General features: G+C 43.9%; 1 protein-coding gene across 1 annotated transcript; it reads left to right on the top strand.

Moving 5' to 3' along the window:
• Nucleotides 1-22,768: 22,768 nt before the first annotated feature.
• Nucleotides 22,769-55,260, top strand: LOC311125885 (fidgetin-like; the record flags this gene model as incomplete). The annotated part of the gene is made up of 3 exons (XM_084199910.1): nt 22,769-22,882; nt 23,698-23,728; nt 53,051-55,260. The coding sequence occupies 3 exons, from the start codon at nt 22,769-22,771 to the stop codon at nt 55,258-55,260; spliced, it is 2,355 nt and encodes a 784-aa protein (XP_084056036.1).
• Nucleotides 55,261-72,089: the final 16,829 nt, after the last annotated feature.

The following is a 72,089-nucleotide window of genomic DNA, read 5'->3' as shown; positions in this document are numbered from 1 at the left end:
TACCATGATGAGCTAAAAAATACTGCAGAATTACAAAATGGTTGTAGGACTAGGCTAACGTTGTTAGGGATTTTCCCTGGACATATTGAAAACATGTTGGACAAACAAACCAACCAGTAACCAGACTGCATGAGTGAGTAAACTGTGTAAGTACATAATGAATGGCATCAGTCTGCACTAATGTCCTGCCGCCAGTCTGTTCAGAGTGACACCAGACAATGGCACCTTTCTCTGGGAAACCAGGGCGCATCACAAACATCACCCTATTCCCTATATAGTGCACTACTTTTGACTAGGGCCCATTGGGCTCTGGTCAAAAGTAGTGCACTATATAGGGAATATGGTGCCATTTGGGACTCATTCCAGGTTCTTCAGGAAGAAGAGTGGTCAGAGAGACGCTGAATGTATTTCTGTATATCTTTCCTCATGACAATCAAGAGGCAAGGGATCCAATTCAATTCAATTCAACCCTGGAGAACGTAACTTTTCCTCTAGGGTGAGTTGCGTTCAACAACTTTGTCTCTGTTTGTTTGTCAGTGGATTAATTAATCAACAGTTGTTGCACTAGAGAGGGGTTTGTGAGAAGAATATTATTGATGAATTAATTTATTGTATGTATGTACTGTATATATGTACAGCGTGTGTTTGTGTGTGCGTGTGTGTGTGTCCATGCATGGGTCTGTGCCTTTTGAGAAGTGTATCTTAGTAAAAAAGAATATGTTTAGACTAATTTTAACATTCTGTCATAAAAAGCACATGTTCAACCTAATAAACATCTCAATATGTTAAATAAAAAAATGACTGTAGTAGATGCCTATTAAGTGCCAAATAAAGTAACAGTGTTGACTATAACAGGGTTGACGACTTCATCTGAAATCAGCTATGAATCCCCTTGTGACAGGGGGAATGGAAGCTTGATGTGTGCAACAGGGAATGGGCAATTGAATGCAAGCTTCACACATAAAAACATGGGTCTATCTATGGGTAACAGGGTTGACATGTTATGCTTGACCTGCTCAGTTTCCCACCACAAAACACCAGAAAATGGCAAAAAAGAGTGGAACCAGCTCACCTGCATTTACACTATGATTTGACTATTAGATGTTCAATGTTTCTTTTGAAAATAATATTTAAAAAGGAAAAAGCTACATGAAACCTAGGACTTTGTGATGATTGTGAAAACTTGGAGACATTTTTGAGCTAAGTGGATTAAGATCTTCCTAAAAGTCACAGAGGGTGCAAGCCTTTATTGATATAAAAAATCAGAATGATTGAATTCTCCATGTGGTCTATTTTAAGGGGCACTTAATTTATTAAAACAGGCTTTTACAATTCAATATTTGTGCAACGTTTCTACTTAAAATATCATAGGGCGCAAAAAGCACTAATTTCGTGGAACGACACGCATATTTCTATCCTGCATGTATCCATGTACAGTATGCAATACCAGGTCTAGTAATAGCCATTAACTCAGGTCCTGAGCAGTTCATTTTTGGTAAGAATATAACAGACTTGTTGGCAGCATTGTTTAAATGGCACATCACATATGGTAGAGGAGCTAGGAGCTGTGAGACCCACTGTTGAATGTGATGGATAGTGAAAAGGCCTTTAGGCTAGCATCACTTTTCAGGCAGTGTCTCTACTTACCCATGATTCATCTCCCGTCTCTCTCTCTCTCTCTCTCTCTCTCTCTCTCTCTCTCTCTCTCTCTCTCTCTGTCTCTCTCTCTCTCTCTCTCTCTCTCTCTCTCTCTCTCTCTCTCTCTCTCTCTCTCTCTCTCTGCTTCTCTATCTCTCTCTCTGCTTCTCTCTCTATGCCTATCTCTCTCTCTCTCTGCCTATCTCTCTCTCTCTGCTTCTCTCTCTCTCTGCCTATCTCTCTGCTTCTCTCTCTCTCTCTCTCTGCCTATCTCTCTGCTTCTCTATCTCTCTCTCTCTGCTTCTCTCTCTATGCCTATCTCTCTCTCTCTTTCCTCCTATCTCTCTCTCTCTCTGCTTCTCTCTCTCCCTCTCTTTGTCTTTATATTAATGCAACGACTACATTGGTGGGGAATGAGATGTGATGTAACAGGTAAAATATAGATTAAAACATTCAGATGCATTACAATACACTCTAATATTTATATACAACCTGTGGATCAGCTGTTCATCTGCCCTGAAAGCTGGCACATATACAGAATGAAACTCACCGAACTTTGCCTGTTGGAAATTAATGGAGTCTCACAGTGCTCCAGAATACCTGAGAAGGAGGCAGGTTTCATGTTCCTGTCACGCAGGTTTCCTTCAGGACATTGTCACGTCCTCTCAACTTCCCCCCCACACTGATGACAGACCAGCACGCTGTTTCATATATTCTGCATGGGAGGAGAGGAGAAAGAGGAGGAGGAGGAGGAGGAGGGAAGACGAGGATGGGAGAAGGAAGTAGAGGGTGATGGGAGGAGGAGGAGGGGAATGAGGTGGAGGATGAGAGGACAAGGAAAGGAAGAGGAGGATGAGGAGGAGGAGGAGTGAATGAACAGCAGCAAGAGGAGGGAGAAGAGTAGGAAGAAAAAGGGTAGAGAGTGGGGTCTGGGGTTTTGATGGCGGTGCCTTCAGGCTCCTCCAGGCGATAAGAATCACTGTCTTCTGAGAAGTCCCCAACGTCCTCGCTTAGCCCGGGCCCCTGGAGCGGAGAGGAAAAGAGGGGGGCCGCAGGCCGCTCTGTGATCATTAGGATTCACACTGGCTTTGACAGTAGGTCTCCAGAGCCACGGACACTGCATATTTAGACCCAGGGATTGCTTCCTCTCCCCCCTGCTTGTTGTGAGGGAGCGCTGGGGAGATGGGAGCCATGCAACAGGACTGAGGAGCAAAGGGCTCAGGCGGAGAGTTGGATTTCAACTACATATACATTGACATTCACTATACAATGCATTTCTCTGTGTATGAGAGCTGCTTGGAATGTGCTGTTGTTATTGCGTCAGACATTTGTGCTGTTGTTACTGTATGATTCATGTTGTTTTCTCAGAAGATGATGTTGGTGATTCATTCTGTATTCAGATGAGTCTGAAGGCCTTTTACTGCCGTTTTGAATAGTAAATATGCAGTGACCAGTAACTGGTTATCATTGTGTGTTTAAACAAATGGCATAAATACAGGATTGGGTTCTTCTCTTCCACGTATTGTAAATGGCTCAGGTGGTTAGAAAAGGACACCCCAAAACATCCCTCACATCCCCCACCTTCCCCCCTCCACCTCCAGCTACACAGCTGTTGTGCTGGAATCGATTTCTCCGGCCCTACCCTTTCCACAGCATCGTTATATAGGCCAGGGGAACGACCATCGGGCCCAGCCAACAGCCTAGCCAATGGACGAACCCTTACCCCGCTCCTTCAGAACAGCAGTAGATGGATGGAACACTCCTTCTAGGCCCGGAGAGAGAAAGAGAGAGAGAGAGAGAGAGAGAGAGAGAGAGAGAGAGAGAGAGAGAGAGAGAGAGACTCAGAGAGACAGTGTAGTGGATTTAATTGTGTCTGGTGTTAGTTGGCCTGGCGCTGTAGGCTCCACGCTGCATGCTGGCTCTCAGGGGACCGGCACCCGGATACAGGTCGTGACCCCGGTGCTAGCGGTGGAGCCTGACACACGGGAGGATCGACTCAGGTACATATCAATTAACTCCCCAATTATCAGACACAAACAGAGATGCTGGGCCCAGATACTGAAGGGACAGGGCAGGAAGCTGGGTAGCAGGAGAACAACACTGAGTTGTTTGTCTATACGGAACCAGTATGTTATTAAGGGCTGTTCAGCTCTGGCCGAGGTGGTATTGATTGTGAATGGAGCATTGGTGTTGAGAGGGCAGGTACATGAAGGTTAAGAGATAGACTAAATCTGGCCATTAGGAAATATAGGCTACAGCTAGTGTTGCAGAAGCTTTTTTGTCAAAGAATGGCCAATAAATTTAGCCGACATACTGATCAGGGCTTGTAGATTACAGCCTATAAAGGACAATGTTGCTATGCTAAAAGCTGAAACATTGTTTACCATGTGAAGATGCTCTTTAAAATGCAATCTATGTACTTTATATTCACTCTATGTGACAGGAGGTAGAGTACTCAGTTAAGAAGCACTGCAATTTCTGTGGGACATTCAATACCCACGTCTGTTGTTTGGATAGGCATGTCTGTCAGGGAAGCACATCTCCTGGTACAGAGGAGAGGGTCATGTGGCTGACAGTGCTCAACTAGTAGTTATGGCAGCCCTGCCATGGCTCACTGACTCCACACAGTCACAAGGAAGGAGATGAGAATCATCAACTGTGTCCTCTTCTGCTCCACACACAGGCACCGGCTTGCATGGCACACACACAGAGAGACAGACATGCATGGACGGATGCACGCCCCCACCCAAACACACACATACTAACAGACACGCACACACATATGCACACAAGTATCCCACAGGCGAAACTCACATGCACACACCTTTACTTTGCCTATCAAAATAAAAATAAAAATGGCTTGAAATATCTCATCAATATGCCATAATGAATCAGAAGTATTTAACTTTTACTTTTGCCATTTTCACTGTAAATCACTGCGGTTTTAAGGCCTTTATATTAATTTAATTGTTTAAGCCAGGCTGTGGCGTAGTCGGCAGACTGCTATCAGACTGAAAATATGTCTCACCCCATGAGTGAATGCCCCAGTTATTAAGAAAAGCCAACAGTCCTTTAATCTCCTTTACTACTTAATGCTCCCATCTAAACGCTCCAGTGTGGAAGGCAGCGAAGCCTTCAAGTATGAAACATGAATATCTGCACTCAGGGGTTGGCCAGTACACTTTATTATAATACATCAGGATCTATCTGGGGACCACTTTGCACATGGTTCTAAATGTATCATATCATCGCTGTTCGAGACATTACTTCACAATCTTGTGATGTAAGTATTATTACAATTCATGAAATTCAAACACTTATGTTGGGCCGTTAATTTGAACTATAAGCCGCAGGGAGAGAGATTTACAACTGGATGCTGTGTGGAGTTGAGGGCCGTTTTAAGTTTCTCCCATTAAAGGAATCAGTAGAAAGAAGGAGGGAGAGGACTGAGCCGGTGCGAGGCGAGACTGGCTGTCTGACTGAACTTCCCTATCCTTGTCACTGAGGCATTTATTTACATCTGTTTCAATTGCAAAGGTCAAATTCTGACACATTTACATTAGAGAATGGTAAGTGTGTGGGGGTGGGATAATGTAGTAGTGATAATGCAGTTATCCTAGTTAAGACAGGCTTCTCCTGGCCTCCTGGTGTAGCTTGCTCTGTAGCAAAGCACTGAATTTTGCATGAGCATATAGCCCCTGGAATCCTATAGCATTGTTTACTGATACTTGCTGAAGGCATCGCACTACACACTCTCATGCCTGATAAGGTGTGTGTGTGTGTGTGTTTCCTTGTAAGACAGGAGAACAGGAACACACAGTGTGCTGGAGGTCAGGACAAATAGACAAAGTTCTCTGTTTCAAACTGGCATCAGCCACTAGATTAAAGAACCGACTGTGGAAGCTCATGGGAGTTGTGGCCAGCCTATCACAAACCATGTCTCCTCAAATCAACCAATCACAAATGATTTCACCCTTGTTAGTGGTACAAATGATTGTTTAGCAGCTGTTATTGTTGTATTCACAAAGTGCAGAAGGAAAAGACATGAAGGGCAACATCGCCTTTCAAATTAATTTGTGCTGCAGAAGTTGTACGGTATCTTTTCACAGATCTGTGCTCTTTTGTGTGATGAAAACATCACCCTCAGTGATTGCTTTGCAGACAAATCAGCTCATTCTATATCTGTACTGCACCTCCACTTCAAGCCATGCCCATCCTCCAAAACATTGTCTGGACGGGGATTTGCCAACGGCCTCACCTTAACCCACAATAATCTCCCATAAGTGGCCTGTGGTCTCGCATTAGCAGTCATTTGTCAGAAAACGCGGGCCAATGTTATGGGTTCAAACTGAAATTGGAAATGCCTCAGTGCACCCCAACAGCCCAGCTTTGCCTCTTTTACTCTCTGTAACCCAGGCCAAGATACCATTATCTTCAAGGTATTCTAGAAGAAATGGCTTCTGAATCTTTTGGTCGTTTCAACTGTTTTGGTGAGCTCTTTGTTATCTCTCCAAGGTTCTTTTATACATGTTCAGGCACTGAGAGGAATGTTTTTAGTGAGCACAGATGCAATTCAGAAGTCATTTTGCAGAGAGATTGGAGAATTAAATCCAGTGTGGTTTTTGAATGTAGTCTCTGGTATCCAATAGCACCATGGAGTGAAAAGGCGTAGCCTAGAATGCATACAGTATGTGCCTTGGGTCATTTTCTACAGACTGCTTTATGACAGCATTATAATCATCATGTAAATGTAAGTACTTTACAAATCACTTGAGACAACTGGAAATAGAATAAACTGGAACACTCTGCACTCATACAAGGGAAAAATATGTTTCTGGTGGCCCATGTATCTCAGTTGGTAGAGCATGGCGCTTGCAACGCCAAGGTTGTGGGTTCGAATCCCACGGGGGGCCAGTATAATTTTTTTTTTTAAATAAGTCGCTCTGGATAAGAGCGTCTGCTAAATGACTAAAATATAAAAATGTCAAATGTACTGTATTATCACTGATTATCACTATAGCAACATTATTTCTCTTTATTTAATCACATAATATCTATTCCTATTGTTGCAACACCATTGTTGTTGTGAATGTGTCTGTATACACATGGTACAGTGTGGACACAGTAGTAAGCTACCATCTGAAAACCAGGTACCTTCCCTCTGTGGACCTGCAGCAGTGTTGTACCTCAAGCCCTGTTGAACAGCAGCCTTCATTGGGCCTCAGCTATCTGATTGAGTCCATCCAAGTGGAGCGCTATTGAATCAGGAAAGTAAACCTCAGGGACATGGTCTAGCACACCCAGCTACACACACACACATGTACACGCACACACGCACGCACACGCTGAACATACACAGCCCCCTGCTAATTGTGTAGACACATTGGTGACCATGAGATGTTCTGGACCGCTGCTGTCTGTGCTGCACCAAGCAGAGTAAATATAATGCTGTGCTCTCTGTGACCTGTAACCCCCTCACTGTAACAACAGGAGGTACACATTCCCATACTGTATGAGGTAGACCTGCAGTCCACCTGTAATAACCCATCACTGAAATACCACATCTTTAAGGAGCAAGATGCATAATCCTATAGTGTATTCAAACATTACCTCAAAAAAAGGTTGAAATTATACGTTCGGGGCATGTCACGATTTGTCCCTGATTGAAAGATTTGAGTGTGATACTACCAAGACAATCATTCAGTCACACATTGTTTTATCCCTTGAGACTTTGACCCAGTACCAGACAGAGAATATACAAGATGCCTACTGATTCAAAGGACTGCACCACATCTGCTAAATGGCATATATTACTATTGTTATTATATGAAAAGGCCAGGCCAGAGCAGAACTGGCCTAGGTAAGAGACAGAGAGCCATAGTGGTCAATGATGCCAGCACTCTCCCACTCTCAATTAAGGGAGAACTCAAGAATAGACCTTTCAAGTAGTTAATTAGATGAAGCCAAGCATTCATTCAGCGGAAGACTATGCCACAAACAATGAAGTGGTTACCAGTCATGAGCGGTGTTAAAAAAATACGGATTATCACCATGGAGATGTGAGTTGGCTTCGATATCCCAACGTAAAGGAGTCGTCAGGTTGAAATGCAGATAGGATGTCATTATTATTTTTTGGGGCCTAATGATGGTCATTATGTGCCAGCACTGATTGAATTCCATTTGTTAGTTCCACATTTGAGCCGAGTTGGAATAATTACCATTTAAGTGTCTCCATTAAAATTAATGTAAGATTGTTCATGGCCCAGACGTCTCTGGCTTTTTTGAGACTAACATGTTATTATTTTATTGAAAACTGTTAAGATTATGTTCTTTAGCTTTGGTTCTGATATGCAGTGCATTCGGAAAGTATTCAGTCCCCTTGACTTTTTCCATATTTTGTTACGTTACAGCCGTATTCTAAAATTGATTAAGTTGTTTGTTTTTCTCATCAATCAAAACACAATACCCCATAATGACAAAGCAAAAACAGGTTTTTAGAAATGTTCGCAAATTTATTAAAAATACATTTACATACACTACCGGTCAAAAGTTTTAGAACACCTACTCATTCAAGGGTTTTTCTTTATTTGTACTATTTTCTACATTGTAGAATAATAGTGAAGACAACAAAACTATGAAATAACACATATGGAATCATGTAGGAACCAAAAAAGTGTTAAACAAATATTTTATATTTGAGATTCTGTCACGGTTTACTAAGCCAGAACCCAGAAGCAGACCAGGACAAGGTAAGTTGAAACAAAGGTGAGTGTTTATTTAATAGATCCACGAGTGAGGCTGAATAATCCAGGGAACAGAGCGGGTGGCGTGGATGGGTTGTTGAGGGTGCAGTGGTAGGTCCAGTAATGGCTCGGCAGCCGCCGACCATCAGGCAGAGGTTGGGTGAAGGTTCCGGATGAGTGACTGCAGATGGAACAAAACGGAGGTAAGTACAAAACAAGCAAACAAGGTGCAAAACAACAAAACTAACGCTATATGCTCTAAGGCTGATCCACCGATAAACATACTGTTCATGGCTAACGATCCGGCAGGGAATGGATGTTAGGACAGAGCCTAAGAAGGGTGATGATCAGGACCAGGTGTGCAGATTGCTGATGGGATGCAGGTGCGGAAATCAAGAGAGCTCCCGCCTAGCAACGTTGCCCGGCAACCAGGCAGGGAGCGTTCCAGAACCCTCGGGAAACTGGAGATCCCGAGCAGAAAAACTAGTACACAGACAGGAACCGACTCAGACTGCAGGGATCGTTACAGTACCCCCCCTCCGACGAACGCCACCGGGCGGACTCCCCGGAGCGCCAGGATGGAGGCGGTAGAAGTCACGAATGAGGTCAGCATCTAGGATCTGTCGCCGCGGAATCCAACTCCTCTCTTCAGGACCATACCCCTCCCAGTCCACGAGATACTGGAAACCCCGGCCCCGCCGTCTGGAATCCATGATGCGTCGCACCGTGTAGGCAGGACCACCTCCGATCATCCGAGGAGGAGGAGGAGGAGGCGGAGGAGGCAACAGAGGACTGAGGAGAACAGGCTTGAGGCAGGAGACATGAAAGGTGGGATGGACTCTGAGCGTTCTCGGTAGTTTGAGTCGAACTGCAACCGGATTGATCACCTTCTCCACCACAAACGGACCAATGAACTTCGGTGACAACTTCCTAGACTCAGTCCGTAAAGGAAGATCCCGTGTGGCCAACCAGACCCTATCTCCGATGGTATAGGTGGGAGCGGGGATCCGGCGACGATTCGCCTGGAGCTGATACCGGTCCGAAACTCTAAGGAGTGCCTTTCTGGCCCGATGCCAGGTCCGGTGGCAACGACGAATATGGGCCTGAACAGAGGGCACTGAGAGCTCCTTCTCCTGAGAAGGGAACAAGGGAGGTTGGTAGCCATACAGGCACTGGAAGGGAGACATCCCAGTGGCAGATGTAGGGAGAGTATTGTGGGCATACTCAACCCAAGGCAACTGAGAGACCCAGGAGGTGGGGTTGGAGGAGACAAGGCAGCGTAGCGTGGATTCCATCTTCTGGTTGGCTCTCTCCGCCTGACCATTAGATTGGGGGTGAAAACCAGATGTGAGACTGACTGTAGCTCCAATAGCCAAACAGAAGGACTTCCAGACAGCAGAGGTAAACTGAGGGCCACGGTCGGAAACGATATCACTGGGCAAACCGTGGACCCTGAAAACCTCCCTAACCAGGATCTCGGACGTCTCCGAGGCAGAGGGAAGCTTGGCAATTGGCACAAAGTGGGCGAACTTGCTGAATCTGTCCACGATAGTCAGAACGACCGTGTTCCCCTCAGAAGAGGGCAACCCAGTGACAAAGTCCAGGGCCAGATGCGACCATGGTCGCCGGGGAATAGGAAGGGGCTGAAGTAGTCCAGAGCTGGGCCGATTGGTACTCTTATTCTGCGCACACACTGGACAGGCAGCAACAAAACCCAGAGTATCCTCGGCCATGGCAGGCCACCAAAAACGTCTGCGAAGAAACGCCATCGTCCGAGCCACGCCAGGGTGACAAGCCATCTTGCTGGCGTGGGACCATTTGAGGACAGCAGGACGAACCGACTCAGGCACAAACAACCGACCGGGTGGACCGTTACCGGGACCGGGCTGCGTCCGAAGGGCCGCCATCACCTCCTCCTCAATCTTCCACATAACTGCTCCCACGACGCAGTTCCGGGGGAGAATCGTCTCGGTCTTGGACCCACTCTCTTCCGTCTTGGAGAACATCCGGGACAAGGCGTCCGCCTTGCCGTTCTTAGATCCAGGTCGGAACGTCAGGGAAAAATTGAATCGTCCGAAAAACAACGCCCACCTGGCCTGACGGGAGTTGAGACGTCTAGCCGATTGCACGTAAGCAAGATTCTTGTGGTCAGTCCAGACAATAAACGGTTGCTCCGCCCCCTCCAACCAGTGGCGCCACTCCTCCAAGGCAAGTTTCACCGCGAGAAGCTCCCGGTTACCCACATCGTAGTTCCTCTCCGCAGGCGAAAGGCGACGAGAGTAGTAGGCGCAGGGATGGAGTTTACTGTCCGTGGAGCATCGCTGCGACAGGATGGCGCCAACTCCCACATCAGACGCGTCCACTTCAACGACGAACTGACGGGCCGTGTCCGGTTGAGAGAGAATCGGTGCGTTGGTGAATCGCCTCTTCAAATCCAGAAACGCTCGATCCGCCTCCGGATTCCACTTGAAGGTCCTGATACTGGAAGTCAAGGCAGTTAACGGAGCGGCCACACGGCTGTAATCCCGGATGAATCTGCGGTAGAAATTCGCAAACCCCAAAAATCTCTGGAGCTGCAATCTCGTACCGGGCTGGGCCCATTCCAGAACCGCTCTAACCTTCTCCTGGTCCATCCTAATCTCTCCCCTGGAGATGATGTACCCGAGGAAGGATGTCGTGTGGGCGTGAAACTCGCACTTCTCGGCCTTCACGAACAGGCGATTCTCCAACAATCGCTGCAGAACCTGCCGGACATGCTGGACGTGGTCGGAAGGTTCCTTCGAAAAGATCAGAATGTCATCCAGGTAAACAAACACAAAGAGACCGATCATATCTCTCAGGACGTCGTTCACCATACTCTGGAATACCGCTGGGGCATTGGTCAGTCCAAACGGCATCACCTGATACTCGAAGTGACCCATCGGTGTATTGAAACCCGTCAACCACTCGTCCCCCTCTCTGATCCGGACCATGTGATACGCATTGCGTAGGTCTAGCTTGGTGAACACCGTAGCACCCTGTAAGGAGTCGAAGGCAGAGCTCATCAAGGGCAGGGGATACTTGTTCTTGACCGTGATGTCATTCAACCCCCGATAATCAATACACGGTCGAAGAGAGCCATCCTTCTTACCCACAAAGAAGAATCCTGCCCCCAGGGGTGATGACGAGGGACGAACGAGACCAGCAGCTAGGGACTCCTTGATGTAGGTCTCCAAAGCCTCACGTTCAGGTCGGGAGATACTGTATAACCTTCCCTTGGGGTAGACGGCTCCAGGGAACAGGTTGATGGCACAATCATATGGTCGGTGGGGAGGGAGTGACAGAGCCTTCTGCTTACTGAACACTTCCCCCAAATCGTGATATGTCTCTCCCGAGTGGCGCAGTGGTCTAAGGCACTGCATCGCAGTGCTAGCTGTGCCACTAGAGATCCTGGTTCGAATCCAGGCTCTGTCGTAGCCGGCCGCGACCGGGAGACCCATGGGGCGGCGCACAATTGGCCTAGCGTCGTCCAGGGTAGGGGAGGGAATGGCCGGCAGGGGGTGTAGCTCAGTTGGTAGAGCATGGCGTTTGCAACGCCAGGGTTGTGGGTTCGATAAAATAATGTATGCGCTTAACTGTAAGTCGCTCTGGATAAGAGCGTCTGCTAAATGACTAAAATGTAAATGTAATGTAATGAACCAGGGACAAATCTGGGGGTTTAGCCTCAATCACCTGACTGGGAACCGAATGGGGACAGGCAGTCTTGAGACAGTTAGCATGACAATCAAGGCTCCAACTCGTTACCTTGCCCGTCACCCAATCGAACGTGGGATTGTGTTCCTTCAGCCAGGGGTATCCAAGGACCAGAGGAACATGGGAAGACGGCAGAATGAAGAATGAAATCATCTCCGAATGATTCCCCGACAACAGCATCTTAACTGGTTCAGTCCTCATTGTGATACGTGCCAGACTACTGCCGTTCAGAGTGGTCGCTTCAATGGCTTCCGGCAATTGCTCCTTGGAAAGCCCCAGCTGTTCCACCAACTCGGCATCAAGAAAGCTTCCATCGGCACCTGAATCGATAAAAGCGTTAATCGCTAAGCTCTGATTCCTGTTCATAAGGGTAGCCGGGAAACGGGGTCTGACAGAGGTATTGAGAGGTCGAAACTGGCTCGCTAAAAGTCCTCCCAACTTTAGCGAGCCGCGCAGTTTGACGACCGCCGGGAACAGGTGGCGAGGTAATGTCCCGAACCACCACAGTAGAGGCAACAGTTAGTCCTACGTCTGAGTTGGCGTTCCTCCTTGGTTAACCCGTGCCGCCCTACTTGCATGGGTTCAGAATCGGGAGACAGGACCTCCCCACTAATCCTGTGTGGTGGACGATGATCGACGTATTCTGGTCCAATCCCCGACCCGACTGGAACCTGAGAAGCTGATCGATTGGACGGAATCCATTGCTTCTCCCTCCTTCGCTCTCGGACTCGATTATCCACCCGAATAGACAAGGCTACCAAGCTGTCCAGGTCACTAGGCTCCGGATAGGAGATCAACTCATCCTTGAGCTGCTCCGACAGACCCTGGTAAAAGGCTGCTTGCAGAGACTCCTCATTCCACCCACTCTCCACAGCCAACGTCTTGAACTCGATCACGAAGTCGGCCACGCTGCGAGTTCCTTGGCGAAGCGAAAACAGGCGCCTAGCTGCGTCCCTCCCTCGGACGGAATGGTCGAAGAGCTTCCTCATCTCGGCCGTGAACCCCTGGTATGAAGCCATGCAGGGGTCCTGTCGTTCCCAAACGGCTGAAGCCCACTCCAGCGCTCGACCACGCAGCAACTCAATCACAAAGGCTATCCTAGCCTTGTCTGTGGCATAAGAGTAGGGCTGTAGATCGAACACTAACCCACACTGCATAAGGAAAGAACGGCATCTTCCCAGCTCCCCCTCATATTTATCCGGCGTCGGAACCTTGGGCTCACGGAAGGACACAGCTCCAGAAGCGGCAGGCGAGATGGGTGAAACCGGTAGTGGATCCTCCACCGGAAACTTGCGCTGGTTCTGGACCTCCGTCAGACCGGTAGAAAGGTTCCGAACTGCCAACACGATCTCCTGTAGCTCCGTGCTATGATGGCCCAACATCTTCTCCTGATGGGTAATGGCATGGCGAACAGAGTCCAGGTCCGCTGGGTTCATTACTGGCCGGATCGTTCTGTCACGGTTTACTAAGCCAGAACCCAGAAGCAGACCAGGACAAGGTAAGTTGAAACAAAGGTGAGTGTTTATTTAATAGATCCACGAGTGAGGCTGAATAATCCAGGGAACAGAGCGGGTGGCGTGGATGGGTTGTTGAGGGTGCAGTGGTAGGTCCAGTAATGGCTCGGCAGCCGCCGACCATCAGGCAGAGGTTGGGTGAAGGTTCCGGATGAGTGACTGCAGATGGAACAAAACGGAGGTAAGTACAAAACAAGCAAACAAGGTGCAAAACAACAAAACTAACGCTATATGCTCTAAGGCTGATCCACCGATAAACATACTGTTCATGGCTAACGATCCGGCAGGGAATGGATGTTAGGACAGAGCCTAAGAAGGGTGATGATCAGGACCAGGTGTGCAGATTGCTGATGGGATGCAGGTGCGGAAATCAAGAGAGCTCCCGCCTAGCAACGTTGCCCGGCAACCAGGCAGGGAGCGTTCCAGAACCCTCGGGAAACTGGAGATCCCGAGCAGAAAAACTAGTACACAGACAGGAACCGACTCAGACTGCAGGGATCGTTACAGATTCTTCAAATAGCCACTCTTTGCCTTGATGACAGCTTTGCACACTTGGCATTCTCTCAACCAGCTTCATGAGGTAGTCACCTGGAATGCATTTTAATTAACAGGTGTGCCTTCTTAAAAGTTAATTTGTGGAATTTCTTTCCATCTTAATGCGTTTGAGCCAATCAGTTGTGTTGTGACAAGGTAGGGGGTTATACAGAAGATAGCCCTATTTGGTAAAATACCATATTATGGCAAGAACAGCTCAAATAAGCAGAGAAACTTCAGTCCATCATTACTATAAGACATGAAGGTCAGTCAATACGGAACATTTCAAGAACTTTGAAAGTTTCTTCAAGTGCAGTCGCAAAAACCATCAAGCGCTTTGATGACACTGGCTCTCATGAGGACCGCCACAGGAATGCAGAGGATAAGTTTATTAGAGTTACCAGCCTCAGAAATTGCAGCCCAGATAAATGCTTCACAGAGTTCCAAGTAACAGACACATCTCAACATCAACTGTCCAGAGGGGACTGTGTGAATCAGGCCATCATGGTTGAATTGCAGCAAAGAAACCACTACTAAAGGACACCAATAAGAAAAAGAGACTTGCTTGGGCCAATAAACACGAGCAATGGACATTAGACAGGTGGACATTCGTCCTTTGGTCTGGAGTCCAAATAGGAGATTTTTGGTTCCAACCGCTGTGTTTTTGTGAGACGCGGTGTGGGTGAACGGATGATCTCCACATGTGTATATCTCACCGTAAAGCATGGAGGAGGAGGTGTTATGGTGTGGGGGTGCTTTGCTGGTGACATTGTCTGTGATTTATTTAGAATTCAAGGCACACTTAACCAGCATGGCTACCACAGAATTCTGCAGCGATACGCCATCCCATCTGGTTTGGGCTTAGTTGGACTATCATTTGTTTTTCAACAGGACAATGACCCAACACACCTCCAGGCTGGGTAAGGGCTATTTTACCAAGAAGGAGAGTGATGGAGTGCTGCATCAGATGATCTGGCCTCCACAATCCCCCGTCCTCAACCAAATTGAGATGGTTTGGGATGAGTCGGACCGCAGAGTAAAGGAAAAGCAGCCAACAAGGGCTCAGCATATGTGGGAACTCCTTCAAGACTGTTGGAAAAGCATTCCAGGTGAAGTTGGTTGAGAGAATGCCAAGAGTGTGCAAAGCCGTCATCAAGGCAAAGGGTGGCTATTTGAAGAATCTCAAATATAAAATATATTTTGATTTGTTTAACACTTTTTGGGTTACTACATGATTCCATATGTGTTATTTCATAGTTTTGATGTATTCACTATTATTCTACAATGTAGAAAATAGTACAAATAAAGAAAAACCTTGAATGAGTAGGTGTTCTAAAACTTTTGACCGGTAGTGTAAGTATTCAGACCCTTTACTCGGTACTTTGTTGAAGCACCTTTGGCAGCGATTACAGCCTCGAGTGTTCTTGGGTATGACACTACAAGCTTGGCACACCTGTATTTGTGGAGTTTCTCCCATTCTTCTCTGTAGATCCTTTCTAGCTCTGTCAGGTTGGATGGGGAGATCGCTGCACAGCTATTTTCAGGTCTCTCCAGAGATGTTCGGTCAGGTTCGAGTCCGGGCTCTGGCTGGGCCACTCAAGGACATTCATAGACTTGTACTGAAGCCACTCCTGCGTTGTCTTGGCTGTGTGCTTAGGGTCGTTGTCCTGTTGGAAGGTGAACCTTCGCCCCAGACTGAGGTTCTGAGCAGGTTTTCATCAAGGATCTCTCTGTACTTTGCTCCGTTCATCTTTCCCTCGATCCTGACTAGTCTCCCAGTCCCTGCAGCTGAAAAACCTCCCCACAGTATGATGCTGCCACCACCATGTTTCACCGTAGGGATGTGCCAGGTTTCCTCCAGACGTGACGCTTGGCATTCAGGCCAAATAGTTCAATCTTGGTTTCATCAGACCAGAGAATCGTGTTTCTCATGGTTTGAGAGTCCTTTAGGTGCCTTTTGGAAAACTCCAAGCGGCTGTCATGTGCATTTTACTGAGGAGTGGCTTCCGTCTGGCCACTCTACCATAAAGGCCTGATTGGTGGAGTGCTGCAGAGATGGTTGTCATTCTGGAAGGTTCTCCCATCTCCACAGAAGAACTCTGGAACTCTGTCAGAGTGACCATCGGGTTCTAGGTCACCTGCCTGACCAAGGTCCTTCTTCCCCGATTGCTAAGTTTGGCCGGGCGGCCAGCTCTAGGTAGAGTCTTGGTGGTTCCAAACTTATTCCATTTAAGAATGATGGAGGCCACTGTGTTCTTGGGGACCTTCAATGCTGCAGACATTTTTTGGTACCCTTCCCCAGATCTGTGCCTCGACACAATCCTGTCTCGGAGCTCTAGGGACAATTCCTTCGACCTCATGGCTTGGTTTTTGCTTTGACATGCACTGTCAACTGTGGGACCTTATATAGACAGGTATGTGCCTTTCCAAATCATGTCCATTCAATTGAATGTACGACAGGTGGACTCCAATCAAGTTGTAGAAACATCTCAAGGATGATCAATGGAAACAGGATGCACATGAGCTCAATTTCGAGTCTCATAGCAAATGGTCTGAATACTTATGTAAAGAAGGTATTTCTGTTTATTTATTTTTTATTAATTTGCAAAGATTGCTTTGTCATTATGGGGTATTGTGTGTAGATTGATAAGGATTTTTTCTCATTTAATCCATTTTTGAACAAGGCTGTAACGTAACAAAATGTGGAAAAAGGGAAGGGGTCTGAATACTTTCTGAATGCACTGTAGAATGAAGGAAGAATGTGAAATGGACAGGTGTTTTTATCTTGATTTAATTTGAATACATTGAAATGATTGCATAGTATTAAACCAAATATCATATGAATGAATTGAATTGAATTATTAAAGCATACCATATGGAAAACATTAGACTATTTAAAGGTCTACAGTGTATTGACTACACTATGCATGCTTAACAATTGTGACCTTATCATGTACGGATTAGACAGCAATCAAATTGGCAAAAACTTCTCAATGTGATCATCTTTCCAGTATGCTCCGAGTGATCCACTGTGCTATATTGATCCTATGCACTGTACTATAAATAATCCAATCAACAGCATTTGATAAAATGACACTTATAGCTACCACCATAAATCTGACTGACACAACATGTCTGCATGTCTATGAAAAGCACATGTTTTGTCTGTCTGGTTTCGCAGGCCTAAAGCATGTTTCTATTCAGCGGCAACAACAAACAGGAGCATGTCTGGTGTCCTTGCCCACTGCAGTGGGAGTCCTCTCATGAGCCACTGCAGTGGGAGTCCTCTCATGAGCCACTGTAGTGGGAGTCCTCTCATGAGCCACTGTAGTGGGAGTCCTCTCATGAGCCACTGCAGTGGGAGTCCTCTCATGAGCCACTGTAGTGGGAGTCCTCTCATGAGCCACTGCAGTGGGAGTCCTCTCATGAGCCACTGTAGTGGGAGTCCTCTCATGAGCCACTGCAGTGGGAGTCCTCTCATGAGCCACTGCAGTGGGAGTCCTCTCATGAGCCACTGCAGTGGGAGTCCTCTCATGAGCCACTGCAGTGGGTGTTCTCTCATGAGCCACTGTAGTGGGAGTCATCTCATGAGCCACTGTAGTGGGAGTCCTCTCATGAGCCACTGCAGTGGGAGTCCTCTCATGAGCCACTGCAGTGGGAGTCATCTCATGAGCCTGCCCACCTGAGTGGATGTAAGTGTGTGTTTGTGTAGCAGGCAGTGTTAACACACACACGCACACACACACGCACGCACGCACGCACGCACACACACACACACACACACACACACACACACACACACACACACACACACACACACACACACACACACACACACACACACACACACACACACACACACACACACACACACACACTCCCCTAATACAGCCATTCCCTTACACATTCACACAGCAGCAGCAGTGGGCGGCCAGCCTACCAATGCACTCGGTGAGGGGATTTGGCCAGCACCTAATCAATCAATGACAGATTACCCCGAAAGCCACTTCCACAGCCATTAAGGCAGGACAAATGCAGAAATGCAATTGAACAACTTGGAGTTTTATGCCAACAGTGGGACTTCCTGGTTATTTGTCAAAGTCACTGCTGCTGAGGCGCATGACTGGGTGCACAGATCGAGTGTGTGGGGCAGCTCACGCAGGAGACAGAGGCGAACCAGCCAGGCGGGAGAGAGAGAATGTGTGTGCCTGAATGTGTGTGTGCATAAATGTGTGTGTGTGCTTGCCTGCCAGCCTGTGTGTGTGTGTTTGTGCTTGTGTGCGTGCGTGCGAGCACGCACGTGTGTGTGTCCCTATGTGTTTGCGCTTCTAGCCGTGACTCAGTGGGCACAGTGGCGTTTACAGTAAATCACATTGCCTTTATTGCCAGATTTAGTAGCTTATTCTCAATAGGCTCTGTTCAATCTAAGCTCCGGCCCATCAGGGTCTTAGTTTCAGTCCATAAAGGAGAGCAGACCACACAACAGCAGAGACACACAGACCTTTCAGTCTGCCTACTATTTCCTATCTGATTTTCTGAACACTAGGCACTATGGAAAAGTGACTGGGTTTCATTGTAAACACTCTCATTTTTCTCCCTTAGGCTTTCATTGCTTTTGAGGGTGTTATTTTTATATCAGTGTTCTCTATTCACTGGGGCTTTGTCCGCAATGAAACAGTACTTGATAGGAGACACCAACACGATCTTATTATCATTTCACATAGGTACTATTACCAAGGGAATGTACTGCGTTTCACATGTATTGTAGGGAATTTAGAAAGCAGAGATTTTTATGTTAGATTTCAGCTTCATTCAAGTGTATTTGACATCTTTATCTGTTAATAAATATTGCAGGTTAAATGTTTGCATAATGATTTATAAATGAGGGATACAATTATATCTGTGATTTAAGGATTATAGACATCAAGGAAAGGAAATAGATTTGTATTCTTAATGTATGTAAAACACATTCTCTCAATTTAAATGTTTGATCTGTGTGACAGTTGATAAAACTACTTTGTCTTTATACAAAGCTGCTTGTTTTGTTATTAAGGAAGAGAAGCATCTCAAATTAAGCTCTTTAAGATGTTTTTGGATCCGGCACTTCAGTGGCCTACTAAATAATGCATAATCCAATCATAATGTGACACCAGACAATGTTTTTCTTTTCATTTTCAGGATGAAAAACACAGATATTTTTCCTGTAATTGCTGTAAAACAAAAGTACAGCTTGTGGTCTTGAAGTGATCAAGGGTGACATCAAAGTCCTCGGGCGGAGGGGCTGTAATCCAGACAGTCACGTGACTAGGGACCCCTTCTCTAACCTCTGTGAGTGTAGGGAAGGAAAAACGTTGTCAACATCGAGGGTGTGTATGTGTGCGTTCGTCACCTCATATGACATGCATGTGTGTGTACAGTGTGTGTGTAGTAGGATGAAAATGAGGAGGGTGGAGTGAACGTCTACTGTGGGTTTAGCATCACTGTACACCCCCTCCTATTCAATTAAGAGCTAAAGCTCATTAGTGGTAGTCCCACATCATTAACTCTGAAATGGTTAATGACTTCAAATCTATTTAGATTAATGTAGCAGCTAAATCACAGCTAGGCCTGCTCAAATTCCACAAGGCCATGCTTACACATACAGTACACACACACACACACACACACACACACACACACACACACTGTCTATCTAGCCTATCCATTACTCTAAGGGAACCATGTTGGTGGTGGCAGACTGAGCTCTCTTGCAAATTCACTTTTAAATTGGACTTGTGGTTCATTTGAAAACTAAATCCAAATGATAGATGACTTTGGGGGACTCGTACACTAGGTGGTATTTTACAGATTAGTGTCAAATATTTCATGCTACCGTTGAATATTCAGTATCACCTGAATTGCTGTCTTTACTGCAATTTGAAATTAGATGCAAATATTCTGCCTACCACAGAAGGGTAATTTATGTGTGGAGCTTACACAGTACTTACTACATCATGTCTGAAATACTCTAGGTACTCCACCATTACCTACTACTAATAATAACGTGGTAGATCTAACAGAAAGGGACACAAATATTACACAAACAGAGAGAAACCAACAAAATTCGGAAGAAATTCTGAGTGTATGTGAAATGCGGATATTAAACAGGAAGAAAAGAAGTCAAATAATTCCATGAGTCCTGCCTGCTGACACAAGGACAAAAGGCCGGACACAAGGTGTGTGTGTGTGTGTGTGTGTGTCCGTGCCTGTGTGTGTGTGTATTTGTGTGTATTTGTGTGTTTGTGCATCTGTGTGTGTGAGTGTGTGTTTACACACCCACACCTCCATCAAGAATCACAGCGTGGCTGTATCTCAGAATGACCTCCAAGCCAGTCAGCAGCTGTGTGGAGCGCACAGCCACGTAGGTACACCATCACGGTGGCTGGCACACACAAGGCAAGCCAAACCCCCTCCGTCCTCAGCCCCCAACCCCTCCTACTGTTTCAGCCCTCTGTCTCTGTTGCGTCACCTTCTATCACCACAGCAGTACCACTCCCAGTAGTGTGACTCACATTCAGCTGGAGCCTCCTATCAGCTTCAGTCCAGTTTAGAGTCCAGGTTTCAACATATTGGGGAGGGGAAAATCTATCAATATGCCAAGTCTTTTTTTGCAACAAAATAAGGGTCAGATTTACTCAGCATATGAATAAAATATGCAAATACGGTGAGTGTACAAAACATTAGAAACACCTTCCTAATATTGAGTTGCACCCCCCCTTTTGCCCTCAGAACAGACTCAATTTGCCGGGGCATGGACTCTACAGGGTGTCGAAAGCGTTCCACAGGGATGCTGGCCCATGTTGACTCCAATGCTTCCCACAGTTGTGTCAAGTTGGCTGGATGTCTTTGGGTGGTGGACCATTCTTGATACACACAGGAAACTGTTGAGCATGAAAAACCCAGCAGTGTTGCAGTTCTTGACACAAACCTGTGCGACTGTCACCTACTACCATACCCCATTCAAAGGCACCTGCCCATTCACTCTCTGAATGGTCTCAATTGTCTCAAGGCTTGAAAATCCTTCTTTAACCTGTCTCCTCCCCTGCAGCTACACTGATTGAAGTGGATTTAACAGGTGACATCAATAAGGGATCATAGCTTTCACCTGGGTTCACCTGGTCAGTCTATGGCAGGTGTTCCTAATGTTTTGTACACTCTTATTTTTTAGCAAGGAAAATATCTGTATATCTGTTTGTCTGTCTGTCTGTCTGTCTATCTGTCTCTCCATCTCTCTCGCTGTCTGTCTGTCTATCTGTCTGTCTGTCTGTCTGTTTCACTGTCTGGAGGTATACCTGGGGACCACAGGGTGGTAGACCTACATTGGAACCTGTATTGGGAGGTGTGATGGGAACTGGAGTACTGGGATTTGGAATAGCTCCAAGCTGAACTGATGATGGCCAAACCTGAGGTCCTTGTAAAAGGCCAGTGAAACCGTACAGTATAGAGCCAGCCCTAGTCAGTCAGCCAGCCAGCCAGCCAGGCCATGTGTGATCAGGGGTTAAATTGAAGGGGAACAGAGTGGAACAGATGGGAACATACAGTGGGAATTGAAGCGATTCTCTCTTCAAAATGGTCATCGAAATAGCAACCCCTTTTTGGGACAGTTTTATAGCACTTTAAAACATAATTCCCAATTGAACCTCTTTGTGTGTGTAGGTGTGTGCGCGCGCTCACACTCACACATGCGCACCTGTGCACGTTTGTGTGCGTTGTGCATGTGCGTGTGTGAGTGCGGGCGCGCAAGTGTGCACTCAGCGTCGTCAACTGTTATTGTGTGAGCACTGTAGACCATCTCAAACATCTCACTATTTTTTAAATTAATTTATTCCCTTCATTTCAACTGTATACAAATCAAATTACCAGGACTTTGATTGTGTCAATAAATAAAAGATATCAGCCATGATGATTGGGATATTTCAATTGTGCCTCTATTTGACACACTGAACTTCATCTGACAGTTGTTCCATCTTTGATGTCTTGTATAAATGTGATCTCCCTACTGAAGCTCTATTAGTGTGCTAACTGGGACAGTTCAGCTCTAATTAGGACTCAGATAGATAATTCGACGTTGGTGCTATAAATATCATTTGGAGATACAGCACTAGGGCTAGTGGAATGAGTGCGTGTGTGTGTGTGTGTGTGTGTGGGGGGGGGGGGGGGTATTGATTTAGAGATTCTTCTCTAAATATGGGACAATTGGTATTGATTTCTTATTTGCAATTGTTTTATTTTTTATCAGCGCGCTATTATAAATAATCTCTAGATTAAAAGTATCTGCTTTGACAGATCCAATCTCATAGTCTACAATAGGCTACTGTAGCTTTTACTTGAACACAATCACGAGCTTCTGCTTATTTCCCAATACAATGTTGCCTCGATGTCTGTTGGTATAACAAGTTAATAACCTTGCATAATTACCCCTTTACGCGGGACTTTGAATTTCTGGTCTTTGCAGCTAGACGCATGCGCAATGCGAGGCATACTGGTCAGTCTCCGAAGCAGCTGTTTCAGGGTTTGAAATTCCAACATGGCAGTGGCTGTGGTCAGGGTTGCCTGCGCTAACTTGGAATGGTATTAAATCGCACGCAGCATCGCTTAACCCACCGCACACCCATTCATCAGCAAACTCTACCGTGGATCGATGTTACTCTAACCCCAGAGGTCGACCTGTCGCACATACAGGTAAGCCTTTCCAGAACTGGATTCGAGATGTCCGCAATTAAAGTAGCGGATACTAGGCGAGTCTTGCCTCAGCAGGGAACCCAAGCGCTTTATCCGTAAAGACACCACCACCCTCCGAGACGCAAATAATCATACGGGATTTAACCATTCACAGTTAAAAACAAGTTTTAGTGGTTTTGCAATGCATTTATCAACGAGTTTGTTCGTTTTACGATTGTAAAGTAGCGTATTTGCGTTTTGGATTAGTGTCACTTAAAACCGCATGGGTATGTTGTGTTCTTATGTAGGCTATCCAAGGGCTATTGCTCGGTTCGAATGACAGTGCATGTGGGGGGGATACTGGGCGGATATTTGAATTGTTTCAAAGTAGCCAACTTTTATACATGCATACGGTGTATACAACAAGTATCGCTATGCATCATATCGTTCGCATGAGCGGATGCAATGTCACAGTCCTTGTGACACACCATCTACTTTTAAAGCACGAGAGTAGCCTATGCTAGAACTTGTTTATTGTTATTAGGCTAGAGCGATATCACCACATGTTACTTTCTCAATAACATAATAACAGCAATCAATGCGCAAATGATCTGGTGTGAACCAAGTGGGTGCACCATCATATGATCTGCTACCCCCTCTGCAGCGCTATCTAACAGCGTTATGCTGCCAGGGTCCACTTTCTCTGTAATAGTATGCATGTAGGTTAGATGCGTGTTGAGTAGCCCTGACTAGAAGGGCTAAAACAACCTTTGGAATTCCTCCTCGTCCAAATTCCAATTCCAATGCTCTCCCCTCTTGTTCCCCGTTATTCGCAGCGAGAAATGATCAGTAGCAGCAGCGTCTATGGTAGGTTCTTTTTCCAATCTTTCATTTTATTAACTGTTGTTGTTATTTTTAAGTTGTGGTTGTTTTGGCCGTGGTTGTTTTCAAGCATGCGTTTTGTGTCAGTTTCTTTAAAATAATGACATAGGAAATATTACTGATGTATAATGTATATATTTTGCATGCGTGTACATTGTTTTGTGAAAGTTTAGCAATGTAGGCCTACATGATGATTTTTCCATGCTATTAGGCCTATCATCCTCAGGCTTTTATCCAAGTTAAGACGATTAGAAAATCAAAATCATTTTGCATCATTCTCTATCTAGGCCGAATTGTTGCCACTCTCGGAAAACAAATGATTAGTATATTATACCTAATGGAATATTCCTCGCATCAGATGGTCGCGGTGAATGGAAACGGACCCTTGACGTCTGTCTGTGCTGATTTTGGATGCACATAATTATGATGCCGATATGTTTTCGGAATTGCTGCAACCAGAACCCCTTTCACACGCTGAGCTTGGGCTAACACGAATGTCTCCCAAGTTCACTTGTTATGTAGGCTATATTCAGAATAGATTGGTCTGCTTAAATAATAACCAATATACCGGTACACATGTTATACTAATCTTCAAACGTTCAAAGTTCAAAGTATAATCAAATTATTAGGAGAATAGACTGTAATGTTAGCTTTTGTTAGTCTCATGATGTGACAAACAATCTGGAATGTAATCAAAATGTATCAGTAATTTATCAGTAATGTGTTTTAATAAAAATATTTATCTTATACCAGAGGCCTACCCTACAAATATGAATTATAGATAGTAATTGATAATTAACCTAATCAGAAATGGCAAACCGCAGTTATTAAGCAGTTTTTAACTGTGTTAAGCAGCTATTAATAGCACATTAAGAGACGGTCTTTGTCACCATTAGGCCTTTATCAACATTGAACATTGAAATATATAGCCTAGTTAGGCTATTAGACACATATTTAAAATGGATAGAAGACTAGTAAGATGTTTTGCATCAAAACAGAAATATCCTGAATGAGTATGACAGTGATTCCACTTCTTCCTGAATATGTGAACATAGAAGATTTAGGCCTATCCCATTTCTGGACTGGCTTTGTGACATTGATCCATATGCATCATACAAACTATTATGCGAGGTGTGCAATTCAAAAGGGACAATAATAACTTTTTATGAAGTCACAAATAATTATGTTTGTTGTTTAGGGAATGTAGTGTCAAATTCATCACAAGGTAGGCCAGATATAATTTTATGCATCAACTCTAATTTGTATTTCTCTGTATGTTCTTACAGTCAAGTTAAGTTACCTAGAAATAACAAACAGGACTTTCTTCAACATCAACATTTTGTTAATTTGTCACTATATTTTTGCTTGTTGTTTTATACCTTAGTATATCGATTAATGTTAATATTAGCATCTCTCTCTCTCTCTCTCTCTCTCTCTCTCTCTCTCTCTCTCTCTCTCTCTGTATCTCTCTCTGTATCTCTCTGTCTGTCTGTCTCTCTCTCTCTCTCTCTCTCTCTCTCTCTCTCTCTCTCTCTCTCTCTCTCTCTCTCTCTCTCTCTCTCTCTCTCTCTCTCTCTCTCTCTCTCTCTCTCTCAGAAATGCACCACAGTTCATGGTGCAGTTAGTCACATATGTTGGTTGACTATCCTTTTCCGCCCCCTTACTTTACTTATTAATTAATTTCATGGAAAATCCACTGTATATTTGCTGAATGATAGAATAGACAATATTATTGGCATATTTAATTTCATTAGATTAGCCCACATAATGCAGCTTGTTATAGTGTAGGCTAATACAGCCATGAATTTCTCTGGAATAAAGGTGAAGACTGGTTTAGATTGAGATATGCCGTTGCATTGCAATAATGTCCCTTGCTATAATGCTCTTGTTTGATTCATTCTCAAACGTCTTTTGCTTGATTTATACAGTACATCTGTATTCTGTTTTCGATTCTATTACGCACATCATGGAGCCTGTTTGCAAATCAAAGTATCTCAGTTTGGGCCCCTACAAATGAATGATCTCTTGTCGCATAAGTCAAGCCAAAAGCCTGTGTTCACATAAAATACTATTTATTACTTTTTTAAATCAGGCCAACTATCTGTACTGATATTTACTGGATTTCATTTTGTTATTTCCTAAATAAGGAAGTTGACGTTCTATGTTGTTTAGTGTAGTGATGGATAGTTGGTATGCACTGAGCAGTCCCCTAATGGTGTGTTTCCACCCGGTGGTTCTCCTGATAAATTGATAGAGTGAGGGAAGTTGTGGAGGCTACAGGCACGGAGAGTGACTTATACCCCATGTCATTTATACTGGCTGTTGCTGATGTAATGAGAGTTGTGTGTGTGTGTGTGGGACGGGGGGTGGAGTGTGTGTGTGTGTGTGTGTGTGTGTAGGTGTGTTGGATGTATGTATGTGTGTGTGTGTGTGTGTGCATTCACTCTCGCATAGTAGTAGTATTGTAATGTTGTACTAAAGACCTAAGATCTAAAGATCTAAACACTAAAGATCACTATCCACTACACATCCCTACTATATTAGAAAATGAAACTGACAGCACCAATGATTCCCCTCATTATCTACGTAACGTGTCATTTTATGTCTTTGTCAGAAGCGCTGTAATAGTTGCTCAAGGAGATAATGAAGAGGATAATAGATATATTAGAGAGGGTTAAAGAAAACGGTCTTTACAAACAGAGACACTAATATATAACAGTCTCCTCGCGATGTCTTTGTTTATCTAGCTAGTGATTTTCCCTCTGACTCAGAATGAATACAGAGAGCGGTTTGGTGTTAAGGCTAGCTGGACTATTCCCTGTGGGACTAAAGACAGGAATTAGCCAGTTTCTATCCATCTGTAAAGTTTACCATTAAAGCCCTCTCTCTTTACGTTCCAAAATTACTCCCTTGCATATACTGAACCCTGGGGAATTACTGCTGAGGAGGATGTATGTAGATATTTTCCTTGTAATGTTAAAGAAAGAGACATTTGTCAGACGCTCTCACTAGCAAATATCAGTGGACTTCTCTCGTCTGCCGCTCCTGACAAAGGCTTCAAATGAGATCTAGGCAGGGTTGTCATCTTTTAGCAAATATGTTAAGTGTTGTCTTTTGTACTCTCCCCGTTTCAGCTCACTCAAATCCCTCTATCTCTCTCTCTCTCTCTCTCTCTCTCTCTCTCTCTCTCTCTCTCTCTCTCTCTCTCTCTCTCTCTCTCTCTCTCTCTCTCTCTCTCTCTCTCTCTCTCTCTCTCTCTCTCTCTCTCTCTCTCTCTCTCTCTCTCTCTCTCTCTCTCTCTATCCCCAAAGACTAGTCCCTGGACTTGTGGCAGCTGGCTATGTTGTCCTTGTGCGTGTCTCTCTGTGTGTGCTGACAACTCTCTCAGTGATCTAAGTTAGAGCTGCACACAGTGCTGGAAACGGGAGGCAACTGTCTGTTGCTATACTGTCCGTGAGACGAAGATGAACGGCCGCCAATCCGTAAATCGTTGACATCCAGCCTCCCCCTCCTCGCTCTTCTCCTCCTCCTCCTCCTCCTCCTCCTCCTCCTCCTCCTCCTCCTCCTCCTCCTCCTCCTCCTCCTCATCCTCATCCTCCTCCTCCTGGTCCTCCTCCATTTCTTTTGGATCAGTCTGTCAGCTCCGGCTGTCTGATTAGATGTTTTTTTTGTGTTTGGTGTTCCTCTGAATGACAGTGTATGGGCAAAGGCATTCTTTTGGAAAGTATGATAGTCCCAGAGACAAACGCCTAAATCCTTCCTCTAGCCATTTGAACAGTGATCTGTTTGTTCTTCCCCTCCCTCAGACTGTTGTCATGCTGTTATCATTCTGAGTGCTGACAGCCCTGTGTCTTGTGAGGGTTTAGGAGAGAAAGAGGTCTCCTGATATACAATATCTGGTTTAGTACTGTAATACTTGTTACTGTATCTGGGCTAGGAGCAGATATACAATGCCTTCAGAAAGTATTCAAACCCATTTTACTTTTTCTAAATGTTGTTGTGTAACAGCCTGAATTTAAAATGAATTAAATTGAGATTTGTTGTCACTGGCCCACACACAATACCCCATAATGTCAAAGTGGAATTATGTTTTTTGACATTTTTACAAATTAATAAAAAATGAAAAGCTGAAATGTCTTGAGTCAATAAGTATTCAAACCCTTTGTTATGGCAAGCCTAAATTAGTTCAGGAGTAAAAATGTGCTTAACAAGTCACATAATAAGTTGCATGGAGTCACTCTTTTTTAACTACCTCATATCTGTACCCCATATGCAATCATCTGTAAGGTCCCTTAGTCGAGCAGTGAATTTCAAACACAGATTCAACCACAAAGACATGGGAGGTTTTCCAATGCCTCGCAAAGAAGGGCACCTATTGGTAGATGAGTTAAAAAAAAGCAGACATTAAATATCTATTTTAGCATGGTGAAGTTATTAATTCCACTTTGGATGGTGTATCAATACCCCCAGTCACTACAAAGATACAGGCGTCCTTCCTAACTCAGTTACCGGAGAGGAAGGAAACTGCTCAGGAATTTCACCATGAGGCCAATGGTGACTTTAAAATACTTACAGAGTTTAATGGCTGTGATAGGAGAAAACTGAGGATGGATCAACAACATTTTAGTTACTCAACAACACTAACCTAATTGACAGTGTGAAAAGAAGGAAGCCTGTACAGAATACAAATATTCCCAAACATGCATCCTGTTTGCGACAAGACACTAAAGTAATGCTGCAAAATAATTGGCAAAGCAATTCCCTTTTTGTCCTGAATACAAAGTGTTATGTTTGGGGCAAATCCAAGACAACACATTACTGAGTAACACTCTCCATATTTTCAAGCATAGTGGTGCCTGCATCATGTTAAGGGTGTTCTTGTAATCGTCAAGGACTGGGGAGTTTTTCAGGACAAAAAAAAGAAACTGAATGGAGCTAAGCACAGGCAAAATCCTAGAGGAAAACCTGGTTCATTCTGCTTTCCACCAGACACTGAGAGATTAATTCACCTTTCAGCAGGACAATAACCTAAAACACAAGGCCAAATCTACACTGGAGTTGCTTACCAAGAAGATAGTGGATGTTCCTGAGTGGCCTAGTTACAGTTTTGACGTAAATCTACTTGAAAATCTATGGCAAGACCTGAAAACGGTTGTCTAGCAATGACCAACAACCAATTTGACAGAGCTTGAAGAATTTTGAAAAGAATAATGGGAAATGTTGCACAAGCCAAGTGTGGAAAGCTCGTAGAGACTTAACTAGAAAGACTCACAGCTGTAATCGCTGCCAAAAGGTGTTTTTACAAAGTATTGACTCAGGGGTGTGAATACTTATGTAAATCGAATATTTCTCTATTTAGTTTTCAATAAACATATTTTCACTTTGTCATTATGGGTATTGTGTGTAAATGCATGAACAAATTTGATCCATATTGAATTCAGGCTGTTACACAACATAATGTGGAATAAGTCAAGGGGTATGAATACTTTCTGAAGGCACTGTACTTTAGGTATCACCACATACCCAGTGATAAGAGGAGGGATGCCTTCTTTGTATGCATGGATGTTTTCATTATGCTGACGATAGTCAACACTTTGTATTCATTAGCCTATTTAGTATTTTGAGTATACTATTTTGAGTGGGCCCCATTATTGTAAAATCTTTTTATTTAGTTTTTCCCCCATCATTCAAAATGTACGCCTCCATTAAATTAGTAGAGTAGTAAAGGAGTGGTGGGGCCTGGAAGGAGAAGCAGTCTCAGACAACGGTCCACTAACGACCAACTAACGTTTAAAACACTTTACCCATCAAGCAACTATACTCATCTGTGAACACTGAGACAGACAGCACACATCTCGGGAACAACGCACTGTTTCTTCATCCAGAGTTGGTGTGAATACAGGAATTAAAATAATATCTTCCCTGTGCATGGCAAGTGCTCAAAGTGTTTGAAGTTCCCCTGTTTTTTATGTAATGCACCATTTTCATAGGTTTAATCAAATCGAAGCTATGGATTTTTTCTCTCTCTTTTTTTCACTGCCCATTCAGAATTTTAATCAGTTATTTCTCACCCCACGTGGCTTCTCTCCTGCTCAATCTCTCCGTACTACCCATGGCTAAGATTCTCTCATAGATATTAACACATTCTACCGAGATGATGGGAAAAGTTAAATATGCTAAAAGCTTATTAAAGCTACCGTCCCGTTACCGGATATTCGGCTTCGTTAGATCCACAATAGAACACGGCTTATCCTGTACATTGTATTTTCAAATGAGACCTTCTGCGATTCTAATTAAGTTATTGATATGGACATCTGAGTTAAACGGTGCATTGATATGCGGAGCGGCCTCGCGTTCATTTGCCTGATGATGGAACCAGTTATTAAACGATGACTGCTTTTTTCAGGGCTGCTGGGGGGAGAGAAAAAGACAGCAGCAGAGAGAGAGAGAGAGAGAGAGAGAGAGAGAGAGAGAATTGAGTCATCTCTCATCTCTCTTCTGCCTGTGATCTGATCCTATAACCTACTCTCTGCGTCTCGGATGGTGTACGGCTTGATTAGGCAGACGATCATTGGAGAATCGCACGATATCTCTCTCTCTCTCTCTCTCTCTCTCTCTCTCTCTCTCTCTCGTCAGCCGCGGTCAAGTAAGTCCCTGCCTGGCATTTTCCTTCACCCAGCCCCTCTCTCCGCAGAGTGTGTGTGTGTGTGTGTCTGACAGCTTGGCAGGATGCCAGGGGATGGCACAAAGGACCTTGAGTGGCTGGGCTGGCTGGGTTTGTGTGTGTGTGTTTGTGTGTGCGGCACGGCCAGCACGGCAGCCTGTGGCCTCTCTCCGGGAGGGAGGGGAGAGAAACAGACAGCGAGGACGGAGGAGAGGAGTGTTTTGTAAAGTGCCGCGTCCAGCAGAAGCGTGTGCATAATCAGGTTGATCTGCGGGGGACCTGTGGAGAAGGGTGTGTGTCTGTGTGTGGCAATGTGTATGCAAGCATGTTTGTGTCTTTGTGGGTGTGCATGCCTATTTGTGTGTTAGAGTCTATCAGTGTGTGTGTGTGTGTGTCTGTGTAGCAGTAGGGTGTCGGGTGCAGGGTTTGGCTGCATGGAGAATGTAGACTCTGCTAATGATGGTATGCGCTGGGTAATGAGATGCAGCTCTGAGCTCCTCAACCTGGTTTCATACATTATCCATATAGGCAGATACACGTGTGGTATTGACTTTTGAGTGGGTGTGCATCAGTTGTGGGAGTTGTTTTGGGTCAAAGAGGCAGATTTTTAAAAACCCAACCGATTCACTTGCTTCCATTATTTTGAAAAGGTTTTGTTTGACATGTTTTTCTCAAGTAGAAAATATATCCTCTTACACTTTTAACTCACCACTCCCTTGTTTTAGTCTTATTGATAGAAAATGATAGAAAACATGCTAAAATCAGTGTGTGTGTGTGTGTTCTTCTTGTGTGTGTTTCTGTTCTTAGAGTGGGTATGTCAAAACAACCTCATCACATTTAGAAAGAGTGTTGAATTGAGAGACTTGGCCAAATTCCATCCTCCACCCGGTTGACACATTAATCCTGTTCTCCACACTCCTCCAGGCCAATGAGAGGCCTGGGGGGTCTCAATGACATGATTACTAATGTGTGCTTTGGAAAAAGGAGTGCCATTGTATCCTGCAAAGCTCATAAACCACTGTATGATTTGTCCATTGTTATCAAATCACTTTGCTTTCTCCAAGAACTAGGCGTTTCACTGAAGGCTTAATGCTTTTGAAACCGTCAGCGACGGATTCGAGTTCCTCTTTTGTTACTTAGGCCGGGAAACTGCCAAGAGCGCTGAGCTGAATATTGTTGTCAGGATGGAAAAGGGGGGTATTGCCAGCAGAGTCCATTGAGCCGGCTGAATGGACCATTCATATTTAAGAAGAATTACCCAGACTCCATATTGTTGGCGCAACAAGGCTAAACTCTCTCCAACAAGGGCGGGATTGTGGGTATTTTGGCGAGTTGTGAAAGTGTAGAATGGGTCCTTAAAAATGTGAAAAATAACTGCAGTGGGCCGTATGAAAGGAATAAAATATTGTTTGCAATATTATGAAAAGTGGTGTGAGTATTTTTGAAGTGGTAATAGATAGGGCTGGGAATTGCCAGGGACCTCACGATACAATATTATCACGATACTTAGGTGCCGATACAATATGTATTGTGATTCTCACAATTCTATATGTATTGCGTTTTGATACTGTGATTTTATTGCAATTGGATGTTTTAAACATATTGCTCTTCATATGTCTGCTGCAGAGAGAGAAGAGAGAACATGAGTAAACTAGTTATGATCAGTCAGGGAAATAAAAGTGCTGAAAACATGTTGGCTCACTATTTAAAAAGAAGATGGAGAACAAGCTATAAAGGAAAAATACTGGAGTTTTGGTGCAGGTACAGCCAACTAGCGCAAAAATAATATTGCAATATTGTCAAAACGATACGATACGAAATATCATCAAAAAGAATATGTAACTGGATTGATTTTTTCACCCATCACTAACTGATAACTGTACATTTACCTTAGGGTCGGACATATTTGTCATTTTAGAGCTATCTAGAGGTGACAGTTTTATGGTTGTAATTCAAAGCACCACATCAAATTCACAATGTATTGTTAAGAAAGCAAAGGTTCACTTACTGTTTGCTGCTCAAAATGGGTTTTATTGAAGCTAGTGATACAGCAACATTTCAACTGATCCATTTTTGTCTATCTCCTGTGCCAATGTCAGTCATCCCTCTCTTTTCATGAATTTTACAATGTAACTCAGTTATTTGCTACAGAACACCTTTCCCCAGCATTTTCCACTAATAATTGTAATAGCCGAATATCCCTAACAGACATAACCTTTAGAAGGTACTACATTTACATTTACATCATTTACCCAGCTAACACATTTTGGTTCCAAGAACGTTGTAGGAAAACCAAAGGAGAACCTTTAGGGAATGTTACGGGAATGTTCTGTGCTAGCTGGATACAGTACCACACCCTTGAATTTGTTCTGTAAGCATTAAAATCCCTGCTCCCTTGGAAGGCAGTCCAGTCCTGTATTCAGTCCAGTATTAGCTTGCTAGGCTATAGGCCTTAGCATAATGTCATCTAGTCTAGGGCCTTTATGTCATCCTGGCCATGCATTCACCCGGGTATTAATCACCACTGTGGATCTGCGTCTTAGAGGCTTATCAAATTTATTGTTTGGCTGCCCGGGACTGTAATGGGTGTTTAATTACTCAATAAAAGTGCTTTTATGGATTCCAGTCCTCCCGTGTGTCGAGCAAATGGTATTGATCTGGCTCTCCGCTGCAACATGATCGCCTGTGAAGGAGAATTAGAGCTGCCCGCCTGCCTGCCAATGGGCCTGCTCGTTCATTAGTAGCACATTACATACTGGGTTGGTTAAGACATCAGATTGGTAAGATCAGGGTCAACAGACAAGACACACAGTTAGCTACTGTACCATAACTGTGTAGATTTCCAGATATTACACATTTACCGTAAGGTAGTCTGATTTCAATAGAATCATTATCAATATGGTTATGTGCTGTTCTGTTAGCACAATTAAGACACTCTCCTTTGAATTGCTATAAGCTGTTTCGGCGACTGCATATATATGGGCATTGTTAATCTAGCTGAGATAGCGTTAAGCTCTGAGATATCTACCTGCTAAACGGCATGTTTCTGTAATCTGTATGCCCATTGTGGTGTCCCAGGCACAATGCTCATAATGCCGTATTTCTCCAGCCCTCCCCCTAACGATTACAGGGGTGTGAAATGATCCTAACATGAGGGAAAATGTATGTATATTAGGATTTTATAATAGTTGAGTGTTATCTGTAAGTAGGTCTTTCATTGTGTGTGCGTGCATGCGTACATGCATGAAGTGACAGTACCATGTATCTGCTTTTGCAATCTCTTGATTATTAGGCCACACCTGAATAACGCGATAACGACTACATCTATTCCTTACTACTGTAATTTGGGGTTCACTGGTGGTGTCATTTGAGAGTAAGCTTATAGTTCACCTAAGGCAAATCAATCTTAGTCTCTCTCATGTCTTCGAGTGTTGCAAATGAATGTTTCCCCACTTAACAGTGAGACAGAGGAGTCAGTGTGGAGATGTTAGTGAAAAAAGAGATGACTGTGTAGCTTGGGGGAGACGGACTTCAACGGACCATAATAGCAGCATTGTCCAATATGGACTACAGTGCCTTTGTAGATAAAGGGATTGTCATGGCGATTCACTTGAACACAGACATGAGTGAAATGTGCTCAGACTGTGGATAATATGAAATGATTCTCACCACTCGCAACTGTAGTTGAAGGCCTGTGTATTGTGCTGGTGGTCAGGGAGAGATATTTTACTGTTGTATTTTATAGAGATCAGATGTAGAGCTTAGTGTCCGTGTGTGGCCACATCAATCATCAACCACACTCCATCAGTTGTAGATAACCTAAGATGATTATTACTTCAGTCCTGGGATTGTTGTTTTCCACAACATATCTTTCAGACTGTCAAATATCCCTAGCTTGCATTAAACATCACATAGATTACTATATGGTTAGCAGTCAAATAATTATTTTGATTAAAAGAAAAATAACGTTAATTTGACATGGAATGGGTTATCTACATACTTGTGTGCATTTGAATTCGTATATGTCTGATTAAAGTACATGAGCAATCTATAAACATGAAGATATGCATATTCCCTCCCCTTTTACCCTCATGTACCCTCCCAGTACCATCTCTGTGGTCAGAGTGAGTGTTGCCGAAGACTATTAATTCAGTGCTGAACCAGTGAACTAAGTAATCTGAATGTGCAAGAGGGACAGGCCTATTGGTTTACAAATCAATTGGCTGCATGTTCATGCCATTAGGTTGACATGTTACGGACGCAGTAAGAAGTGGTCGTAGAGGCAGGCTGTGGTTTGTTCCCCTGCTCCCCTGGACCTAGTCCAGCTTCTAGACTCGTTTATCTCTTTTTCCATTCTTTCTCTCTATCTTTTCTTCGCTCCACCACTGTTTGGCTATTCTCAGTGGATGACTGCTTCAGGGGATATTGCTTACAGGAAAGTGTTTGTGTGTGTGTGTGTGGAGAGCGGAGATATTTTGGCCAATGAACCCTTGTTTAGCTCCATCCTCCAGTTCTGCTTTCTTGGAGTGAGTAAGTGCTCCCCAGGGAGAGGGGGCCGTAGTTTACCCAGGCTTAACACACACACACACACACACACACACACACACACACACACACACACACAGGCTGGCTCAGTGATGTGTGGTGCTGTGGGTTAGAAAACAAACGTAATCTTAACAGATTCCCATGTTGGACACTGCCTCATAGCCTCATTTTACTTGGCTGAAGTCAATTTCGGAATATGTTTGAATAGGTAATTTAATACAATGTTCAAAATGGCCCGCCCCTATAATAAGGCCCACTGCAAAATGTTAGCAATCCTATATGTCATTCACTACAGGTACCTGTGTGAGCGAGGCTAGCTGGGCTAGGATGTTGTAATTGGGTGTGAGCTAGGTTAGCTGGGCTAGCATGTTGTTATTGGGTGTGAGCTAGGCTAGCTGGGCTAGCATGTTGTAATTCACTACAGTTACCTGTGTGAGCTAGGCTAGCTAGGCTAGCATGTTGTATTTCACTACAGGTACCTGTGTGAGCTAGGCTAGCTGGGCTAGGATGTTGTAATTGGGTGTGAGCTAGGTTAGCTGGGCTAGCATGTTGTAATTGGGTGTGAGCTAGGCTAGCTGGGCTAGCATGTTGTAATTCACTACAGTTACCTGTGTGAGCTAGGCTAGCTAGGCTAGCATGTTGTATTTCACTACAGGTACATGTATGAGCTAGGCTAGCTGGGCTAGCATGTTGCTCCATCCTCCAGCTCACACAGGTACCTGTAGTGAATTACAACATGCTAGCCCAGCGAGGCTTGCTCACCCGGTACTCTACCTTGCACCTTAGAGACTGCTGCCCTATGTACAGTGGGGAGAACAAGTATTTGATACACTGCCGATTTTGCAGGTTTTCCTACTTACAAAGCATGTAGAGGTCTGTCATTTTTATGATAGGTACACTTCAACTGTGAGAGATGGAATCTAAAACAAAAATCCAGAAAATCACATTGTATGATTTTTAAGTAATTAATTTGCATGTTATTGCATGACATAAGTATTTGATCACCTACCAACCAGTAAGAATTCCGGCTCTCACAGACCTGTTCGTTTTTCTTTAAGAAGCCCTCCTGTTCTCCACTCATTACCTGTATTAACTGCACCTGTTTGAACTCGCTACCTGTATAAAAGACACCTGTCCACACACTCAATCAAACAGACTCCAACCTCTCCACAATGGCCAAGACCAGAGAGCTGTGTAAGGACATCAGGGATAAAATTGTAGACCTGCACAAGGCTGGGATGGGCTACAGGACAATAGGCAAGCAGCTTGGTGAGAAGGCAACAACTGTTGGCGCAATTATTAGAAAATGGAAGAAGTTCAAGATGACGGTCAATCACCCTCGGTCTGGGGCTCCATGCAAGATCTCACCTCGTGGGGCATCAATGATCATGAGGAAAGTGAGGGATCAGCCCAGAACTACACAGCAGGACCTGGTCAATGACCTGAAGAGAGCTGGGACCACAGTTTCAAAGAAAACCATTAGTAACACACTACGCCGTCATGGATTAAAATCCTCAGCGCACGCAAGGTCCCCCTGCTCAAGCCAGCGCATGTCCAGGCCCGTCTGAAGTTTGCCAATGACCATCTGGATGATCCAGAGGAGGAATGGGAGAAGGTCATGTGGTCTGATGAGACAAAAATATAGCTTTTTGGTCTAAACTCCACTCGCCGTGTTTGGAGGAAGAAGAAGGATGAGTACAACCCCAAGAACACCATCCCAACCGTGAAGCATGGAGGTGGAAACATCATTCTTTGGGGATGCTTTTCTGCAAAGGGGACAGGACGACTGCACCGTATTGAGGGGAGGATGGATGGGGCCATGTATCGCGAGATCTTGGCCAACAACCTCCTTCCCTCAGTAAGAGCATTGAAGATGGGTCGTGGCTGGGTCTTCCAGCATGACAACGACCTGAAACACACAGCCAGGGTAACTAAGGAGTGGCACCGTAAGAAGCATCTCAAGGTCCTGGAGTGACCTAGCCAGTCTCTAGACCTGAACCCAATAGAAAATCTTTGGAGGGAGCTGAAAGTCCGTATTGCCCAGCGACAGCCCCGAAACCTGAAGGATCTGGAGAAGGTCTGTATGGAGGAGTGGGCCAAAATCCCTGCTGCAGTGTGTGCAAACCTGGTCAAGACCTACAGGAAATGTATGATCTCTGTAATTGCAAACAAAGGTTTCTGTACCAAATATTAAGTTCTGCTTTTCTGATGTATCAAATACTTATGTCATGCAATATAATGCAAATGAATTACTTAAAAATCATACAATGTGATTTTCTGGATTTTTGTTTTAGATTCCGCCTCTCACAGTTGAAGTGTACCTATGATAAAAATGATAGACCTCTACATGCTTTGTAAGTAGGAAAACCTGCAAAATCAGCAGTGTATCAAATACTTGTTCTCCCCACTGTACATAGTCATTGAACACTGGTCACTTTAATCATGTTTACGTACTGTTTTACCCACTTTATATGCATATACTGTATTCTAGTCATGGATCATCTGATATAACTACTGCTGTACACACCTTTCCTATTCATATACTGTCCATACTGTCTATACACACCATTATATACATTTACACTGTATATATTTATACTCCGGACTCTGACATTGCTCGTTAAATGTCTTGATTTTTTTTTTGGGGATTTGTGTGTATTGTTTTGGATTGTTACGTATATTGCACTGTTGGAGCTACAAACATAAGCATTTTGCTGCACCTGCAAAAGCATCTGCAAAATATGTGTACCTGTGTACGCGACCAATAAAATGTCATTTGATTTGTAATTGGGTGTGAGCTAGACTAGCTGGGCTAGCATGTTGTAATTGGGCTAATGTGTAGAGCTAGGCTAGCTGAGCTAGCATGTTGTAATTGGGCTAATGTGTAGAGCTAGGCTAGCATGTTGTAATTGGGCAAATGTGTAGAGCTAGGCTAGCTGAGCTAGCATGTTGTAATTGGGCTAATGTGTAGAGCTAGGCTAGCTGAGCTAGCATGTTGTAATTGGGCTAATGTGTAGAGCTAGGCTAGCTGAGCTAGCATGTTGTAATTGGGCTAATGTGTAGAGCTAGGCTAGCTGAGCTAGCATGTTGTAATTGGGCTAATGTGTAGAGCTAGGCTAGCATGTTGTAATTGGGAAAATGTGTAGAGCTAGGCTAGCTGGGCTCTCTCTCTCTCTCTCTCTCTCTCTCTCTCTCTCTCTCTCTCTCTCTCTCTCTCTCTCTCTCTCTCTCTCTCTCTCTCTCTCTCTCTCTCTCTCTCTCTCTCTCTCTCTCTCTCTCTCTCTCTCTCTCTCTCTCTCTCTCTCTCTCTCTCTCTCTCTCTCTCTCTCTCTCTCGCTCTCTCTCGCTCTCTCTTTCTGTTAGCCCCCCCCCCTCTCGCTGATTGTCTGAAAGTGTGATCACAGTAAGGTAGGAGATGACTGACTTATGGCACTACTGTGTTGTCCAGAGGAAGGAGGTAGATGTTGCCCCTAGCAACTGATTTAGGGGACAGATATTTTCACTAAAGCTAATGATGTCATCCCCTCAGCACTTTCACTTTGACCATTACAAAGCCATTTTAGACGTTCTCATTCAAATCAATGGTCTAGTTTTTTGAAGTGAGATACTGGTCAAATGTTTGATGGTGCTCACAAGAAAAGTGTGTTTCTAATATCCGCTTTATACTGGTTTATCTGTAGTACAGCTTAGACCACTCTAACACCTATCGGGTACATTAACAGTGAATGTGATTAAAGCCAGAGATCGATAGGGAGTGACACACTGCTGGTGGGTGTCACCAGAGGTGTGTGTGTTTATGTGTGCTCGCGCATGTGTGTGTGTGTGTATGTGTGTTTGTGTGTGTGTGTCATGGTGCAGCCACCCCAGTAATGTGAGAGCAGACGCTGCCTGTTAACAGGCCTACAGCTGCTGTCAGGCACTCTCTCTAACTCTGTTAGGGATCTTATTGATTGCTCATTATTACTGTTCCCTGAAAGATGAGCTTCCCTTATGATTACATTAAATCTGCTCTCTCTTATTCCTCTGAGACACCGTCTGGCTTATTGCTACCCCCCATCACGCTCCAACCGCCGAGATGCCATGTTAAGGTGTAGGTAGGCGTTTTGTAATCGCCACAGTTTTGACTGTTTAGTTTGATGCTTCCAAATACCTGTCTGGAAAACGTTTGAGGAATTGACTAACCTGTTCTGTCTGTGAAATGGAAATAAGCGATGATTGATATTCTTTTTGTCAATTGTAATTATACTTTTTGCCGAATTTACAATAATGATTTTTAGATTTCCTCCCCAGCTATCCACTAATTTGATGTAATAATAAAACAGTTATTGTAAAACAAAATGGAAAATAGAGGATAAGAGATTAAATAATGACTAATGACATTGACACTAAGAAAATTGTTTTAAAATGATGCAAGTATCAGTGTCTTTCCTCTTCCTGTGGTGTGATATCATGTTTGAGTTGTCTGAAATATTGATCAGTCAGTCACAAGCTGGTTCTATAAAAGTTGGACTTTTCCAAATCTACCCCTCAGTCTCAGAGCTGCATCAGAGGCCATCTTATCACTCAGTCCAGATGAATTATTCAAAGGAATCGACTGCGTCAGTTCAGTCTGAGAACCTGTGATGCTGTTACGCTGACTGACTGGCTGGCTTGATATTCACTCAGAGAACTGTAATGGATGTCCTCATAGAGTCAAACTAACAGCTCACTCCAACTTCCAAAGACACGGGAGCAAAGAGACTGAAATATGTGTGCTGTAGTTTGGTTGGTGTTATTTCTATTTTGAGAGTGTGTGTGTGTGTGTGTGTTGCGGCTCCTCAACGGTAGACTGGGGAACGGTAGTGAGAATCTCTTGCCCCCTCGACACGTCTAGCTCAGTCTCAATGCCACAGATCGATGGCCATATTGATCCACTGTTTGAGTGTTTAGACAACCTGTGTGAATTCCACCAGAATGAAATCCACATTGAATTCAAAGTAGAGGTATTTCAGACTCCAATGGAGTCTGGAATTAGCCAATGGTTTCGTCATTTTTTACAAAATTGTAAAATATTATTAGCAATATTAAAGTAAATGCATGTTTCCTATTCAGTAGAATTTCAGGCATGAATTAAAGAAGGGCAAACTGTCAATAATGTCCTTTTATTTGGTGTGTCTGTTTCCCTTCATGTAGATTTTTGTTGGATGAAAAACCGCCTGAGCTGGCAGTGCCTGATGTGAAGTGTGAAAGACTTGACACCTTTGACTCCCAAACTGATCCCATGCATTTACAGTTCAGTATGGAGGTTGGGGTTATTTCACAATGGTGCTGTTCAATAGTAGAGACAGGCTGCGCTCTGCTGACAGCAGTTTTTAATCTGAGCCAACTCCTGTTTGGAGCGGGCCTCTCTGACCCCCATCTCACCAACACGCCCGGTCGCCCGCCTTTTCCTCTTTTGGAGGATTGTCAGGGTGGCTATCATCAGATCATTAGCAGCAGCAGAACTCTTAACTGGTGACTCCTCTCTCTCTTGGAGGGGTGTGAGCTGTTGGCTATGGCAGTGTTGAATTTATTCTGACACAAACAACTATCAAAAAGCGCATGCATTTGATGCACACACACATGCACACACACTCATTCACAAACAGTGTCACTTTGACGGCCATGCCTGGCTCGTCTGTCATAAGCTTAACGTTACCGTGTGTGCCGCAGCAAACACACACGTGCACACACACTGACAGACAGAAAGCCTGTGACAACAGACAAAGTGACGCATCGTTGGGCATCCACTTGCGTTTTCTAACATTCAGGAGGAAATCAGTGGCTGGTGATCAATAACCATTCAAGAGGAAACTTATGTGAAAAGTTAGGTGACAAAACTCTTTCAAATGGAGATAATAGTAATTGTAGATATTTATCGTACGTGAAATGTACCAAATTGGCTTTAATAGACATTTCCATGAACAATATTTTTCTAAAGCTTTTGTGTTTACGATGGTGATGGATTATTTGCTGTTTGTATCATGGCTGTGTATACCACCACCCCCCCCCCCCCCCCCTCACTTGCGGGAAAAATAAGTTGGACCATTGTTATTCTCCATTCCAAAATACAAAGCACTCCTTCGACCCCCTTCGACAAATCAGACCACACCTTAATTCTGCTCCTGCAAGTCTACAGTCGTGGTCAAAAGTTTTGAGAATGACACAAGTATTGTTCTTCACAAAGTTTGCTGCTTCAGTGTTTTTAGATATGTTTGTCAGATGTTACTATGGTATACTGAAGTATAATTACAAGCATTCCATAAGTGTCAAAGGCTTTTATTGACAATTACATTAAGTTTATGCAAAGAGTCAATATTTGCAGTGTTGACCCTTCTTTTTCAAGACCTCTGCAATCCGCCCTGGCATGCTGTCAATTAACTTCTGGGCCACATCCTGACTGATGGCAGCCCATTCTTGTATAATCAATGCTTGGAGTTTGTCAGAATTTGTGGGGTTTTGTTTGTCCACCCGCCTTTTGAGGATTGACCACAAGTTCTCAATGGGATTAAGGTCTGGGGAGTTTCCTGGCCATGGACCCAAAATGTCGATGTTTTGTTCCCCGAGCCACTTAGTTATCACTTTTGCCTTATGGCAAGGTGCTCCATCATGCTGGAAAAGGCATTGTTCGTCACCAAACTGTTCTTGGATGGTTGGGAGAAGTTGCTCTCGGAGGATGTGTTGGTACCATTCTTTATTCATGGCTGTGTTCTTAGGCAAAATTGTGAGTGAGCCCACTCCCTTGGCTGAGAAGCAACCCCACACATGAATGGATGCTTTACTGTTGGCATGACACAGGACTGATGGTAGCGCTCACCTTGTCTTCTCCAGACAAGCTTTTTTCCAGATACCCCAAACAATCGAAAGGGGATTCATCAGAGAAAATGACTTTACCCCAGTCCTCAGCAGTCCAATCCCTGTACCTTTTGCAGAATATCAGTCAGTCCCTGATGTTTTTCCTGGAGAGAAGTGGCTTCCTCGCTGCCCTTCTTGACACCAGGCCATCCTCCAAAAGTCTTCGCCGAACTGTGCGTGCAGATGCACTCACACCTGCCTGCTGCCATTCCTGAGCAAGCTCTGCACTGGTGGTGCCCCGATCCCGCAGCTGAATCAACTTTAGGAGACGGTCCTGGCACTTGCTGGACTTTCTTGGGCACCCTGAAGCCTTCTTCACAACAATTGAACCTCTCTCCTTGAAGTTCTTGATGATCCGATAAATGGTTGATTTAGGTGCAATCTTACTAGCAGCAATATCCTTGCCTGTGAAGCCCTTTTTGTGCAAAGGAATGATGACGGCACGTGTTTCCTTGCAGGTAACCATGGTTAACAGAGGAAGAACAATGATTTTAAGCACCACCCTCCTTTTAAAGCTTCCAGTCTGTTATTCTAACTCAATCAGCATGACAGAGTGATCTCCAGCCTTGTCCTCGTCAACACTCTCTCTCACCTGTGTTAACGAGAGAATCACTGACATGATGGCAGCTGGTCCTTTTGTGGCAGGGCTGAAATGCAGTGGAAATGTTTTTTTTGGGGATTAAGTTATTTTTCATGGCAAAGAGGGACTTTGCAAATAATTGCAATTCATCTGATCACTCTTCATAACATTCTGGACTATATGCAAATTGCCATCATAAAAACTGAGGCAGCAGACTTTGTGAAAATTCATATTTGTGTCATTCTCAACTTTTGACCACGACTGTACAAGCAAAAATTAAAGCAGGAAAAATCCATAGTAAGATTTTTTAAATGCTGGTCTGACCAATCAGAATATATGCTACAAGACTGGGAAATGTTCTGGGTTGCCTCCGACAATAACATCAACGAGTATACAGACTCAGTCATAGGGTTCATCAGGATATTGTCCCAACAATGACTTTTCACACATACCCCAACCAGAAACTGAGGATAAATAGCAACATCCGTGCAAAACTGAGAGCGCAGACCAACACATTAAACTCCGGTTGGATTTCTGGGGATATGGATAAATACAAAAAGAACAGCTATGACCTCCGAAAATAAATCAAAGACGAAAAAAGACAGTACAGGTACAAAGTGAAATTGCATTTCGACGGCTCTGACGTGAGACGCATGTGGCAAGGACTACAAACCATTACGGACTACAAGGCAAAAACTAGCAGCACGGCAAACACAGATGCCTTTCTCCCAGACAAGCTAAACAACTTCTATGCTTGTTTCGAGGCAATCAACACTGATCCTCCTACGAGTGCCCCCGCTGCTGTAGAGGACTGTGAGCTCAAGATCTCTGTGGCTGACGTGAGTAGGACCTTCAAGTGTGTGAATACTCGCAGAGTAGTCGGCCCAGACAGCATCCCCGGCCGCCTCCTCATAGCATGTGCAGACCAGCTGGCTGGAGTGTTCACGGACATATTCAACCTCTCCCTGTCCCAGTCTGTGGTGCCCACATGCTTCAAGATGTCCATCATTGTCCCTGTACCCAAGCAAACTAAGGTAACCTGCCTAAATTACTATCGCCCTGTAGCACTCACTTCTGTCATCATGAAGTGCTTCGAGAGGCTGGTCAAGGATAACATCAGCTCCACCTTACCTGACACCCTGGACCCACTCCAATTTGCATACCACCCCAACAGATCCACAGATTACGCAATCGCCATTGCGCTACACACTACCCTATCCCACCTGGACAAGAGGAACACCTATGTGAGAATGCTGTTCATTGACTATAGCTCAGCGTTCAACACTATAGTCCCTTCAAGCTTGACACTAAGCTCAAGGCCCTGGGTATGAGCACCCCCATCTGCAACTGGATCCTGGACTTCCTGACAGGCAGACCCCAGGTGGTGAGGGTAGGCAACAACACCTCTGCCACGCTGACCCTCAACACGGGGGCCCCCCAGGGGTGCATGCTCAGCCCCCTCCTGTACTCCCTGTACACCCAACACCATAATTTAGTTTGCAGACGGTGGTGGGCCTGATCGTCGACATGACAAACTACAGGGAGGAGGTTAGAGCCCTGGCACTATGGTACCAGGGAAACAGCCTCTCCCTCAGCATTAGCCAAACCAAGGATCTGATCGTGGACTACATGAAACAGAGGGAGGTACACGCCCCTATTGTCTTCAACAGGGCTGCAGTGGAGAGGGTCAAAAGCTTCAAGTTCCTCGGCGTCCACATCACAGAGAACCTGACATGGTCCAATTATACTACCACCATAGTTGCCTGAAGAAATTTGGCATGAGCCCTCGGATCCTAATGAAGTTCTACAGCTGCACAATCGACAGCCTGGTACGCCTGGTACGGCAACTGCACCGCCCTAAACCAGAAGGCCCTACAGAGGGCCTAATACATTGCTGGGGGCTTCCTTCCTGCCTTCCAGGACATCTACACCAGGCAGTCCCTGAGGAAGGCCCAAAAGTTTGTCAAGGACTCCAGTCACCCGAGCCACAGACTTTTCACTCTGTTACCATCTGGCAAGCGGTATCGGAATATCGGGTCTCGGACCAACAGGCTTCCAAGACAGCTTCTACCACCAGGCCATCAGACTCCTGAAAAGCTCAACCTAGCTGTCTCCCTGCACAGACTTGCAACTTAGAGACTATTTGCACTGGAAAGACTATATATGGACCTTAGAAATTCTTTGCACTGACTACCCACGTATCCAACTCTTACACACAAACACCCATAAACACACACACAAGCACACACATACACACACACAAACAGTCAACGCTGTTGTTCTATTATATGCTATTGATCCCACTACCCACTTTATATTGGTAAATACAGTGTAAATACAGTCCATTATTACTATGCAAATACCTATTCTATTACTTCTCATTGTTATTACTGATCATTGATTAATGTACTGCATTGTTGAGGGAGCTAGTACATAAGCATTTCGCTGCACCTTTTATACCTGCCGTAAACTGTGTTTGTGACAAATACAGTTGATTTGATTTGATTTGACCATGAGATGTATGCATATGTTGATATTGTGTCTCATTTAGTACCTACAGACCGTGAATCTAATGGCCTGCTCTGTGATTTTGTTGTGTTTGTATGCGTCGTCGTGTGGATTGTTCTCTGACTACTACATTAGAATAATGAGCGGGGAAAGAGTTGTTCTCTTCTAGTGTCTCTTTGTGCTGCCGCGGCAACGACCCCGCAAATAGTTATTTTGGATTACCTATCAAAGTCTTCTCTCCCCAAGCACCCAATAGATGGTACTTCCAGAAATGAGTCACTTGAAAATGATCATCGTCCAACACCGTATAAGGTAATGGATAACCATCACACTCCATTTTCCTGCCTCCTCACCCACACAAACGCAGCGCTCTTGAAATATGATGCATCTACTGTGCTTAGCGGGCACTTAATGTCTGAAAGCACCCTGTTTGCGGTGATTTACCGACCGCAACGGTAAAAAAAGAGTGCGCCTCGCGACGTTTAGTGTCTCGCTGCTTGTTCACTCAATAATTATCTCATTTTATATACGCAGACAGACAGCTTTAGACGGGGTGAGAGGCTTCCCCTCCATTATCTGTAGGTGGGCCTCTCTCTCGGTCTTTCTACTACACCCCCTCAGAGTCCACAGTCCCCTAATGACGTCCTCCACATTGAGGACTTTTCCAAGTTTCGGTCTCACGAGGAACACACAGTGCACACAGACATGTAGGCGCGCATGTGTGCACACACACACATACACACACACACACACCTGTGTTAAAAAAATAAACGTTGAACTAAATGACACAATGACTCTCCTCTGCCGGTCGTCCAATCAATGTGGTTTCTAAAAGGATTAGGGCCTTCAGTATGAAATCTATTTTAATTACTTAACAAACAGGTAAACAAAGTCGCGGTGGCACCGCCAGTATAGATCCAGGCGTCTGGGGTGTATCAATACCACCTATCCCTGTGTTAATCCTGCAGGTCCCTAAAGAAAGTAGTTATTGGGCCCCTTCCAAATGCACCCTATTACCTATATAGTGCACTGTATAGGGAATAGCATGCCATTTGGGACACAGTTCTGGACTATGGCACCAGGAGGATCTCATCACCTCTAGCGGTTTAGAATATATGTAGATGAGGTCCCTCAGCAGTGGCTTACTGTTTTAAATGAGCCCTGTTTTTTCCACTGAGAATGTCAGCACATACTGGGGATGCATTAGGACATGCCCATGCCGGTTAAGATGAATCTGCAGCATTGCAGTTTGTGTGTGTTCGTGTGTGTGTGTGTGTGTGTGTGTGGTGTGTGTTGGAGATGAGGGGGGAGTAAGAGGGGGGTCATTATGTTGGCTAACAGCGGTGAAAGGCATTTTTCGGTGTTAACACTGGGTTAAAATGATCTGGTGTTTTGTCTCAGCGGGCTACAGGCCCGGTGTGTGTTTATGTATGTGTGTGCTGTGTCTTTGAGAACGCCATCGTGGGTATAACTGGGTGATTAGGCACGGTGCGCCAGCCACAGGAAATGGAGTGGCTGAATGACGGGCCCGACTGCATTAAAGATGAATGGTGAGGCGCTAGGGCGTTAGCGTCCCCGTGTCGCCGCCGCGGCCCGGCTTAGAGCTCACTCTGAATATCTCTCAATTTCCTCCCTGACTGACACGTGAAGCCATGCACAATTTCCTTGATCCGGAGCATTTGTTTAACTGCACTCTCCGTTTAACCCAGAGCTCTGATAGTATATCTAGTAAAAGGCAATTTATCCAGTGTCAATTTATTATACAGCTCAGGGGAAAGTGTCACTTGGTAGATTTGTTAGTGTTCAATGGAGTGATCAAAAGTGTCTGTATTGTCATGGGACATGGACTCTTCGTAAACATTAGACCACTTTTAAGGTCTGAAAACATCTGGCAAACCATTACTGGAGAGTGAACTATCACTTTAACTATCGCTGAAAGCTGGCGGGTTATAGTTTGTTAGAACAAATCCGTACATAAGGGAGAAAACTTGCTCCAAGTATTATTAGTAGGGATGAGGGATCACCAAATTACTAGGAATATTTAAAGGATATCTGTCGGATTTCCTAATATTACCTGTCACTCTGAATTTCAGTAGGTCTTATATGTTTTTTAAATATAAAATCTCATTTTCGTTGATGACAGCTTATCTTCTGTGTCTGTATTGAAAGTGGAAAGTCACTGCTCGCTGTCTGCGCTTTTAACTCACTCTGTTTTTATTGTTGTTGTTTTCCCTCAGTCTACTTGTTGTCATGGTAAGCCATCAAACAGCGCTTGGGCTTCAAAATGCATGCTTTGCTTCAAAGACTGCAATGCTTGGTTTTTGTTTATTTTTACTGTTTCAGAAGAAATGGGGGGGGGGGGGGGTGCTTGGTCTGTGCTCGGTCTGTGGGGGTTCGTAACTAATTTGTCAGGCTTTGGGTTCAAGCTATTTTCTTTTAATTTTGTTTTATATATATTTATGTTTTGGAAGGGATTTGTGGAGTGACAGATACAATTTTTTTGATTAAATGATCTAATCCTCAGACATTGGAATTTACACTTTCATGTGAGGTGCTTCAGCTCCATCTTCTCAGACACAAAGTACCGCTTTAAATCTGCATTTACATACCAACAGAAGAGAAACAAATACTTAAAATATAATTTGTTCTGTTGTCTTTGAGGTTGAACCCCAGACTCCCAAGTCCTCGCTTTCTCCTCTGTTTCAAGTTTCATAACAGCCAGCTTGATTCTAAGTGGAGTTTTTTGCTTAACAATCTATTGTATACAGGGACCCACATTTCTGTACAGCACAATAAGTATTAGCGGCCCACCACCCAATTCTTACCTTTTTCTGCTCTAGATCCTACAAATAGATAGCATAACTTATTCATAATTCATTTTTTATCCCTTCATTAGAAATACGCACGCGTGAAGGAATCCAGATGACAACATTGATGCAATGTTATAGTTGGGTCATACGCTAAGAGTCAAACTGTAAGTTCTTAGCGTAGGGACCTGACATCCGTATTTGTAAGTGCAGCGGTTCAATCAATTAACCAAAACACTGAAGCAATTTTGATTGCAGTGTCTGACACTCATTCACGACTAATTACTTAATTAATTGCATTTTAGAGGGCTTAATCACATTATTTTACACGGCAGGTAGTGTGTGCCAATATGGCATCGCCACTGGCTTAGTAACAGTGTCAATGTGGCAGCTTCATTAACAAGATGACACACACCCAGGCATGCACGCACACACACACACACACACACGCACGCACGCACACACATACACACACACGCACATACACACACACACACGCACGTACACACATACACACAATATCTCACTGAATTCGAGGTTAAATGATGCCCTCTGCTCTATTTGACGAGGATTTGAGTAATTGCTGTGACCATTTCCTCCTGAAATTTAATTGGTCTCGTATTCTCATTTGATGAAGTTAGATCACTTGTCAGTCAGTTGCTGCCACAAATTCAGTCTTTCACACATTTCATTTCAAAACACACTGCTGAACAAGTTCTGAATATGGTGCGGCATATTTTGTGTGCATACTGCGAGATGACTCGTTGAAAGAGAAAGATCTTTGATGTGTGTTTGTGTGTGCACGTGTCTGTCTTTGTAAACGCATGGACCTTAATTATGACAGTACTGAAATAGGTAGTCCTCTCAAACACTCTGTGCAGAATCACACAGCAGACAGACTTCAAAGAGCTCATTAGTGCTTTCTAAAGAGCTGTTTACTCCACACACACACACACACACACACACACACCACTTTCTAATATGCAGCCGCGTTGATGCCAATGTCCAGAAGCAGTAATGAGTATGATTAGACCTTCTATATGACAGGCAGAAAAGACACAGACATGCCTTGGCGCTCTTAGGGCGTATCTAAATGCCGTTGGATGTTGTTGCAGCTGAGTGCATTAATGCTTGGCCAGACTCACACACTCTCACTCTCTCTCAGAGAGCGCGCACACACACACACACACACACACACACACACACACACACAGTTCCTGATGAAAGCCTAGCTGGTCTTGACAATTTTGCTACACGTTCATTCATGGTGATCCAAACGCAATCTTGCATTAGATGTTAATATTTAGAATGTTTTCAATTCGAGTGACATAATCTTTTTTATAAGATTAGAGATTTGCGTATTCTGTGTTTTAACCATCACATAGACTACAATGTATGATTCCATGTGTTTGTGGAAGTGCATGAGGTTCAACGCGTCGAGTTCAAACTCATATGCCGTCATTTGAATAACGGGAGAGTAAGTATTACCTGATTTAAATAGTGCAAGTTATCATTTGGCCCTCATTTGCATAGTGGAGGTAATCACTGTGGATGCGTCTCAAATGGCACCCTATTCCCTATATATTGCAACTCTGGACCAGGGTCTATAGGGCTATGGTCAAAAGTAGTGCACTATGTAGGGAATAGGATTCCATTGAGACGCACGCTGTGGCTTTACATTAACCCCCTGATTGGAGAGATGAAGGCACTGATGGAGCCTGACACGTCTCTTAGAAGTGTTGGCTTTATTGATGATGGAATTATAAAGATTCCATGTTTTATAAATGGATTTAAATAAGATAAGTGTTGGGGTGATTCAGTTTTCTATATGTTAATATTACGGTGATAAAAGGGAGGTTAGGGGGTTGTTTTAAGTGGGCTGGAATTTGGAAGATGTGTTTTTTTTTTTGCGTAGAAGGTTGTATGTGTGTGTGTGTGTGTGTGTGTGTGTTTATTTGTGTGAGTGTGTGTGTGTGCTTGTATCTGTTGTTTTCTTGCCAAGTTGCCAGACTGGCACTGCATACCCTCTCTCTCACCCTCTCTTTCCCTCCTGTGTGTTTCTCGCCATTGACATGCTGGCAGCTGAACCGTGGTCCCCCGAGCAAGGCCCAGTACACAGTACTAGGAGTCAGACTGTGAATTCTCCTACACAGGCAGGGAGGAGGGCGGGAGGCATCTCTAGGGAGCACTCCAAGGAGAGAGACCACGCTGCTGTGAAGAGAGAGAGAGAGAGAGAGATGTTGTTAGGGTAGACCAGGTTATTGTGAGAGAGATATAAGAAGATATACTGTTGTGCCAAAATATTGAAGAGAGATATATAATTTTAAGAGAGTATAGAGACCATGCTGTTAGAAGGGTATTTTTCCCTCCCAAACTGTTGCTACCATAACATCTCAACTACTTAATACTGCTATCAATAAATTACATTTACCCAAAATATTGAAATGCCATCTAAGTATCTAAGAACTTTTGACAAATATTGTGGCTATCGTATAATGAAGAAGTTGGGAGGTTTTTGAACCTCACAATTAGTGTAAATGATGTGAGAAATATTGCAATAACCACCCACATAGCTATCAGGTGTAATGTCTTGCTGGGTACAGCATGTAACGGTCTCCATTAGCTAACGATGAATAATATTATTATGAACGGGAAAATCACAGAGTTTAGAACATTGGAGTTCTTTATCTTACTTTTACTATTTTGCTACTGATGTGTTGTTTTGCTACTTTGCTACTAAATTTATTTAAATCTGGTTGCATAATGTTTTAGAATTCTCAAATGAGCTGCATTGGCAAATGAAAATACCCTTTTGTTATTAACTCCCATCCTTACCTAAACTTTTACTTTTTTTTTATTTAGGCATTTAGTTAACTTCTGTGTCTAACCTCTAAGCCCCAAAATGACAGACCATTTTAATATACAATAATTGCCTCAATGTTGAGCAAACATTCTAGTTGTTCTGTCCAAACACATTTTACTGTGCAGAAATATAATTGTTTTACAAAACAAGAAAAGAATACAGACGCTATGGGAATAATGATCAATTATTCCCATTATTCAGCAGTTATTTTTCAGAAACCACTGTCAATGAAACGTCATGTCATGAAACACACCACACTGTTCCATTCTTTTAGCTGTTTACTGTTTATTGATACATTTCATCCACGTTTAAGTATTTCCAAGCTCTTTCTCTCCGTCGAGTTTCATATAGTCATTACATAAAGGAGCGTGACATGCGTGCCAGCCCCAGCAAGACTCCCTTCGGCTAAAACCCTGTAAATGAACACAATTAGCACATCGTCATCCTGCTAATTAGCTGCTGGCGTCTGGCGAGACGTCTGGGAGAGAGAATCAGAGAGGAGTCTGGGGGATTCCCCCGCTCTATTACCAAACAAACACCACGCTACGCTGACACGCCGAACGTACTGGAGAGGTGTGTTTGTGAATATGTGTGTGTGTTCACACCAGTTCCACTTAAAAAACCCAAGAGGAATATCCGTGGGATGGTAATTGTAAGGCATACAGTGCTTACAGCCTCCAACAGTGGATACTGAGACTGAAGAAAGGACAGGGGATGGTCATAAATGATCCTCATAATCCGCTGCGTGTTAAATCAAACCAAACAGTCCGATCTGAGAGGAGGGTCCTACGATGATGTGGGTCTGGCCTTTGATAGCGCCATGCTTTGATAGTGAGATGACTGTGTGTGTTTGTGTGTGTGTGTGTGTGTGTGTTAATATTTGCAGATAGTCTTTGGGGATTATATAAAATAGTGTCTCTTGAGCATCAGAGGCAACAAAGGGAGCTAGGTGACTGAAGTGTGTGAGACGGAGAGAACGAGCCAGAGGAGGGGGGGGGGGGGGGGGGGGGGGATGAGGACAAAGGTGGGAAGGAGTGGACAGGGAAACGGAGCGAGAGAGAAAAGCAAAGAGAAAGGTAGAAGACGAATGGAGATGGAAAGGCAAAGAGAGAGAGAGAGAGAGAGAGGTGACGGTGTGGAGGTGCAGTCCGGCACTGTGCAGTGTATGGCAGAGGCCTGATACACAGGGTGTTGTAATTCATAGCCAGCTGTGGCTCTGGTGTGTGTGTGTGTTTGTGTGTGTGTGTGTGTGTATGTGTACTGATGAAAGCAGCAGAACACTGCCGGCGGGGGGAGATTGCTTTGCTGTACTAGGCGAGGCGCGCTCTGAAACCATCTCCGGCCGCCTGAGATGAGAGAGGGATTATGGAGTGACCTGCCATGTCTGTGTCATATTGTTCTGTGCAGGGTGCATTATTTTGTCCTAACCTGGTAGCGGCCAGCCCGGTCCCAAGGCAGAGATGCAGTGTCCTTCATGTGATCTGTCACTACTCGTGTCATATTTACCATCCGTGTTCCTAGAAACAAAAGAAATGTGAGGGGCGAAAAGAATCAGACAACCAAAATGTCAAGAATTTATGTTAGTTAGTCATTTTCATAAATATAATATTTTACATGTAAAAATTCTAATAGTTCGCCTAATTTCAGTTTATGTGACAAAACAAGCAAGTAAAGTGTAGAGAATCATTGTACCATCTAAACCGCTATGAAATACATTTTTCATAACAAAATATATTGTATTTTCAGCTGTTTGAAGCTGGTGTACAAAACCGAAAGTAAAAGATGCAAAAATGAAACTTAAGAACGGGAAGCATGGAAATAGTGCAGATAGAACAGATCTACCACTTCTTAGACTTGCTTTCAATAAGAATGACAGATCTATAAAACTAATTTCTATGTGAATTTGGTCGGGTCACCCAAAAAGTTACATATTGCAGTTTTAAGCCATGCACTAAATGAAACTGATGTCAGCCAACTAAAATATAAAAATATTATTTGCAGTATTATTCACAGTAATTATTATTCAATACAGTAGCACACAATGTATAATTTCCTTAAACTAGAACACATTTTGCTCAGTAGTACATTAGTCATCATGGATGTTAATTATTGATCATGATGTGTGAATCATGTCATAAATGTCACACTGTATAACCTCCGAGCTCAGATTCTTATACATATTCATGAGTTGTATTCTCGATTTTATATTGAAGAAATGGCAGCAGTGAATCTCCATGATTAAGCAAAATACAGTCCGTACTATCATAAGCATGACAGTGTTTGATCACTCCCAATAAACTGTCATCACATCACAGCCATTAAAATCAATCTGATGACAGCATAATGAAGACCAATTGACAGAGAGCCTAAGAGATGAAGAGATGCTGAATTTTGACTGGCTGTACCTTGTCTTATAAATAAGACCAACCTAACTGTCCTGTCTGTCTCTGTGCTCTTGCCGTTGCAGGCCTAAAGATGCAGTGGACCCCAGAGCATGCGCAGTGGGCGGAGCAGCACTTTGACATCACCTCCACCACGCGCTCGCCGGCCCACAAGGCCGAGGCTTACCGGGGTCACCTGCAGCGCGGCGGCAGCACCTACCAGTACGCCTGGGCCAACGACGACATTTCTGCGCTCACCGCCTCCAACCTGCTCAAGAAGTACGCTGAGAAGTACTCTGGCATCCTGGAGATGCCCAGCGAGAGGGCCCTGCTGAACTCGTACGCCGAGGCCGGGATGAACAGCAGGAAGGGGGAGGGCGAAGCCTGGCAGGAGGGGGTCTACTGCGTCCCCGAGGGGATGTCCATGAGGAAAGGAGGGGTGGCGGCAGATGTGGCTGGTATGTGCAGCTCGCCGTCCCCGGGCCTGGCCTCCAGCGGCCTGACAGAGCCTGGTTACTCCAGCAGCAGCTGTGGTAGTCACACCGCCACGGCCCTCCACTCCTCTGCAGGCTCCTCTCAGGAATACGGCCCCAGCTACAGTGGCTCCTACCTGGGCTACAGCTCCCAGGCCACCACTTCCCCTCTGCACAGCTCCGGCCTCTTGCAGCCCCCTCCTCCGCCCCCCCACCCCTCCCTGGTCCCGACCTACAATGGGGGATCCTCCAACCTCTCGGGCTACAATTACCCCCCTGCTGGGTACCCCTCCCAGAGCGCCGTGGGGCCAGGCTACAGCCCCGGGGGAGCCCCCCCTCCATCCTCCTACCTACCGTCAGGGATCGCCGCTCCCACCCCCCTGCCCCCCTCCTCCACACTCCCTGGGTACCCCTACCAGTCCCACAACCTCGGCCCCATCGCGCCAACGCCTCTGAACGGCAGCTCATCCAACTCTCTGAAGAGAAAAGCCTTCTACATGACAGGGCAAGGAGAGATGGACTCCACTTATGGAAATTATGTCTATGGCCAGGTGCGCAGCTCCGCAGAGAGCCCCATGTACAGGGTACCGGACAGCAGCATCTCAAATGCGGGCGGAGGGAACGGTTTTGACAGGAACGCTGACAAGTCATCTGTGCCGTTTAATCCCCAAAAGCAGCCCATGGCCTCTGAGCAGTCTAGGAAATTCAGCGGGCAGTCTGTGGGTGGAGCACTCACCCCTCCGTCCTATGCCTCCACCCTGGGGGGCTCGCGCTCGGCAGACTCCCTGGGGAGCTTCACCTCTCCCTCCCTAAGCGACCAAGGGGACGAGCACCGCCTGCACCTCTCCCACCCCTCACTGACAGGGGCAACCTCATCCTCCCAGCCCACTGAGGAGCAGCTGAAGGGCAGTGACCCCCACCTCTTGGACATGGTGACCTCTGAGATCCTGCAGCAGGGACCCCCGGTGGACTGGAGTGACATTGCAGGCCTGGAGCTGGCCAAGGCCACTCTGAAGGAGGAGGTTCTCTGGCCCATGCTACGTCCGGACATGTTCAGGGGCCTAGGTTCGGCCCCGAGGTGCGTTCTACTGTTCGGCCCCAGAGGCACGGGCCGGACGTTGCTGGGACGCTGCATGGCCAGCCAGCTGGGGGCGCCCTTCCTGCAGCTCAGAGGCTCTACCTTGGCCACCAAGTGGCTGGCAGAGGGTGACAAGATCCTGCGGGCCTCCTTCCTGGTGGCGCGTTGCCGCCAGCCCTCAGTGCTGTTCATCAGCGACGTGGACATGCTGTTGTCGGCCCATCTCAGCAACGAGAGCCCCATTCACCGGCTCAAGGCCGAGCTCCTGGCCCAGCTTGATGCGCTGCTCCTTGGCCCAGCCGATGACTCCAACAACCACGTTCTGGTGGTCTGCTCCACCAGCAAGCCCCAGGACATGGACGAGGGGCTGCGACGGTACTTTGGCCGGCGGGTCCTGGTGCCGCTGCCGGATGGTTCGGCCCGCCACCACATGCTGAGCCAGCTGCTGTCCCAGTCCCAGCGTAAGTACTGCCTCAGTGAGGAGGAGCTGGTGCTGCTGGTCCAGCGCACCGAGGGCTTCTCCGGACTGGACATGGCAAGGCTGTGCCAGGAGGCCCTGGTGGGCATGCTGCACACCTCCTCCCAAGGCCTGGACCTCTCTGTGAGCATCATGCCCACGGGCCAGATGCGGCCCCTCACCTACCAAGACTTTGACAGTGTTTTTTGCAAATTCCAGCCCAGTATATCGCAAAAAGAGATTGAAACGTACACAGAGTGGAACAAACTGTTTGGGTGCGGTCAGTGAACCTTGGGGGAAAGTCCTCAAGAAAGAGGCGTTGGGAATTCTTCGACCTGGCTGTTGTGCTAACCAGAGAGGAAGGCACACAAGAGGGGCGACGTAACCCCACACGCGCAAGACCTGACACCAGAGGCGGAGAAAACATTGAGAGACTTGGTTGGAGTGATACCTGATGGTTTTGCAGGTAACGAGCAGAGATTTCATTAGGATGCTTGACGTTGCTAAAGCCAGGCATTGTTTACACATTTTGAAGGGGTCAATTTGAGAAGAGACGGTTGAGGACCCTTTGTGTATATATACCTTTGTTGTTGTCCCTTAAAATGTAGTTTGCTAACCAAGTGCCTGTAGTGGTGCTTTCTTAATTCTTATTTCTTTTTTATGTATTATGATTTTGTTTGCCTCACAATCTACATTAATGGCATGTGCTGATATTAAGAGCTTTAAACTTCAACAGCAAGATTAAAATTAGAGAGTGGCGGTTGCCATGGGAGATGGTGATCTTTTTCTCCTGCCATTTCACCAAGTATCAACAGTATTCCTCAGGGGGTGACAGTAATCTGGACCCCGATCCATACACTTCATCTCTTTTGATCATCTGTCTGCAAAAAACTCAGGAAAGTGTTTGTGAATTGTACAGTACCTCAACGACATCACCACACAAAAGCACTACGATCCTCTGAGAGTAATTAAGACCACGATTTTAGTAATTTATATAATATCTAGCGAAACAGTGTTAGGTTTACCTCAAACCTTCTAGGCAAGACGGTTGAGGAGATGAAAATGAATGTAACCAGATTTAGTTCTGGAACGACGGGACAAATAAATCAATAGTGAGATTTGTTTTTTTGTTTTTCTGAAGGTGCTTAAGTGAAGAATTTTTGGTGATGAGTTCAGTTTCCATTTTAAGGTTTTTAGAAAATGCGATGCCCGAGTGTGTTATTTGAATCCTAAGTTGTGTATAGATTGAATTGAGTGTTGTTCACCTGATGTTTTAAGGGGGCACTGATGACCACATATAGTGGGTCATATGAATGTTTTCAACAACCCACAACTCTTTAGATGGAACGGTGGACTTCAGTTGCTATTCCGTTATCACTGGAAGCCATGTTGTCTGCCATAGAACTACTGTACTTGACGATGAATCATAAAAAAAACACCAAATGAAAGAAAGCGAACGGTGCCGTGACACAGTGTGTGATTCCATATTTCCCAGAATTTGGGCTAAATGCAAGGTTAGGATCACACATGCTTTCTGTTCTACCTCACTTGGTTTCAACTCACCTAAGAGGCAGCAGAGCAGTCGGGGACAGTCTTAGATCCAAAAAGGCTAATTGCTAATGACTACTATATGTCAGCCAGTTGAGTCAGTTTGAATGAGAAAAGGCTTCCATCTTTATTCATCCCGAAGGTCAGAGGTTCAGCACCAGGGCTCAATTCCAAACTGGTTTTCAGTTCCTTACCAGAGGTCCTCATTGGCTTATCCAGGTACAGATCTGACATGATTGGATTGGTCACAGCAATATGGCTATAGAGCCACCTATAACTATGGAATGCTCTGGGGCTTTTCCGTCATAGTGCTAACACCTATCCAGTTGTGTCATATCGGCAAGGAGACTCAACAAGGGCTTGCGGGTAGGTGCTAGGAATTGTTTAAGGCATTTGGCCAATCGCATCTTCATTGTATAGTATGTGCACACATTAACCCAAGCACATGGTCAGGGTGGACATATCACTAATTCGACACTTGTCCTGGCTCTTAAAGGCCCAGTGCAGTCAAAAACATGATTTTCCTGTGTTTTATATATATTTCCACGCTATGAGGTTGGAATAATACTGTGAAATTGTGAAAATTATGATAATATTATTTTATTATAAGAGCTGTTTGAAAAGACTACCTGGAATTTCAGCCTGTTTTGGTGGGATGGAGTTTTGGCCATTCATGGTGATATCGCCATCCGGTAAATGAGTTAATAGACCAATAAGAAAGAGAGTTCCAAACCTCTCTGCCAATAACAGCACATTTTCTGTTTTCCCCTCCCCACTCAGACCACTCCCAGAACGTCCTAGCAAAATTCTTGCTTGAGAAATTGCCCTTTGCTGAGAAGCTATATATTTTTTAGTTTTTTTAACCATTTTAATTTATAGCAATCACAGTAAGGTACTTCATTGTTACCCCGAAATGATTTGATATTGAAATAAAAACAGCTGCATTGGACCTTTAAGAAACATTCAGTCAATCTACTGTTGTCAGTTCCAAAAGACCCACAGAACAGTGATTCATAGCTCATTGTGTCGCATTTGAATGTATTTTGTTGCCTCCTTTTGTTCTCTGTACGTGACTGTTGCTAAGCACTACCATGGTGATGTTGAAGTACTGTAGGTGTATTATTATTGTACAACAGCTGCACTATAGCATTCCTTTGTGTGTATTTTTGTTTTGTCTTTAATAATCACTGGTTTGCAATCCCCGAGCACTGAGATTGACTGTACCATGTTGCTTGCGTTTACGTTTTTGTTTGTTTTGTCAACTTGTGACTAGTGTAACGTTTATCTCTTCCTAGGATTGGTATTATTTCCAATTCTAGTTTGCATACTTTTTCCATCTTAGCACACAATGGAATTTAGATGGAACTTGCTGTCACTGCACACGCGCTAGTCTACCACGATGTCTCGATTATTTAAGATAGAACACTTCTCCAATTTCTCTCACTTGGGTAGATAAAAGGGCAGATCCACGGAAGTAACATGACCATAATATAACCACTTACATGGCCTTTGAAACTTTTACTCAAATTATACTTCACTCATATAAAATATTGGTCGGTGGGTGAAATGCACAATGCTTTATTGATATACTACACACAAACAAACCTTCCATAAAACACAAAAAATCCACTTCGAGCTCTCCGCTTTAGTTTACCTCTGGAGTTACTTAAGAACTACCTGAATGCACTTTCACATAACTTTAATTCATCGAAATGTTCAAATTTTTCACAAACTTGAAACAGTGTCAACAGACTAATTCTCACAGCCTGGGTGTACTGTATGTGTAGAAGCTCATTACTAGAAAGCTTGTTCTGGAAATAGAAAATGGAGTCTCCCTCCCTCCTCTTTGACCCGCAACCCAGGCGTGTGAATCTCACTTCGCCACTCACTCTCACTGAGGAGAGGAAAGGACATGCTGAGGTGTGTGTGTGTGTTTGCGTGTGTGTGTGTGTGTGTGTGTGTGGGTGGGTGATGCACACACACAATACACAGCGAGGCAACAGCACATGGAAACTGCAGTGCCACAATGCGGTCTATCCCATAATTCAGTCTGCCCTCTCTAAACTGAAACCTACTGATGGACATTTGAGCACAAAAAGCCCATTCCTTCACATATACAGTACTTTCGCCACCAAATCACTTGAATTGTACTATCCAACCAATCTTTGTTTATTTGTTTTGTTGCTATGTACTTTTCTCTTGGCTTCATTTTTAATTTGTACCAGAACTGGCAAACAATGTTATTGGTGGTTTCTGTGTTAGTTTATTTTTTCCCCTTTCTATTGAATCATTTTATTATAGCGTTCTTTAAAACATTTCTACCTCATGGCTACATATTATACATGTAGTATTTTCATTTATGTCTTTTGAATGTCCTCGAACAAAAGAAAAACAAAAAGGAAGTGTGTGGGAGCAGGAAGTCACAGGTCCTTGAGCTTGAGTCTACCTCAGAGACACTGAGCAGAGGAGATGGTGGTATAGTCTAGCGTGTGTCTGACAAAACTGGATGCACACTTACTCAAGACACCGAGCAACATATAGACACACAACACCCGCAAGGGAACATTTCTGGTGGATGGGAGGAAACTGTTGGACTTTGCAGGTCCTCTCCGGGGTTTCTCTTGATGCATAATCCAATGCGTTGCTTTAATCTTTGGTGGACTAGTTGTTTGCGTGTGAGTGTGTATATTACGTGGGCACACATTAATATGATTTGGTTTGTGTGGGATTTTATATATAATTAGTATATATAAAACACACTTGCACAAAACTTTAACTGAGTGTAACGTATTTCTGTTGTACATATTTATATACATAAATACATACAAAATGCACCACATACATGTTTATATGTGTGAATATGTTGCCATACTTGCAGTCGACTTAAATGTATTTTCATGTAATCTGTCTGAGGTACAAAAGACAACAACTGATTCATTAAAGATGTTTTCTTGAAATAATATTTTCTGTTTGTATTTTTTAAGATCTAAGGTCTTCAATTTAGTTTTTATGTTCCTTGAAAATAAAGCTTGTTTTCATGACATCCTCTCACTTTGTTGAATGACAACATAACAGTACTGAGTTTAGAAAAAAAGGTGCTAAGTAGAACCATATAGGGTTCTTCGGTTTGTCCCCATAGAGGAATCCTTTTTGGTGCTAGGTAGAACCCTTTGCAGAGGGTTTTACCTAAACCCCCCTGTATATGGTTCTACCTAGAAGAGCCTCAGTTCGTCAGGGCATGGACTCTACAAGGTGTCGAAAGCATTCAAAAGGAATGCTGACCCATGTTGACTCCAATGCTTCCCACAGTTGTGTCAAGTTCTTGATATACACGGGAAGCTGTTGAGCGTGAAAAACCCAGCACTATTGCAGTCCTTGACACACTCAAACCGGTGTGCCGGGCACCTACTACCATACCCCGTTGAAAGGCACTTAAATCTCTGAATGGCACACATACACAATTCATGTCTCAATTGTCTCTTAAAAATCCTTCTTTAACCTGTCTCCTCACCTTCATCTACACTAATTGAAGTGGTTTTAACTGTTGACATCAATAAGGGAGCATAGATTTCACCTGGTCAGTCTATGTAATTGAAAGAGCAGGTGTTCCTAATATTTTGTACACTCAGTGTATATACACTATATATACAAAAGTATGTGGACACCCCTTCAAATTAGTGGATTCTGCTATTTCAGCCACACCCGTTTCTGACAGGTGTATAAAATCGATCACACAGCCATGCAATCTCCATAGACAAACATTGGCAGTACAATCGCCTTACTGAAGAGCTCAGTGACTTTCAATGTGGCACCGTCATAGGATGACACCTTTCCAACAAGTCAGTTCTGTGAGCCACACAAGCTCACAGAATGGGACCGCCGAGTGCTAAAGTGCGTAGCGCGTACAAATTGTCTATCCTCTGTTGCAACACTCACTACCAAGTTCCAAACTGCCTCTGGAAACAATGTCATGCATATTGCCAACTGTAAAGTTTGGTGGAGGAGGAACAATGGTCTGGGGCTGTTTTTCATGGTTCGGGCTAGGCCCCTTAGTTCCAGTGAAGCGAAATCTTAACGCTACAGCATACAATGACATTCTAGAGGATTCTGTGCTTCCAACTTTGTGGCAACAGTTTGGGGAAGGCCCTTTCCTGTTTCAGCATGACAATGCCCCCATGCACAAAGCGAGGTCCATACAGAAATGATTTGTCGAGATTGATGTGGAAGAACTTGACTGGCCTGCACAGAGCCCTGACCTCAACCCCATCGAACACCTTTGGAATGAATTGGAAAGCTGACTGCGAGCCAGGCCTAATCGCCTAACATCAGTGCCCAACCTCACTAATGCTCTTGTGGCTGATTGAAAACAAGTCCCAGCAGCAATGTTCCAACATCTAGTGGAAAGCCGTCCTAGAAGAGTGGAGGCTGTTATAGCAGCAAAGGAGGGACCAACTCCATATTAATGCCCATGATTTTGGAATGAGATGTTTGACAATCAGGTGTCCACATACTTTGGTCATGTAGTGTATCATAAAGCCTTTCGTTGAGGACCTAGTTATACCCTAACATAATGCTGTTAGGAAACCCTGGTTTACAGGCCACATCAGGCCTGCAATTCACATTTTGCTAGCTTGCAAAATTATGTGTAATTCCTAATGGAATCCAGCCAGAGTTAGGATATCCAACAAGTGGACATTTTTTATCACCGGCAACCTGCATTCAGAATGACTGCCAGTGTAGGGCAGATTGAATACTGAGACTACCTCAATGATCTAAACTGGAACAACCATCTCTTTAACGGGTGCAATAAGTCCAACTACTAACAGATTGGTTTAGTCAAAAAATATATGTTATTTATCTTTGTGTAGCATAAAATTAATCAACCAATCAATGTACATGCAAAAACACATTTTAAAACAAACAATTCTGAAAATTGAGCATGCTGGGAAATATGATACAGTATATGGTTCTATGTAGGACCCGACCCCTTTTACCTTCCAAATAACCCTTCTTACCGTCCGAAGAATCCTTCTTGCCTTCCAAATTATCACCAAAGAACCCTTTTTTCCAAAAACGGTTCTTAGGATGTTAAAGGTTCTAGGTAGAAGCCTTTGCCTTACAAAGAACCGTTGTCTTCCAAAAAGGGTTCTTCAGATCAAAACGGTTCTTGGTAGAACCCTATCCCTCCGCAAAGAACCCTTTTGGTACCCTTTTTTCTAAGAGTGTAGTTTAGATTTAAATCAAGGCCGTACTTTTACATAAAGTCCCTGCTCTGCAAGATTTTTGTAATACATTTTTCGTACACTTTAATGTTAAATGATGTTTTTACACAATGTACATTTACTGTAGTGCAGATTATTTGATATCAAACACAGATAATATGGAATCTCTTCACAGCAAGCTGCACTGTGTATGCAGTATACAGTAGATAACGCAAATCTTTGTATAAACCTTGTGCTACCTCAACCTACAACATGTGCAATTAAAATATATCTCTGTTATGTTGCAGTGCACCAAAGTGTAGTCATACATTTCTCTCATTAAAATGTAACAATTCATTTATTTTTGTGGGAAAAGTGTCAAGTAAAAACACTAAAACCTTAATTATGTATCTCACACAAAGAATTCACATAAAGGGACTAGTATGAATGTAAATTAGGTGTATTTTTCCCTACCATGTTTGAAAGTATCATTATATGGTTGATGTTAAGCGTAGGAAGCTAGCTACAGTGTAATTAACTGTGCAAAGCAGACTGATATTTCAGAAGGTTATTGAGCATGGAGCTTCTGCTTGGTTTCTGTCTGTCTATTGTACTTTGCAAATATGAGATTTTGTGTTCCGCCGCTGTTCTTTTTTCATACCTTGATTTTAAAACAAATTAAGTTGATTTGAAAAAAAACAACCAGTCCCATCCTTACTGCGTGTATGTACATTCTATTAAAGTTTGGCCTTGAGAGTTCACATAGCAACAATATTTTGCAGGTCCAAGGTATTTTCATTACAATACAAACCTTGGATGGGTTTATAGATACAGTACATAATGTTAGTTAAATCATGTTTCATTGAAACAGTTATATATGTATGTATTGTTCTGGTAATCTTATGAGTACCTGTACATTATTAACGTAGAGTGGAGCTCTGTTAAATCAACGTTTCGTCATATTATTAGTGGCCATTTTGTTGATATCAAAGAGGCACTTACTCCTGTGCTCTTCATTTGCATTGCAAATAATGGTGTGTGTGCGTGCCTGCGTGTGTGTGTGTTTGTGTGCATGTATGTGTGAACCTGTGAGGGTATTCTGGTCAGCACTGCACACCTAGGATCACCTGGCCAGAGACAGACTCAATAGAATACACCTAACATACCTCTCCCCGCACAACAATTAAAATATGCAAAGTGATAATTCTCTTTAAGTAGCCTTAAATGTGCAATCGATTCAAATTGTGAGAGGAAATTGCCCAAAGCTCTAGAAGCGGTGGATCGAAAGAATACATTATGCAAATAACACAAAGGACTGGACTTGAAAGCCTAATTCCACTATAATCAGCATACTGTGTCGTTTAATATGTTTTCACCTCTTATTAAAAGTGACTGTTCTTCTGCACTGTCAGACGGCTGGATCTGACATTGGACTGAGACGACGGACAGACCTTCACGCTAACGCATTCTGCCGCCATAGCTTTTAGATGATGGTTCCATATTCCATCCCCCCCCCCCCCCCCCCAAGTAATTATGTGCCAGAGTCCAGAAATAAGGTTTAATTACACAGTAATCGCCGCTGATGGACACTAGGAAGTGGTGAGCACTGCCAGACTGCAATCCATCAATGACAAACCTCTGTCCACTTTTAATTCTTCCTCATTTGCATCATAACCTCCGCACCAAGTTGCACAAACGCTGTTAAATGTTAATGGGACCTGTCTCTCCACTCAAAATGAATGCTTAAGCCCCATTTCACTCCCTTGCTCTTTTTCCCCGCTCTATCCTTTCTCTCTCTCTCTCTCTCTCTCTCTCTCTCTCTCTTTTTTCTCTCTCACTGTCCATCGCTTCTCCCTTTCTCTCCTATTTCTCTCTCTTTCTCTCCCCTATCTCTCCCTCCCTGCTCATCCACCTCCCTCCCTCTCTCAGCCAGCGTTAACGGGTGAGGAGAACCCACAGCGTGGTCAGCGATGCGCTAATTGGGAGCAACACTTACAGTTTTATCTCTCCAGCACTAATAGTGGCCCTGCACCGACAACCCTCAGCATGGGTGGTGGAGGGTGTGAGAGGGGGATGGAGAGAAGAGGAGAGGAGAGGAGGAGAGTAGTGGGCATGTCCTGCATAGGAAATGTAGACCACAGCACAGATCTAAGTATGATTGGCCCCTCCAGACATAGTTAATCCGAGTCTGGAGGGACCCCGCACACAATTTCCAGCTTCATTAATTGAAAATTGTGGCTTTTTCCTTTTTTGGGGGGGAGGGGGGGTGTGAATAAAATAATACACCTTGGCCATTTATTAAGCATTTTGTCTGTTTTATTCCAGCCACTCCTTGATGATGAAGTGGGGTATGATCTCATTATCGGTGCTGTCTTGAAGAGTCGCTATAATCCAAGCCTTGATTTCACCGCACTAAGAGAGAGATAAATACCCACAACGTTTTGCTGTGTTGATGCAGACAATGTGTGGAAGGGAATCATTTGAAGTCTCATCACAGCACACATCGTGGAAATAAAGCTGATGTTAAATATTCCACACTGGCTCCTGATAACGCACACAAACACCTTGGTTCTTTTTTCATCATTAGCGCATCTTGTTCATTGCTTTTTACCATAATTGGAATCAACATGTATTGTTCTAATTCATGACCTCCTACTTGTTTCCCTCAGACGCACAACAACAGTATATTAATGTTGAGAGGGAGTGTTAGCAAAGATCACAAGGGACAATTATATATTTTTTAATCATTTTTTAAATTAGCGAATTGTTTCTTTTTGCAAAGTGTTGTTGAAAGTGGCCCTTACTTAGTGGTTCGAAGTTCCTATTCGAATCTGTTTCAGTGTTTTAGAATACGAATTTTGTGAAGAAAATACCTTCTACTACTACTTAATCTATCATCTGTGTGTCTGTATTCAAACAGGTAATATTTTTTACCAAATTCTTTGGGGTGTAGGTTTTTAGAACAAAACTTAAGACAAATTCTTAAGTATAATCTTGAAGAGTGCACAGACTTTGTTTTCTCGACAATGTCTGTTTTCCTAGAGCTGGTCTCTTCCCAACACTGTCACTCCTCAGGCAGCTAGTCAGCCTTGATGCCTCCCTGCCTGCCTCTCAGAAGACATGACATTCATTTGTGCCCTTTCAAAACAAACGTGCTTGGAGGTTTCAGAGTGACACTGCAGAAATATTGATCTTAGAATGTTTTTAAAGGGATAGTTCACCCAAATTACAAATTTACAATTAGATTTTGTCATTTGGGTGAACAATCCCTTTAAGGTTGTCAGGACTGGATATTTTTGCTGATGCTTAATATATAACTGGTTTATTAGACATTTCCCTATGCAAATGATACATTATTAATAATGTATTATTATTATGATAATACATGATTATGATAATGAGAGACATCTTTAATGCATGACATTGACATTGAGGTATTGATTGTCATGCAAATTGTATGTCTGGAACATATGGACTAAGCCTATTGACACTTACTTCAGGTTGTCAATAAATACATGGACAGTTCAGTCCAAGAGATAACCGCCATTTGTTATACTGAAGATACCCATACAACTCAAGACAATACAACATTCACTTATTCAGTTTCATTCATGATGCCTTATCATATTGATAGAGACAATATCAAATGTTCTATCTCTTCACTATAGCATTGCTATTCATAGATGTACAGTATCTTCATTGACTATCATCACAAGTCATCGGAGATGTAGCCTATCCATTTCCCTGCCCATACATTTTAGATTAGAGTTGATAGAGCTAATAGAAAATATGACAGGTTTGACGTCCCTTATCAGTGAGGCGCTCCGTCTATTACTGAGCCCCAAACGTCCGCTAATGACTCAAAGAAGCGGAGATCCGTTTGATCTAGTCCCCCTCAATAACGGGGAGTCAGATGCTGACGTCTTCATTTCATCTCCCTTCTCCCACCTTTAGAGCTTAAAAAGGAACACTCAGTTGAGTCGGTCGTCACAGGAGAGTAGAGCTTTATTTTATTTTTTAAATGTTATAGAGTAGAGCTTTCGTTGTTTTCTAGAGCTCTTACGTAGTCTGCGCTCCAGCAGGTATATCTCACTGGTCATTCCCAAAGCCAACACCTCCTTTGGCCGCCATTCCTTCCAGTTCTCTGCTGCCAATGACTGGAACGAATTGCAAAAATCTCTGAAGCTGGAGACTCTTATCTCCCTCAATAACTTTAAGCATCAGTTGTCAGAGCACCTTACCGATCACTGCACCTGTACACAGCCCATCTGAAATTAGCCCACCCAACTACCTCATCCCTATATTGTTATTTAATTTGCTCCTTTGCACCCCAGTATCTCTATTTGCACATAATCTCTTGCACATCTAGCATTCCAGTGTTAATACTATTGTAATTATTCTGCACTATAGCCTATTTATTGCCTTACCTCCATAACTTGCTACATTTGCACACACTGTATATATATTTTTCTGTTGTATTTCTGACTTTATGTTTTTTTTTTACCCCATATGTAACTCTGTGTTGTTTTTGTTGCACTACTTTGCTTTGTCTTGGCCAGGTCGCAGTTGTAAATGAGAACCTGTTCTCAACTGGCTTACCTGGTTAAATAAAGGTGAAATAAAAAAATAAAATAAAAAATTACTGCTTTGTATTGTCAGATTCAACTGTGCTTTAACGCTCTCAGACACACAGGCATAGGCTGTCATGTTAGACTCAGCCGTGACAGATAGACAGGCAGACAGATATACAGCAGAGGCCTACTGTGGGGCATCAGCGTGTGTTCACATAGTGTGATAGCAGTGCTAGATAGCCTGACAAAAGACAGACTGTGAAGTTCTGAAGGGTTTTTTGTGGTTTTCTCCTTGAAGCTACCTTCTGGTGCGTGCGTGTGTGTGTGTGTGTGTGTGTGTGTGTGTGTGTGTGTGTGTGTGTTTGTCAGATTGACTGCTTGACTGCTTTTTGTTCAGATCATTTAACAATAGCCTTTCCATCGTTTTTTCCTGTCCATAGACAGTGGAGAAAAACATTGTTGGGAGAAAGACAGAAAAACTTATCACATGGAATTGAAGCTGAAGCAAAGGACATTCCTTATCCTTCACCATCACCCTGGTCTCAGAGTATTTGGTATTATTCTGTACGTAAATCCCGGATTTACATTTTACTATGTTACATGAGAACAGGCAGTCAACATAGGCGGTTTGGTGCCACTTTCTATGAGGACCTCTGTTCATAGAGGTTAGACAGTGTGACTACTCTCTCGGCTACAACATCACACCATGTATGACTACCAATGGTTACATCCAATTAGTAGCTGGTCAGGTTGTTTTATGTTAGTTAAGAAAACTCACAGTCCACACCACCACCATCCACTTATCTTACATTTTCCACATGAGTTCACCCGTGTTAGTCCAGTGGGGAGTGGGGATGGGTGGATGGTGGACCGCGATGGACGAAGAAGGGGGAGATTGAATGGCAATCTCACCCAATCAGGTGTGGACGGAATGACTTCATCACGACCAGTAAGATTCCAGACCAGACCCTGGAATTGCGTGTGGCTGGGAATGGGGGGTCAGTAGGGAGTGAGGGAGGGATGAGGGATTGGCAGAAGAGGAATGAGATGTGAATCCCTGTTTTATCCTCCGTGTGATGGAGAGATCCAAATCGACGTCTGCCTGCCTACCTGTCTGTCTGCCTGTCTGTCTCTGTAGTTTGATAGCCTTCCAGTTACATTTACCAAGACCCAGCCCAAAATGTACAAACCCAGTATAGAAGATGGAAACAGACTGAATAGTGCCGTTTCAATAGAACAAAAACAGAAACACAATAGAGGTCTGTGTTCAAAGACAAACATCTCTTTCAATGCCCTCCGAGGACAGTGACAAACAGCAGAGGAGAGGCAGACAGAGGCCGGCGAGCGTCAACAGACCAAGGTCATTTCAGATTGAGAAGTTTGTCAAAATGTGATGACATCAGCGGCAGTCCGTAAAGCGTTATTGCACCTTGCTGCAGGTGCCGCTGTGAAACAGTCTGAAATTACAAAAACGCACAAGCTGCCAGAGCGCTGCCAAGAATGATTGCACCTAGAGTTTTTTCTTTCCCCCCACCCAATCACCCCCCCCCTCTTTCCCCCTACCCCTCCGTCTCCCCCACCCCATCACACCCCTCTCTCTCTTCCCATACCTTCTCCGTCTCCCCCACCCCTCCTCTCTTCCCCCTACCTCCTCCTGTCTCCGCCACCCCATCACCCCCCCTCTCGCTCTCTTTCCCCCTACCTTCTCCCTGTCTCCCCCACCCCATCACCCCCCTCTCTCTCTCTTTCCCCCTACCTTCTCCCTGTCTCCCCCACCCCATCACCCCCCTCTCTCTCTCTTCCCTCTACCTTCTCCCTGTCTACCCCATCCCATCACCCCCTCTCTCTCTTTCCCTCTACCTTCTCCCTGTCTCCTCCACCTCTCTCTCTCTCTCTCTCTCTCTCTCTCTCAGGTGGATGACTGCCAGATGTGAGAGGGAGGGAAGGAGGGAAAAATAGGAGGGGGGATACAGATCTAGATTTAATGATATTAAACATGTTTCTTGATGCTCAATAAGAAGCCTATTATGATTGATACAAGGCCGCTGACACTTTATCTACGCACTACCGGAATCGTCTGTCACCCAACTGTACTGAATCATCAATATCCGCTCTCTCGCTGTGTTTTTTTCCTACCGTTTACAGTGACTAATCATCTGTCTAGTTGCCGATGTCTCCGGGTGCTTGATCGGATAGTGCTTGTGAAAACCGACGCAGCCAATCCAACACCACTCCTGGGAAGATTGAGAGGGGCCTCATTATGTTCGCTAGCTGCCTGTGGCGATATTGCCGGCTCTTCTTCTCTCTACATAATACAATGCCAGTAAATAAGTCACGGTGTGCCCAGCTCCATTTATCGATCGACGCCGCGCCGCTTCCACTCTTTTATTTTGAGTGTTTCTGGTGAGTTCTTCTCCACAAGATGCTGCTTTATATTTTGGCTGCCTGTCAAGACACTCCAGCGGCAGACTAAGTGTCTGGTGTACAGTATACTCTTCTAGGCTGAGCTGCATGCTCTATAAGGATACAGTGTAGGCTACAGTAGCATCGTACTGTACATGATTTGTTGTACATTGAATTGACCAAAATATGTGTGGCGGCCTAGGGAAACCCTTCACATCGTAAGATTTTGACGCTTTGATTTTTGTTATCGTTCTGAAAACTACAAACGGTCCCAAATCCAGATATTTTTCAATAACTGAGATATCTTTATCAGAACCCGAGTTATGAGCTTTTAAAAAGTTGGCTGCAGCCACAAAGTTAAAACTGAGAAAACAGCATTCAAAGATTCTGTTACGTTTTTTTCTAATTCCATTGAGGCATGAGTGAAAAACACCAACACTCAGCTTGTTTCATAAGAGATTGTCACTATATTTGTTATTTTGAAAGTAGCAACTGCTGGTATTGTTTGCATTAAATAATCATTACTATAACCAATTATTGTACTGTACAATAATAGATATATTTGAATTGGAGCCAAAATAATGTACATTTCAGTCTGATTATGAACCATCAACAACAAATCCTTAAAAATATAAACATTATAGAAAGATCTGTTTGATTTCACTATATACAACACGGGATGGCATGAAAGCTGGCAGGAACGGGTACTAGAATGAGTTGCCAACGTCTCCATGGCCAGGAGGGACAATCTCATCTGTTGAGAGATGAGATTAAATTAGTTTGTTAAACAGGCAAAGTAAAAACAATACAATACTACAAGACAATCATACAAAACATAAATATAAATAAATATAAATGTAGATATAATGTAGAGAAGTAAGTTCAATAGTACAGTACTAGTGTTGCAAAATACAATAAAGTGACGGGGTAGTGTCGTGTGTTGACTGTGACCTGGTGTTGTTGAAGGCCGGATGGCAGTGGGCAAGAAGGATTGAATTAATATTGATATTAATGATTCATATTGAGAGTCATGATTATTGACTCTCTCTCTGACAAACAAACACAACGGGATCTCTAACACACACAAACACAAACTACTAGGTCATCATTCTTACCTTAGCTGAGTGCTCCATGGTGACGACCATGTTGGATCCAGCGCTGGACACCAGATCCATGAGCCTGCCCATTCCCTTCACCATTTTACCCTGAGGGAACTAAACATGTTTTAGTACTTTATTAGTCTTATTTATTTGGGTCCACATTAAAGTAAATTGTCAAGGAGACCCAAATGTTTTTAAAACACACACACACATGCTGTACACAGACACAAATAAGTGTCTCTCTTCCTCATCAAACCGCTGTCTCATATCTCTATCCCCCTATCACTCAATTAATTAACACAAACTTGTTAGCTACCTAACTTGTTTTGTGGGATACAGGGATGAAAAATACCATGGCTGGTGAAATGGTCAGTGAAACATTTAGGCTAACGTTAGCTATAGCATCTTGTCTTCAAACCTGTCTTCAATAGTACTGTCACTCCAGCAACACTGGCTATAGCCTACCTTGAACAATACAAAGAAGATGCAGGTAGTGAAGGCCTGATTTGTGTCCTTAACTAGCTAGATAGCTAGCTAGTTAACTGGTAAAAGTTGATTGTGAAATGATTAAGAAAAAAAAAAAATCCTATTAGGCAGGGGTTGGAACCGGTTCAGCAAACAGAATTGAAAAACAGAAAATAATGTAATTTTGAAGGGACAGAAACGGAACCTGGAGCGAAAGTGATCCATACTGTTCCGGAACAGAACCGTTATTTTAAAAACATGGGAACTGGTTAATTACATTATTTTACGTTCCAGGCACAACAAGATGCAACAAAGCTTCTATGCAAAGCCCTCACTCTGTCACTCAGAAACTTATTCCAGTGTCTGCCTGCAAGCTGAAAAATCTTTGCCTCTGTGTGTTTAGGCTACCTGCCCCTCCCCCTCCAAAGCATTGGCTACTGTACTGACATTACAAGCCTGATTCAGAAGATAGGGAGAGAGATTTAATTAGCTAGAGAAGAAATTGATACACTTTTCCAATGCTAGTTAAGGATACTATAGGCCTAGTTATCATGTTTCATGTTGGATTTATTAACTACAAAAATGTAAGACGTGTTTTTAATTCTGGTGCTGCTCTGCACACACAAGCTTGTTAGCTAGCTAGCTCAAGCTCGTTATCTAGCTAGCTCAAAGGACATTAAATGTTCCTCCATAGAAGCTTCTCCTCCTAGGTATAATTCTGTGGACCTAATTCATATAATGAATGTCATAACAAGATCCCCAGCGCTTCAAGCTTCCTCCGCATCTTGCGCCATAGGCTACACTTGTCTGTCCGTCACGCATGTAAACAACTAGCTTGCCTGCTCTATCCGCACTGATTGGTGAAGTAATTTAATGAGCTACATTTAAAAAACTGTTGAGTTCACAGGTTAAAAAAGGAACAGAAAGGAACAACATAAACTGATACTTTCTGGGGGTTCTAACCGGTTCAGAACTTTATTTTGCTGGTCGGAACAGTGGAACGAAGTAAAAAAAAAACCTGAACAAAACGATTGGAAAATCATTTTTGTTCCGACCCCTGCTATTAAAGTGTGGTGCCTGGCCTTAAAATACCTTGCTTGCTCCTCGTTGAATATGCTCTTTCATCTCTCCATCCATGATCTGAGGTGACAGACGGGACCACTCTTAAAATAATCCTTGATTACCGGTGATTCAGAGTATAGAGGCAGCTTTGCACAAAGTAATGAAACTAACTAGCTAGCTAAATCATACAACAAGCAACATGGCTATTTATCTGAGAAGTCAGCTGTCAGCATCAACGATGATTGATGACTAACTACAAAACGGGAAGACAGCATAAGTGCGCATGCACCCCTTCTCGCCTGTGCACTCGTTCACAGCCCCTCAAAGATTAAAAGCAGTGGATTGGTGTAACTGTATTGGTAGACAAGTCATCTACACCTAGCCAATGCTTTTACATCTTTAAAGGGAGTGAAGGCGAGTGGCCAGGGCTAGATGGCTTACAGGAAATGGGATGTGTCTCAAAATGACATAGCTAACCAATGACAGCAAGATGCCACTCGCTTCCAACAAGTTTAGGATAGGATATCGATTGCTTTGCTTTCTAAAATCAAAATAATTCTGAACTGCTGAAATTACTGCAATATATTTTGAACACTTCTCATGTCATTTTGGCCAGCTAATAGGCTTACCCACTGATCAAGCAACAAGTTGAACCTCTTTTGGGAACGTTACTTGTTAGCTCCAGCGTATGGCCACTTGTAGACAAAATCAAAATCCGACCCACTTGTATTCATAACTACATTGTTGATTGTAAATTATAACTTTAT

The sequence above is a fragment of the Coregonus lavaretus genome (assembly GCF_964263955.1).
Source record: "Coregonus lavaretus genome assembly, contig: HAP1_SCAFFOLD_944, whole genome shotgun sequence".
NCBI classification, from domain to species: domain Eukaryota; kingdom Metazoa; phylum Chordata; class Actinopteri; order Salmoniformes; family Salmonidae; genus Coregonus; species Coregonus lavaretus.
This window is presented reverse-complemented; position numbering and strand designations above follow the sequence as displayed.